The 71,346-nt window shown below is 43.8% G+C and overlaps 3 protein-coding genes across 3 annotated transcripts; 1 reads left to right on the top strand and 2 right to left on the bottom strand.

Moving 5' to 3' along the window:
- Positions 1 to 14,051: 14,051 nt before the first annotated feature.
- On the bottom strand, positions 14,052 to 19,188 carry EXOC8 (exocyst complex component 8). The gene is made up of 2 exons (XM_054629494.2): positions 17,442 to 19,188; positions 14,052 to 16,764 (listed from the first exon to the last, which is right to left on the bottom strand). Exons 1-2 carry the CDS (start codon positions 18,963 to 18,965, stop codon positions 16,156 to 16,158), a joined length of 2,133 nt encoding a protein of 710 aa, XP_054485469.1. The 5' UTR covers positions 18,966 to 19,188; the 3' UTR covers positions 14,052 to 16,155.
- A 10-nt stretch (positions 19,189 to 19,198) lies between these two features.
- On the top strand, positions 19,199 to 24,516 carry SPRTN (SprT-like N-terminal domain). Its single transcript, XM_054629329.2, has 5 exons — positions 19,199 to 19,584; positions 20,741 to 20,840; positions 21,641 to 21,769; positions 22,493 to 22,760; positions 23,058 to 24,516. The coding sequence occupies exons 1-5, from the start codon at positions 19,322 to 19,324 to the stop codon at positions 23,777 to 23,779; spliced, it is 1,482 nt and encodes a 493-aa protein (XP_054485304.1). The 5' UTR covers positions 19,199 to 19,321; the 3' UTR covers positions 23,780 to 24,516.
- A 10,630-nt stretch (positions 24,517 to 35,146) lies between these two features.
- EGLN1 (egl-9 family hypoxia inducible factor 1) lies at positions 35,147 to 69,704 on the bottom strand. Its single transcript, XM_054629190.2, has 5 exons — positions 68,314 to 69,704; positions 43,306 to 43,425; positions 41,087 to 41,223; positions 39,680 to 39,747; positions 35,147 to 37,872 (listed from the first exon to the last, which is right to left on the bottom strand). The coding sequence occupies exons 1-5, from the start codon at positions 69,226 to 69,228 to the stop codon at positions 37,808 to 37,810; spliced, it is 1,305 nt and encodes a 434-aa protein (XP_054485165.1). The 5' UTR covers positions 69,229 to 69,704; the 3' UTR covers positions 35,147 to 37,807.
- Positions 69,705 to 71,346: the final 1,642 nt, after the last annotated feature.

Below are 71,346 nucleotides of genomic sequence, written 5' to 3'. Positions count from 1 at the left end.
TCTCACTAAGTCAAAACGTATGGGGTAGAGAAGCCATGTCCCTGCCTAAGCTTCTGCAAGTCCCTCAGGGTCAAGTTAAGTGCAAGCCTGATCCTGTTCTCTGAACCAGGCTCGCCTGGTGCACACTTTAATCTGCCCAGCCTCGCCAGGCTGGGTTTCATCTCAGCTGCAGAGCTCAAAAGGAGGTGGCCCCTGTATTGCCCCATGGGGTCCTGGGCAGCTCAGCATCCCCACCAGACCAGGGGCACATCTCCATGGCTGGCTCACCCTCACCAGCTTCAAGCCCTGGGGCTGGGGCAGAAACAAGAGGGCTGTGGGACTTGAAGGCTTCTCTGGAGTCATGTACCCCTTTTAGTGTTTCTGTGAGTCTCCTTCTGCCCTCAGACCCAGAAGCTTAACAGTGCTTCCCTGCTCTGCAGGGATGCCAGGGTGAGTCAATCCATTAAAAGCTGCACACTGCTGAGACACTAAGTCTACAGCCACATAAGATAATAGAGCAGGGAGTCTTTTCCACTCACATAAGGTAATAAAACAGAGCAGGGAGTCTTTTCCACTCCCAAGACCCACTGGCATTCTCAGCCATGCCCAGGGAGACAAGCTCCTGTCCCCCAGAGTGGGAGGGTTGTGCCCAAACCACCTGCTGAGAACCACCCTGACTCCTGAAACATGCCTGGGCGTTGACTGCAGGAGTATTTGCTTGGTCTGGGACAAACTCCTGCAAGGACAGTGCCAACCATTTAACTGTATGGGCAACTGCCTGGGCCTGTGCCCTGCCTCCTCTTTATTAATTTATTAGTACCTTGCTGCTAGCCTACACTTGTACAGACAGAGAGCTTGCCACGAACAAGGACAATAAAGTGCCTGTGAGGGGAAAGTTCAAAGCATTGTATTTGTTTTGTAAGAAAAAGGTGCATTGTCCTCTGCAGTTCAGTCTCTTTGGTCACTGCAGAGCTGGGTTTGGTCGATGCAGGTAGTGTGGTTTTTTGTGCAGTGCCTGCCAGAGGGAGCCTCGGTGGCCATGCATCACTGCCACCCCAGCAGATGCTGCTGCTGCTGTTATGAACAGTACTGCAGCCAGGTCTAAGACAGGGATGTAAGGCTCTGAGTGGCCAGCTTACCAAAGAGAACAAAGAAATTATTATAGGGCCAGGGAAAAAACAAGGGGGAAAAAAAGCTAAAAGAAAACAAAGAGCCATTGACAAGAGACACAAATTAGCTGGGTCTCGAGTGTCCTTCCCCATCTGATAAAACAAAAATGTCCAGAGCAACAATTAACCAAAAAATATATGAGGGGTAGAATATCTCTGTTTAGCTCCAGGTACTCACTACTGTACAGGGCTCTATTTTTTTGTTGTTCCCATGCTTTGGGTTGTCTTGGGTCTTAGTTAATGTAGAGCTGGTTGCATATGTGTGCGTGTGTGTGGTGCAGTCCCCATGGGTTTGAAAGCTGCCCTTTGCAAAGAAAGGGCAGCCCTCCTAAAGGGCGAAAAAGGAGCAAAGTGGGCTCAGAGGATACAGGAGTGTGCTTTGGCTGCTTCTAGGGAAATACTGCTAGAGGTAGGAATTAGCCCTGGAAAAGCACTCAAAACTCAAAACTAGAGGCAAATCCAGCAGGTGTTTAGGGTTGGAAAGACAGTGCTGAATAAAAGCAATGCAACAGAAAAGGAAGGCTGAGGAGAGTGCTGCTCCTGGGCTGCTCTGGGATACATTGGTTGTTGTTATTGGCTCACTGGCCAGCACTGAGGTGAGGGAAGTGTGGGCTGTCCCTGCAATAGGGCCTTATGGGGAGCTGAACACTCTTCACTTTTGCCACAGCAAAGGGAAAGGAAATAATCCATTCTCCACAGTATGTGAAGCAAGGGATGAGCTCAAACTGCAGCATGGAAAGCTCAATACACATGGTTGAACATACTTTCCAGAGGTGTGGGCAACTGCATACTGCAGTTGCCTCCAGGGACTGAGGCATCTCCAGCAAGGTGAAACACCCAGGGCTGTCAGGAATGGTTAGGGACAGCCCATTTTGTTTCTAGGTAGCTGGGATGCAGTGGTGTTTCCTGACAATTGCTCTTCCAACCATACCTTTGTAAAACAAAGCAAAGACTGCCAAGTGCTATGGTTCCATGGTGATTTTCACTGACAACAGAAAGAAAACCAGATAAAGCCTAGGGTATATTTCAGTGCTCTTGCTCCCTCACTGTAATATTTGTTTGTGTATGTGGAAGTACATGCACCTGGTTCCATTCACTTTTTCTCCATTCACTTCACTGATCAGCTCCTTTTGTCCTGTGGATTGCCAGTGTGTCCCTGAAGGGCAGCCTGAAAACCACAGGAGCAGATATCCTCATGGGAGCCCTTTTGGGTCCCTTCCTTGTGTGTGCCCAGCTGACCAGTGCCAGGCACTGCCCCAGGAGATCACTTGTCTCTGTGGGTGAGGCACACATGGATGTTGGGTTCTGAGCAAAGCCCTGCCTGTCTCGTGCTGCCGCCACTGCCTGCGAGAAGACATAATCAAGACCTGTCAGATGTACAGCTGAGAAAGATCACAGAAACAAGAAATGACACTTGTTTCTTACAGTCCTGTGTTTGAAAGAAGAAGTTGTTCTTAGCTATGTTTATATCATTTACCTGTATCGCACCATCTCTCTGTAGTCTCACTGGAAAAATCTCCATTTGGTTTGCAGTGGTTCCTCTTTCCTTCCCTGCTGGATTGACAGGCTCAGCAGGTACCCTCAGAATTGGTGTAAATGCCTTTGACTTTGCACAGCAGCTAGTGGCACCATGGATTATTCAGTCAACATTAACCCAACAACCTTATCGCCATAGCATGAAGCAGAAGGGGAAAGCCCTATCTTTGTTAGTAAATAATTAAAATTTCTTTTGTCAGTAAACCGAGGAAGCATGACTTGAAGATGAAGAAATAAAAACATATTTTTTTTTCCCCCAAAGCAGTGGGAACTGGATTCTGCAAACCCTTATGCAGTTTGCTTCCCTGTTAACCGAAGCATAAAGGTTCTTGCATTCAAGGCCTCTCTCCCCTGACTGGAGCTCTTCTGCATGGCTTGTCCTTCACAAGCTAAGTGACAATAATAAATTGTCCTACTTAAGCAAGGGACCTATTTCACCTCCTCACCACACTCATTAAAAAATGGCAATGCTAAATACACTTAAAGATCAAAGGCCTGGTATGCAAAACAGGTCCTGTGCAGCAAACTGATGGGCTCCTTAGGGTTTTGTCACTATGGTGCTATTGCCTTGACAAGTTAAAATATCCCTTGTCAGCCTCTGTGGGAGCCTAGACAGAGAAGGAAGCATCAAAAAATAACTGAATACTGTCTTTGACTACAGTCACTGAGTGGTTAATTTTTTTTTAAGCTTTAATCATCTTTGACTTCAGGTTTGGCTATTAACTCCACCAACTGATCATTAACTCTACTGACTGAATGACTGATTTCCAGAGGATTGGTTCAAAGAAGGATTGGTTTTTAGGTTTTGTTTGGTTTTTTTTTTTCCTGAAGGACTTTAATATCTCCTACCAGCAGACAGACAACCTATTGAATCCCCTGTAAGACTCAGGCTAAGCAGTGAGGTATTGCAGGTTATCTGCATAGAAACACACTGCTCAGAGCTGATAAACTCACTGACACTCTATCCTGCTTTCCAATTTAACTCAAGCCTTGCTAAGCAGCAGGAGTAACCTGACTGAATTGTTGAGGGTCACAGCTTGAGGTCTTTAATCAACATTCCCAGCTTAATCAACAGGACTTTGGCAAGCCTAAAATGCAAATCAGGATTTTTCTGGTATTTACCCTGGTGCTTGTCCTTTTCCTTCCAGAACAGCTGGTTAAGGATAAATATAATGTTGATACATAAATGATCAAATGTCAATTGGACTTCTTTTTTTTAGCCCTTTTGTCTTTAAAATGCCTACAGTTGAAATTTTCTAAAGGCAAATTTGCTGTTTAGAGAATGATCTGCTAATAAATGAAAGGAATATTTTTTTTTCATTTATAAACTATTCTGACTCACAGTCCATATCCTAAGCCACAAGACCATCCTGCCTTCCTGACTTGAGATCCCTAAGACCTAAGAAGCTGACTCTGACTCAGCAGAGAAGGGCTGGGATTGGACTGTGTTTGCTATGTGTATCTTTCTTCCATACATGACACAGACAGAAATAAATTAGGAAAAAGCCTCTTGTACACTGGCCCTGATTTCTCCCTGTGAATCACTGGGGTCTTGATTGCCCCCTGTGGTATGAGAATGAATTAAGCTCAGATTTATAAATAGCAGCCTAACCACTCCTGTGCTGACAGGCACAAATGTCAGGAAATATGTAGTTAGTTACACCGGCACTGCATCTTTTAACTTTAATTTAAGTACCTCTTTCATACCAGGGGAAGCAGAATAACACATCTGGAACTAAAAGATTCCTGCTAGACTTTTCACCTAACTATTTCCAGGTTTCTTCCAGATAGGAGTTTTCAGCAAAATGTTGTCTAATTGAAAAATTCTGTTTCCCTAAAACTATTGTTTTTCTTATGAGACCTACAAAAGAAAACATACCCAATACATCTTTCAAACAAAAGTAATAAGGAAAAAATTATGAATATCAAAGCATCCCTTTTTCCATTTTTGACATTTAGAATAATATTTTCTTTATTCAAGTGTCTTCTACAATTTAAATAATTTTACTTTTAAGTAATAATAATAAAAAAATCTTGAAAGCACTGAAATTTAATATTACCATTGATTCAAACTGTGTTTTTATTGTTTGCCTGCAAATATTTTCCACAGCTTTCTTTTCTATCCCATTTTGTGACTTGACTTTTTCCATTTCAAGCACCTTCTCTCGGCTGAAAATGGTAACCAGATATTTTGTGCCTGAATGAAAAATAGGATGAAATCCCAGCTAAGGCAGACCACATGTGCCTCTGGAAAACGTTCACAGAGGAGCAGCACACCTGTGCTATGGCTTTGGATATAATAGCAAGGCTTTGCTGTAAGTTAGCCAGGTGAGGAGTGCTCCACCAGACTGATCCTGCTACCACCCTCCTGTACAGAGCTGCTAGCATGAGGTTCAGCAGGACCACAAAGTGGACAGGACTAGACAAAAACTGGGGGAGAATGATTTTTCTGCGTACATTTATTGAATTCTTCAATTGCAGAAGTGAAATCATGTTGATGCACAGTTGGCAGGATGAAAGGATGAATGTCCCAGCGTAACAAAAGCAACAGGATTTCCAGTGTTCATTTCCAGTGCTAAAATCCCCCTGGAAAATCTGTTCCTGTGCATAGGGAGAGGACTATTCCTGGTGAAGCAAAGCTCACAGTGAAGTACCAGCTGTAGTATTGGAGCCAAGAAGTTGCAGAGGCGTCTGCTGCCTGCCTTTCCTGTGTTGCCTGCCTGTCTCCAGCCCTGCAGAGCAGTGGGACCAGGAGTGCATCAGTAGTGCTGGCTGCATCCACACACGTGTAAAACTGCCTCCTCAGGCTCAGGCTGTGGCAAGATCATATTAGAAATACTTATCCAACTCCCAGGAAAGAAACAGCACCTCTGTCAATATAGTTCATAGCAGGGCCTCTGGCAAAAACCCCAGTCTATAACTACAGCCACCTCCAGTCACAGCTGTCACTGTGCCTGAGGGCAGAGGCCGCAGTGAAGCCTTGACCCAGGAGCAGCAGCTCTGTGCCGGCTGCGCTTGCTGTGCCTTGGGCTGGGATGCTGAGCTCCTGGGGCCGAGCTGCAGGCACACGGAGCTGTGCAGCTCTGGGGCTGATTTACAGCTTGGTGCTGTGCTGGATGATGGGCTGTGGGCACTGCAGGGCTGCTGGGATGTGGGGATGCTGAAATTCGGGCATTTGGGAATTTGGGGCTTGGTGCTAGGCTGCGGGTCTGCAGGGCTACAGAAATGGATGCAGGTGCCGGTGTGCTTGGTTGTGGGACTGCCGGGACACCGAGCTGGGGAGGCTTCTGGGCGCTGGGCACAGGGAAGCGTTGGGCGGGAGGGCTGCGGGATCCAAGGCCGCGGGGCTGCTCAATGGAGGAGATGAAGGATGCGGAGCGGCGTGCGAAGGATGCAGGGGCTCTGGGGGACTGCGAGGCTGCATGCGGGGCTGGGAAAGGCGCGGGCGGGGGAGATGAGGAGCTGCTGGGCCGGGCTGGGCCGGGCCGGGCCGGGCTGGGCCGGGCTGGGCTGGGTTTAGGGCGATCCCGGGATGCGGCAGCGGCGGGCTCCCTCTGCTGGCCCTGCTGCCTTGGCGCCCTGGAGCGGCCACTTCCCTGCACGCCCGTGCCCGGCTTTAACCGTGATTCCCGCAGAGATTCCCGCAGTATCTTGGTGGGGTTTTTCCCCCTTTGTGCCTAGAACTGGCAACAGGAGCCTGCATGCCCCGTGTGCGGTGTCCTGTGGCGCCGTCAGGTTACTGATTTGTTCCCTTAGCCACAGCTCTGGGATCACAGCTTTGCCCTCTGAGGCCAGTTTTCCACTGGCTGGAGTCACTGACAGGACACCAAACCTTGGCATCGTCCTTGTTTGGGGCTTGCTGTGGCCGTGTGTGTCACAGAGTTGTGAGCAGGAATGGCACCTGATGCCCTCAGCGTCCCTCTTGTCCAAATTGCACAGCAATCCTACTAAGCACCACAACAAAATTCTGTTTATAGGCACTTAATGAATCTAACTCTCCTTCTCCCAGGGACAGCTGGGACACGAACACAAGCACTGCATGGTGGGGGTATTTTTATTTCCTTATTGGATACTTTTGCTTCCTACTCTAAGAAACCTCCAATATCAGGCATGTCCTGCTGCAAGTACAAATAGGCTTAGTTTCTTCATCTCCTCTTGGATGAACTAAAAAATTGCCCTCCTGGTTCTCTACTCATCAAATGAAGGCAGTGCTAGCCCCTCGGACACGGCACACAGTACAGCGAGTTTCCCAGAGCTGTCCTGTACCACCTGTGCAGAGTTAGCAGCACTGCTACCCCTCAGGGAATGAGAGCTGCCACAGTGTTCCTCACTCACATGCTCCATGGACCTCTTCTGGAGCTTCCTCTCCAGACACACAAAACCTTGATGGTTGAACTGCTCATGGGTAGCAGGAGGAAAACACACTGGGTTTTACCCAATTTTTAATTTGCAGACCCCAATATTGTCCAACAGAGGTGCAGACCATCTGTCACAAATTTAAGGCAACTGGCAACAGGGTTGATTTTCTTAGCTGCCTTTCCCCAACAGATAACCCTCAGGGCCTGCAGACAATAGGCTGCAAACTGTTGGCATTGATAGATGAGCTTCCTCCCCTTCCATACAGCTTGGAAAATTGCTTGCCTGTCTCTTATTTAAACAAATGAAATATTCCAACTCCAAACAATGCTAGAGCTAATAAAGGAAAGAGGGACCAGTTTAGGATTTGAGTCTCTTACGTCCTGATTCTTTCTATCCCCCCTCTGTTCTAGCACCCCTTTCTTAGATTTTAACAAAATAAGAAAATATAATAACAAACTCAGAGTGTTAACCAGGTGAGGTAAGGGACAGAAAAATCATTTGAAAGGTATTGGTGTTTCAAGCTGTAACCTTGATGTAGGATTTGAGCTGGCAAGGTGGGGATTTATGCTCTTTTCTACAGCAGCAGCACAGAAAAAAATAGCTTTCTGCCTTTCTTACTCCTGAAAGCCAAGCCTCAGCCAACTGATATTCTCTGCATCAGCAGCCAGGGATGGGAGTCTGCCACAGAAAGAACCAAACACATATAGCTGCAGCACCAGCATGAATACAGATACACAGAGCAGGAGCACATTTTGTGCTGCAGACCCCTGGAGGCAAGCTTGGCTTGCAGCTCACATACATGTGTGCCAAGATAGCTGTGTGTGCTGCAGTATAGGTGTGTTCAAACCCTTGCACTGCAAAACACTGGAGCTATTTTAGGGATGGGGAAGCATCTGGCTAAAAAAAAAAGGCATGTGTGTTTGGGCCTGACTCATTTAAAACCTTAGTTTCTTCCAGAATATTGGAAGTAATGAAAGTGCCTGCAGTAAAATACCCAATAAGCCTCTCTTCCTCTATGGAGAGGGTAAATGCATGTCATTTTCCAATTAGCTCTTGCTCTGAGCAATTATGTTGATCAAATAATTGAATAAGTGACAGGAATGTGAATTCTGGAGACAGTTAATTTCATTCATCTGCCAATTTATAGCCTGACTTGCATGAACACATAAACCAGGCTAACGTGTTATTTATAACTTTGAAAATGTAATTATAGTAGTCAAACATGAAGAGTTGTGTGTGCAGAGAGGAAGGTTTCTGCTAGTAAATTATAGTAATAGCATAATGAGGGAATTTGTTCTTTATAGCCAGTATGTAGGACAGGAAGGATGTGAGACTTGTGTTTGAGAGAGTGAACAAGGCTGGTGTCAGCATTAGCAGGTGGAGCAATGGCCCTGGCCTGAATAGGGGGCAGAGGGGCAGCTAAGCCTTACCCTCCTCTTTTGTGAGACATTGTGTGTGTCCTGCCCCAGGGACTGTCAATGAGGGCTAAACATGTCCCCCAGCTCCCCATACTCTTCTCTCCAAGTGAAGCTGAGCATCATTTTTGATGGAGAACCAGGACTGGGATCCTTTGCATGAAGGTGAGAGCAAGAGATACAAACCAGGTGTTTTCTGCTTGGGGTTGGTCTTGCGTGAGCATCATGGTTCTCTGGAAAAAGCTCCAGCTGAGTGTGCTTGACTACAAATTACTTAGAACAACCCTTGAAGTCAAAACCAGGTCCTTGACTTCCATCAAAAGTATCAATCCTTCTTGCAAGTTTTCTTCAGGAAAAAAAAAATTAAAAAGCTCATCAGGAATGCAAACCATTTGATATTTCTTCTTAAAGCTATCTTTAGATTATCTTAACTGATCATACCTTTTATCTGAACCCCCTGTAGCAACGTGGCTTACCACACTAATTAGCAGAGATGCACAGTAATAAAAGTAGTGTGCAGGCATGAGCCACTGCCTCATAGGGAGTATTACCTGGTTGAGTGCTACACTGGCTGCAAGGAGGAAATCTGTGCAATTAATTGCTTCCTGATTAAAGGCATTTGCAGTCTGGCCCTTAAATCTTCAAGGCCTAAAAACACATGCTGAGTTAAATATGGAATTTGCTCACAGTACTCAAAACAGCAGGATTGCCCCAGACTGCAGGATTCAGTGTGGTAATTTTGGTTGGAAATAAGCACTTTCCAGTCTAAGCATATTTTACCCCAAGCTGTGTACTTAGAAAGTGCCCCAGTCCAAACTAAAGGGCCATAGAAGGACTTGTGGGGATTTAAATCAGTTTCTAAACCAGCTTAGTTGAGCTCTTACCATTTTCCTGTGAGGACGTGTTCTTACAGGAATTAATTTCACAGGGCATGAGGCAGCAGAGGCAGAAACCCCACAGGACTTCTCAGGCTGAAAGGCTATTTAAATGGTAATAAACTTCAGTGGATGACAAAAACTAGTGACTGATTAGAGGCACACCAGGAGAGAGGTTATCTGGTGTGAAGCTGCAGGGTGGTGGCACCGGGGCCTTCTTTTCCCTGCACACATCTCTTGTCCCCAAGCAAACAGGATGGGGTTAATCCTGCCAGCAGGGAGGAGGCCTCTTTCAGGCCAGTGGACAGCAGGAGGAAAAAGCTCACCACAGGAGGTTCTGGAATTGGGCAAAATGAAGGAGGGTGGTGTGTGTCAGGAGGCTGGGACAGTGCCAGCCAGAGCTGGCGTCAGGCTCAGGTGGAGCCACATCTCAGAACAGCAGGTGATCCAGGCTCCATGTGCACCCTTCCTTAAGTGTCATCGTTTTCCCGAGGGCATTTCCTCCCCCTTGATGTGGTGTCACCTATTACAGCCAGTCAGATGAAGTGACTTTATTTTAGCATGTCCAACACTGTTATTGTTGCCTCCTGGAAAGTTGCAGCACTGATGATTTATGGACCCTACTGTTCCCACCTAAGAAAGGGCAGGCTTTGTTTGGGCCCACCATTTGTCACACTAGAGCTGAGATGTCCCAGAAACACACATTTTGTTTGCTTATGCTGCTGCTCTGGTGCTGCTCTCACATCCCTTCTTTGCCAATTGTTTTTGCAAATTTCAAAAGGAATTTACTGATCCTCCACTCGTGAAAAGCACTTTAGGATCTAATTGCCTCTGACTATGGCAGTGGGCTTCCCAAATTCAGGGGGGCATCTTCAGCGTGTATTTAAGCACCTTGCTGGGTGGACGTCAGAGGGACAAAGATTACAGATCTTTCTTTGCAAGCCTCCCAATCCCCCTCCTCCCCATCAACTTTGTCAATGGCAAGAGGAGGCAGGCAGTTATACAGCCTGAATTGTGCTAGGACAGATGTACAGGCTGTAACTCAACATTCAGTTTGACATCCTTCCTCCACGAAGTGAGTCTGGCACCTCTGCTGGAGAGGTTATATTGTGGAGTGGGAAAACAAACAATCCTGCCAATTGTTAGTGAGGGGGAAATAAAGCAGAGCAGAAGCTGCTTATCAGAGATCTGTATTTTGAGAGAAAAATTCACTGAATCCTGAGGAAGGAAGGATTCTCTGCAGAGCTTCAAGTACTCTCCTGACAATTCCATCCTGTAGGAGCTGGGGCTAGGAGCTGGGGTACTTCCTATAGTGAATATTGGGTTTGGAAAATCAACATAGCAGGAATCCTCAGACTGCTGCAGTGCTGTAAAGCTATAATTAAAACAAAGCAAAGCAAAACACATTAGTATGACTGGCACAGATTGTTGTCTGTGAATTGTGATTTTGAGTAACAGTAGGAATGACTCAAAGTCCAGAGAACTCAAAGTCCAGAAGTCTGGAAGAGTCTGAGGCAAAGTTTTCCCTCATCCCAGTCAGTTTGGAGGATGTCTGAATTTCAGATTTTAATTTTGCCGAGGTTTGCAGTGTTTAGATTCACATGCCTTGTATCACAATGGATTTGACTAAGTCTCTCTTACCTTCATGAGATTCTTGATTTTGTTAGGATCAGTTTCTGGGAGGACAGAGGAAGAACTATGTGTCTTGGTGCAATTAGATGAAGAGCCGTATGCTTTTAATTTATTATTTTTTTAATAACTTGAAAACATCATCAATCTGAGCATCTCCAAGGTTTTGCCAAGCAGCAGTGAAGTTAACACTGCCCACTCTTCTCCCTGGTCCACCTTCCTGGTGCATTGCATTCACTAATCACGTGCCAAGATATTATTAGCACACCTGAACAAGATTCCCTAAGCTGGAGAGCCACACTGTATTTTGGGCAATCTAAGACGATGCCTCAGGGTCCAGCTCCTGCCTTGACACGAAGAGATCAATCTCTCAGCTTTTGTACCAGCTTTGCTCTTGCAGTGGCTGGTGAGAGCAGATGGAATGCAATGGTGTCTGCTTGCAGGGGGTTCCCCACAACACCGAGGGGAGGCTCCCCAGTGCACGGCTCCCGCGGGACCCCCGCTGGCGGCATTGCACCACCGCAGCTCGCTTCAGGAAATTTGGGGGCAGCTCCTCTCCATCCTCCCACAGTATCTGCCACTTGGGTGGGAAGTGAGATGCTCTGCCCATCAAAAGGAATGTGGCTATGCATGGGGAGGGAGAGAGAATAAATACCACAGGGCCTCCCTCAGATGGGTGATCTAAAATTGCCTTAAAAGTGCCCTGATCAGCCATGTGAAGCCCCAGGAAGGGCACTACTGCTCAGTGGTCAGCACAGGCCAGGTCACTTGCCAGTACTTTATCTCTGCTGTGACAAACTGAGCATATCTGTAGCAGATAATCTAGTTCAGCTTGTAACCCTGAAATTGAGAACTGTATTACAGAGCATGTTGAGACTGCTGAAGCTGTATAAGCAGTTTCCTAAATACACAAGAGGTAACAACTCTGTGTCCAAGGTGGCCAGTCAAATTCTGATCTATTACTCCAGTCAACACCCCTTGAAGACGTAAATGACATAAATCTATTTTCCCCAGTTTGAGGTGTTTCTCTCTCCACTATCCCTTAGACTTTGTAGGGATTGAAGGCATATCACAACACCTGAACCTGTGAGGAGAAAGATGTCTATGATCACAGCTGCTTGACAGATAAGCCCCATGCCAGATTTGATTTTCATCAGAGAAAATACACTGAAGAGTCTGTAAAACTATGAATAATTTTAAGTAACAGGTAACCCAGTTCAATTGAAACAGTTGGGCAGTAAAGGGAATACAAAGAGTGTGTAAGTTATAACGACAGGTAGTGGGGACCTTCTCTGCTACCATGCACTGTGAGCATGGAGTTGCACAGGAATTTCAGCCCAATATTGAAGTAAAATGACCAGAGGTCACGCAAACTTGACTTTGAGAAGTCACTAATCTGAAGATTTTACATGAGACATAAAACTGCAGTTGGGACAAGCAACTTTCTACATCTCTGCAGGGGCTTGAAGTGTAGCAGTGTTTTTCAGGCAGAACACAAGTCACATGTTGGTACCCACCTTAAAGAAAAGCAGAAAGGTGAGATACCCTAGAGGACACCTGCAGAAACACAGGTACAGAAACACCTCAGGAAAACTGGAAAACCTAAAAAACGAACAGTACAAGAATTAGAAAGTGCAGAACACAACCACTACCAAGGAATGAAAAAGTCCTGAACACAACATCTGGATAATTTTCTGTAGCATCTTCTTCCCACAGCATGCTACCCAAAACCTGCCAAGCCACACTGCAGGGCAGCACAGCTTCCATGCCTGGGCCTGCTCGCAGCCGGCTGAGTGCACAAAGCTCCACCTAGTGAGGGCACAGGCTGTACTACACATTCAGCACCCAAGGTAAGTAGGGATGGACTCCAGACACAAAAACGTCTGGAAGATAAGAAACCCTTTAGCATTACGGTGCCTCGGTGTTGATAATCCATCTCACACACACACAGAGTCCCATCAGATGAGAGTACAGCCTCTCTATGTCCACAAACACTTTCTTCCAGCCTCACCTCGCTGAAGTGACTTTGTAAGAATGTAACTGAAGTGACATCACTTGGCTTTCATCAGCTGGCTGCTGCTCACTTCTCCTTCACAAGGGACTCACCTGAAGCTCTCTGACTTCACTGGAACTTCAAACCAACATCCTCTTTCTGATGATCAAAACAAATACACCACTAGTGCTGTAGGTACAAAAGTTTTAATACATGGTCCTCACTGTTCAGAAAAGTTATTGCATTAAATTCTAATAAATAAATTTACCTGAATTTTAAAAAATCATTTTACACAATTTTGCCACAGCACCTAAAGGAAACTAGATTTTATATGCAGTTGTCTCAAAAAAACCCCAATATTAGTGCCTTCTCAAATTAGCAGAACTAGTTCATTCAGTAGTTACTGCAAATATCATTCAGTAGTTACTGCAAATCCCAACTTGAACAACACTATTGCCACAAGTGTACAGCTCAGGAAAAGGAAAGTGCCATTCCAAAAGGGAAATTTTTTAAACGATGACTCAGCATACACTGATTTTTCTCTGTTAACCAAGTTAACAAAAAAGAGTGTTTAGTTTAATTCCACACCATTTTCTTTATGCTAGTTTTTCTTTTATGATGACTTAATTAGAGTCACAAGTTACAAAATATCAATGCCACTTATAGCAGTTTATACAATCCACACCTGTTTGAATTGTGACAGGCACAAGAACATGATGTTTGATGACTCAAAGGAAAAGATTCCCTGATGCATTAAAACCAACATCGGTGTAAGCCCACTGCTCCATGGATGGCAGCAGAAACAAAATCAGCAGGCTCAGTGTGCCATGAATAGATTGATGAAGGGCTCAGTGACAGAGGCATAACAGAGCATGTGGCAAAATTACATTCTACATTTCATCTTCTGCTGAGGGTAAGCTACACCAGCTCACAATAGAAGCATGAACAGGGCTCTCCTCCTTGTCAGCCTCATGTTAATGCTTGGGAATTGGGAAACTACAATTCAGCTTCTTGGATAAAATCACCAAACATCACAATAATCAGTCTAGAGTTCCAGATCTAACCCTTCTATTGCAAACACACACACACACAAAGATAAGGCTCATCTGTATTTATTCTGCTTTCTTCCGCTGTTAAATAAAAAGAAATATATCCATGTTCACAAAAAAAACCCAAAAAACCATCTCTTCTCCCTCTCCTCCAAAATACCCATCACCACAGAGAGCTGTCATTTATAATTCACTTGAAAGTATTTCTCAGATTAGGTTTCCCACTTCAAATAGATGACAGAGATTGTATTACTTTGCTATACTTCACCAGGTTCTGATATCAGAAAGAGTTCACTACTGAAATAACACCAGTAGGACACTCTCTCTCTCTTTGACAGAACATGTTACACAAGTTCTAACTCACTGTCCCTGTCCCTTACAATAAAAGTAGAGCTATTCACTGGTTTTCAATCAATGTAAGCTGGGAGCAACAAGTTACCCTTGAAAACCATTTTGTGTGACTTTATGAGTTTCTAGCAAAAGGCCCAAACACTGAAAAGCAAGTGAGCAGAGACAAAAGGATGCTTTGCAAAATCTGACAGTTCAAAAGGCATCCAAAGAGCAAGAGAACAAAACCCAGCCACTCAAGTGGAAACTGCACTAAACTAGCATTATGAAAACAGGGAGAAATTAGGAAGCTTCAGTATAATAGTTATGCAGAATGTTTAATTAGAGATATCTTTTGTTTGTTCAGGCAGTCACAAGGCATTCATGACTATGATACAACCTGCAAGAGCTTTAATTTCAAAGTGCTACAGGAACAGGATATTTTGTTATTCCTGTTAAGGATGCTTTCTAAGGGACTGATCACAAGGTCCCTTAGCTGTAACATGATTTTCTCACAACTAAGAAAGTTTGCACAGAAGCAGAAGAAGTTTGCACAGCTTAGAAGTTGAAGCTGACACCTTTCCAAAGCCAGCCTTGACACAAGACTTGGCTTACTTTATTTTCACAGGCATACACTGCATGAGACAGCCAACACCATTCAATCCAAACATAAGAGCATTTGTATAAACTTTTCCCATCAACATTAAAATTGCCAACCAAATCCTTCTGATTTCTGCAAAAAAGATAGTTCTTCTTGCTTATTGCTGTATTACAGGAAATGATGCTAGCTCTTGCAGGAGACAGTATATATTTCAAAGTTCACATCTCTTACAAAAAGCCTCACAGTCTCTTCACCAGGTGTTGGTTCTGTATAGCAAAACTGGCATTCCATTTCTTCCAAATGAAACAGTCCCTTCAGTCCCTCTCCCTGTCCTGCATGTCTCAAGAGCATTTATGCCTGTTTACTATGGTTCCAACCAGGAGACAACAGCCCATAATTCATTTGTGACAGCACCTCAAGCAACAGTGCACACTTCACTAAATGGACGTGACCCCAATTAGATCCATGAGAAAACATGGAAGAGGAACACAAAGAGGAAGGGAAGCAATTTATTCTCACTTCTCTTGAAGCAAACTAATGGTTCTGACAGCAGGTTTGTTTTCAGACAGTTATAACTTAGGCTGACAGGCCAGCTTATTTAACAGAAGAAGCCCTTTCACCCAAATAAAAACATTTTTAATTCAATATGCCTCTGAAATGAATGAAGATAATCTCAACGTTAAAGAAAAGTCTGCATTGCTACCACAAAAATCACATTGTGCAAATCCACGTCATTTATCTGCAGTGCTGAGTCACATCTGGATGGTGGATGTGCCTTCTTGAATACCACACCCTGGGAATGCTTCAGTACTTCCCCTCCTACCAGAACACTGCCTTAAAAAGGAACTGCTAGAGTGACATGATGAGAATTGATCTTTTCCTGCCATCTGCCGTACATGTATGTAAGACTTTCACAAACAACTGGCCAAAATTTGTGTATTACAGTTAATTCCCAAGTCACAAATACTACACAAACCTTTCATTCAGGATATGCTGTCCAAGGACACGTGACCTCCACCTTCTCACTTCCCTACACCCCATCCACCAAGTAAAGCATTGCATGCTTGCAGGGATTGATTCAAAGTCTTCAGCTTCTGGAATGCAGCAGACAAGAGTTCTGCATCTTTCAGGGACTCAAAAAACCCCAGTTTAGTTCATCTGCTCAATGTACAACATGTTCAGTAAGTGCTGCCACCTCGTTCCCGGGAACAGTTAGGTTCACTTCACACCACAGAGGTGGTACTTTCCGGATTTACACGCATCAGTCTTGAGGCATTTCTCAGATCCTGTAGCTGCTTGGCTGGTTTTCCAACTCCTTCCTCAAACCTTTTTTCCACAACAGGAAGGACAGTTTCATAAAGGAAAGAGGCGTTCTGCCTAATGAATGCTTTCTTCTCAGGGTCCTGTTCACACCGTAAACTGTAGTCAACATGCTGGACAGCCACCAGGATGATTTCCACCAGGCTCTCCAGGAGAACCATATGCAGCTCTGGAAAATAAAGCTTTAATGCTTCTTCCAAGAAGGCCATAGTCTGCTTAGTGAAAGCTACTACAGTGTAACTGAGGTTGACCCAGCAGTCATCACCCGTGTATTGGTCAAAATTGCCCACTCCACAGCTCCTCATCTCCTCCCTGAGCTTCCCCAGAGCCTCCGGAGTCATCAGGTTCATCTTTCTCCACATCTCTTCAGAGTTGCGGTGCTTGGTGGCCTCGATGATGATATCCTTGTAGCTCTGCAAAGCACCTTTGATATCCTTCACCAGGAGGGCGTGAATGATGAAGGTGAGATCCAGTCCAATCTCACTCAGCTGCTTGCAGTGCTCTTTAGCCACCTGGGATAAGAAGAAAAGCAATGTTATGGTTATTACTGTGTTGTTATTACTACGCAGGCTCCCTTTACATTTTACACATTTATCGAATGTATCTCAGAAAACTGAGAAGGGTTACTCATACTTACTTCTCGTGCTTTAAGAATCTCATTTACGAGAAATTAGTAACTGAAAGATACACCCTGGCTGTCAAAAATACTCTGGACAATTTCACTATATAACCCACATACATAAGCTTTTTTTTCCCCCCCCTCCCAATTAGCAGCTGAAAGAAAGCATAACCTGAGAAAGTTAGTCTTGCAAAAAAAGTATGAAAATGTAGCTAAGGACAGCCTTGGAAAACAAAGAGAAAATTTTGAAGTACTTATAATTCAGGTGTGGCTTATGTAAATTTTAGGACCTCCTACTAGTTAAAGGCAAATTAAGAATCAACACATTTTGTATTCTTGATAAAGGCAGGGTTTTCCTTGACACGTATTATAACCTTAAGGCTTTCCTCTGTTAAACTGAAAAAAAACAAACAAACCTCAAATGAATATTAATCTTTCAACGCAGAAAACCTCTCTGGAGACACACACAAGAGTCAACAACTAAACTAGAGTTAGAAAAGAGACTTTAAAGCTTTGAAGCCTTTGTTTCATCTGCTGTGCCCCACCACCCCCCTCTTCGGACTCTCTTACCTTGACACACTCTGCCGCAGTTGACAAACTCTCTTTGCTATCAAATACTTGCTTACTGAAGGCATCTACAAACATCCTCATAGACGAGCGCGCCCAGACAACGAAGGCCGAGTAGCAGCCGTTGTTGCCGGCGAAGTCCGTCTCAAACTCCCTGGCCGTCTCCAGGAGGCTGGTGAAGAAGACATGGCAGAGCTTGTGGATGTAGAGCAGCGTGGCGCCCTCGATGCGCAGCTGCCGGATGGCCGTCTGCACGGCGGCCGCCCGGTTCTTCAGGAACAGCTCGCAGGCCTTGGTGGACTGGCCCAGGCGGATGAGCTGGGACACGGCTCGGCGGGTGGCCCGCGGCCCGCCTCGTAGCGAGCGGTCCGGGGACAGCTCGAACACCAGCACATCCGTCAGCTGCCGGACGCGCTCGTCCACCTTGGCCCGCAGCTCCTTCACGGGCTGGCTCACGGGCTTGTCCGCCAGGTACTCGTTCAGTTTATCCAAGAGATCCACCGCCCCCTCGAAGTCCCGCTGAGCAATGCAGACGTCCAGGTCCTCGGGCAGCTCCTGGATCCACTCAAGTGAGAGGTCAACGACCTCCTCCTCAGCGGAGGGCTCATCCTCCTCCTCCTCGTCCTCATCCTCGTCGAAGGGGTTGGTGGATTCGGGGGGCGTCGGGGCGGGCCGGGGCAGCGCCTCCTGCTCCAGGCGTCGCTTCTCGCTGAGGGCGCGATTGCGCTTGGTCTCCTCCAGCACCTCCAGCCACTCCTTCTTGATCTTGGCGTTCTCAGCCTGGAAGATGCGGCTCTCGGGGAACATGAGCAGCTTGAACATGTCCTTCATAGGCGGGTTGTCCTTGACGTTGACCACGGCCAGCCCGTCCAGGGGGTACAGGGCGTCGTAGCGGTAGGCGCCGCGGCGGTTGGGCAGGGCGGTGGCCACGAGCAGGCAGTCGTTCATGAGGAAGGCGTGCACCCGCTGGATCTGCGCCATGTGGTCGGCGTCGTATTCCACCAGGTCGCCGTTGTAGACCAGGTACTTGCCAGGGCTCTCGGGGAGGAGGTCGCGGCAGCCCTCCACCTTCTCCAGGAGGGTGGTGAGGGTGCGCTGCCGCCCCTCCTCGTTGGCCGCCGCGTCCTTGGCCGACAGCGGCAGGAAGGGGTCGGCGGCGGCGGCGCGGCGGGCGCCCAGCGCGGGGTCGTCGCGGTCGGCCTGGAGGAGCAGGGCCTGGGTGACGGCCTCCATGATGCCCTTCTGCTCGGTGAGGATGTGACTGAGCTGGTACATCTCGCTCTCCAAGTAGCTGATCTCCCGCGCCGTCTCGATGAACTGCCGGTAGTTTTGGTAGACGTTGCGCTTCAGGCTCTGCGCCGTCTCCTCGCTCAGCGCCTGGATGCGCTGCCGGTGCTCCTGCAAGTCCCGGTCCCCGTCCGACTGCTGCGACAGCTGCTTCACGTACTCCCCCGCCGCGAAGCCGCCCGACTCCAGCTGCCGCCGCAGCCGGCTCCCGCCGCCGCCCTCGCCCAGCGACAGCGCCATGTCCGCGCCGCAGCCGCCGCCGCCCGGTACCCGCCCCGCCGCTACCGGGGACACGACACCGCGCCGCGCCTGCGTCCCGCGGCTCGGCGGCAGGAGCGGCTGCCAGCGGTGACGCGATGGGGCCGCGCCGGGCGGGGTGGGGATGGAAGGAAGGAAGGAAAGGACAGGAAGGGAAAGGAAGGGAAGGGAAGGGGAGGGAAGGGAAGGGAAGGAAGGGGCGGAGGCGACGGCGACGGCGGCGGCGCGCGCACTCGGAAGGACGCGGCGGCAGCAGCCCGCGGGTCGGTGCTGCGCCTGCGCCGCGGTGCTGCGGTTTCCGGTGGCGGCGGTGCCGGCTGAGGGCAGCCGCGCTCGGGATGGAGGACGAGGATTTCTTGTTGGCGCTCAGGCTGCAGAGGGAATGGGAAGAGCAGGACAAGGCGGCGGCAGCGGCGGCAGCAAAGCGCCCTGATGTCTCTCCGTACCGCTCGTCCCTCCGCCCGCTGTCGGTGGTAGATGAGGCGTGGGAGCTGCTGGACCCCAGCCCCGACGTTCATGGCCTGTTCGTGCACTTCAACCAGACGCTCTTCTGGGGCAAGCTGGAGGCTGTCACGGTGTCCTGGAGCCCCCGCATGACCAGGTACAGCACCGCGGGGGTGGGGCCGAGTTCCCGGCGCTGCCCTGTCTTGGGGGCGGTCGCACGGCCGGGCAGGCAGGCCGATCCTTGTGTTTCGGGCGCGGTTTGGGGGCGGCGGGAAGGGCCGGCACCCGTGGAGCCGCAGCGTGTGGCTGCCAGTGTCGGGGAGGAGCTGCCACTTGTCACTGTGCTGCTCCTCGCTGTGCCCCGCCAGCGCCTTGCTGGTGCCATGGCTTCTCTTCCCGGGCACGGGGATGTTCCGCATCTCTGGCAGAGCCCGTACGGCGGGACAGGAGTTGGTCGCTGTCGTTGTCTCCCTTGCCTTGCATCTGCCGTCCCTAGCAGCCATCAGTGGCTTTCCCCGGCGTGCAGGCAAGCCGGAGGGATGTTAGAATGGAAGAAATGACTTGGTCTTAGATGGTGTGTGTGGAAACCTCACGTACTCGTGTTGCTGCTCTGGTTCTCAGTCTTTATGATAGTTTTACTGCAGGGCAGATCGGCAAATATCAACCAATAATAGTATATTCGAAAAATGTAGAATGGGCTAGGAAGGGGGGTATAGAAGAAAGCTGAGGTTAAACAAACCCAGGAATCTTTGAAGTGCAGTCTGCAGTTCTGCAGCAGATGCAGTTGCTGGCAGCTGGAGTCCTGCCACTTCTTATCCTCTGCTGGCTGCAGTATTCTTTAGGCATTTGGAAATAGTTGGATACTGCACTGATAGAGAACTAACTCAGTAGGACTAACACTGACAAAAAAAGGATTAGTGCACAGAAGTGGAGGTATATGTAGATTCAGTATGAGCCAAAAGTTGATGAAGGGTGGGGAGTGAAATTGAAACAACCAGCAATTAAGTCAGCGTTTGCTGCTGTGACTCTCTAGCCTCCGTGCTTTGTATTTTAGTCCATCACAAGTTCTAAAAGAAATATTCTTCTGCTTTCAAAACAGGTTTTTCTACTCTAAGGAACTTGTGGAATTTTTTTTTTTTTTTGCTTAACAATGCTAAGTTTTTCAAGTAACTACTCAAAGTGATTTTACTCCATGTTCTAAGTGACCTAGCATGTGTTTGCAGGGGATGGCATTTTAACTTAAATTCTCAGTTTTTTTCATGTGCTACAAAATCAAATAGATTGTCATATTTTCTTTCTTCTTTTCCTTTCAGCTCTGCTGGTATCTGTTCATACCACGAGAGAAGTGGGCTGTGTTCCATTCGTCTCAGTGAGCCGCTTCTAAAGCTGCGGCCGAGGAAGGACCTTGTGGAGGTATTTGAAGGTGGCTCATGAACCGGCACATAAAGTGTGTTGTGCCCACCCCCCCACTTCGTACAAACATTTTAGGTTTCATAGTGGGATTCTTTTATGCAGCAACTTATATGTCATGAAATAGTGGTGGCTTTACTGTTAGGTTTGTGTGGCTTGTATTGCAGTACCATGGTAATCTTCAGTTTTATGTTTCTAAGTAGGCAAATCCAAGTAGAAGTCTAAAGTAGCTAGTTTATTTTATTTTATTGACTTTATATAGAGAAAAAAACACCCCAAGTTTTTTAACTCCTAAATTATCCTTTAATATTCAAAGCAAACGTGGACTGTAGTTTCTAAAAGGCCAACAGCAGAAAATAAGGATATAGGACATGACTTAAACGTGACATTTTGTTGCTCTTTGGGCCTCTGCCGGAGCTGCTGCTTTGAGCTGGCTGAACATTCAGATTTGCCTAAGAACAGAAATGCTGTAGAGTTTCAGCTTGCTCAGAAGTGGCTCTTTTTTGGGGGTATGTAGGGCATGATGTCTTTAAAGATGTAATTTAAGTTTGAGGAGTATTTCTCTTTTTTTGGAATGCTGCTTATTGGAGTGACATTGTGCAGCATGTTTTAGTGATGTGGGAATAGGGGTAATTTGGTTTGATAGATCAATTATGTTTTTAGGACCCAGACCGAATATGTGAATAATCAAAGATAAGATCAGTAACCACAATCAATGTGGAAGAGTAAAATACTTGCAGCTCAACCATGAAACTGAAAGTGCAATGCTTTTCAGTGACTGTCTAATGGTTGCATCATTGCAGACACTGTTGCACGAAATGATCCATGCCCTGCTCTTTGTTACTCATAACTACAAAGATCGTGAGTCTCATGGACCGGAGTTCTGCAAGCACATGCGTCGCATTAATCTCTTGACTGGAGCCAATGTCACAGTAAGAATAATCCTCTCCACCTGATTTAATAGAGCTTTCTTCCTGGTTTGCTGTTTCAGTTGACTGGTGCAGAATAAGTAATGTTCTTATCAGACACTCCACAGTTGGTACCAATACAAATTTGCATCCAAGTGTGTGCTAGTTCCATAGTTATTTGTTGGGGGTGGTGGTGGTGGGAACAGGTTGAGGATGATGTGGTGAGCTGTTAGTGATGTAATTTTCAGGTATGTTGTCTGTAAGAATTTTTCTTTTAAGCTTTTTTGTGGTAAACTAGAAAGAGCTTAAATGGTAGCAGGGAAAGAAGTGATCCATGTGAAGTGTAGTCAATAGAGGGTAATGATATTTATGTTAATATTTAAAAATAATGTGTCTAATAAGATCAATTAAGATAATAGCTGAAAGGAGAATGCATTACTGGTATTGTTTGCAATGCATTCTAGGTGAAATTGTAGATAAATTTCCAAACTGATTTTATTGCCGTTGCAACCGGGACGTACTCCTCCACATTCTTTTTTAAAGCTTTGTTTTAATGATAGCTAAATGTTGATCAAATTTTACTCAGGTCTAGCTCTTTTAACTGCTAATATAAAAATCACACTAGCAGTGGAAGGAATTGAATGGAAATAGATTATTAAAAAAATATTATAGAGCTAGTGATATAAAATTTGTAACTTCATGAATGACTGGTTTTTTGTGGGTTTGTTTTTTTGTTTTTTAACACAGATCTATCACAATTTTTATGATGAGATTAATTTGTACCGCCAGCACTGGTGGCGATGCAATGGCCCCTGCCAGAACAGAGCACCTTACTTTGGGTACGTGAAGCGCTCCATGAACAGAGCACCCTCTGCACATGACTTCTGGTGGGATGAACATCAAAAGACCTGTGGGGGCACATTCACTAAAGTGAAGGAGCCAGACAAATTCTCAGAGAAGTCCAAGCAGAAAACTCAGACAGCAAAACCTCCACATTTCAAGTCAACTAACAAAGGTATTTTATAATTTTTTTTTCTTTTCTGAACTGATTTTTGTCCAGACGTTTTCTTAAATGAATATGGACCCAACAGTACATAAGCTTGGTTTAGATGTTGCTGTTATGTAGCCAAAGAACAGGGCCTGTTTGTTTGTGCACTCCTAGGCTGCTCCTCAACTGAATTGTCTGCAAAAAGTTTTGTTTGATGCATTATTTTCAAGCAGCTGATTTTTTTGTGTGTGAAGCACCTCAAATAATAAGCCCATGATTTTTTAATGAAAAAAATATTAACTTATTTTGAATCTGATCTTGCAGGCAAGACAGAAATGCATGGTGATTGCAAAGACCCAACTCCTTTTAGTGGGAGGGGATATCGGCTTGGAGGAGGAGACGGTGTGCTTTCAGAGAAAAACACCAACGCCAGCAGCTCCACTGCAAACAGTGAAGCACACGGCTCACTGCATCGTTCAGCAGTAAGGACAACACCAATCCCTAAAAAGGAGATTAAACTGGAAAAATCACCCCATGGCAGCATCTTTCCGCTTCGTACCAATGGTGCCAGTGAGAAGAGCAGCTCAGCTTTGCAGCGTGAGTTTCCAAAACCCTCTGCTGCTGATGCAGAAGATGATGAGAACGACTGGGGGTTGCCTGCCAGGATGGCTCGTGTTGCTGAAGGAACATCAAGCCAAGGCTCACCAGCTGGCAAGAGGGCTATGCCATCTTCTAGCTGGTCACCAAAACGAATTTGTTTGGAGCAGACCCCAAGAGCTCAGGGTGCATCTAAGAATGTGTTAGAACGTGTTAATACGCTGCAGCAATGGCCGAAAAAGGAAGACAAAACTGCCTTTGAAAAGTATTTCAACAAAAAGGGGGGGACTGATGTCACTACAACTACAAAACCTAGAGCTGAATTTACACAGTCCTCTGCAAGTCCTAGCAATCCTGTGAGGCAGGAGAGAACAGTCAGTTGTCCTGTCTGTGAGACTGATGTTTTGGAATCTGAAATAAATGAACATCTTGATTCTTGTCTTTCGTAGAACAGCAGAAAGTTTCTTAAAAAGATAAACCAGGGCTGGAAACGTTGTTTGAAAGGTAATTTTTGCTCAGGGTTTGCTTAGCTGTGGTTAAACTCCATGTGCCTGTTCTGAAATGGAATTTAAAATGTAGCTGACCTCCATATCCTCACAGTAGTAAGTAAAAATTGTGTAGAATGCTGCTAGGAATACTGGTAAAGACTGTTCCTGGACATGTCATAAAAGCTTTCATGATTTCCCAGTTAAACTTCCTTCAAGTGCTATACAGGACAAATTAGGATTAAAGTGACATGACCTGCCAGTCTTTATTTTGCTTCTTCTGGAAGCCAGCCAGGTTCATGGTTAGCAGGCCAGTCAGTTGAGTACTAAAGCCATTGTGCCATGAGAAGTTATGAGTGCCAGCCACGTGTTTTCTATGTGAGCTGCCTGAAATGTTCTCTTGGTGCACTAAGGTGTTTCATGGGTTAAGCATTAAACAGTGTGATTCCTTACAATCAGTGAAACTGATTGAATTTGTTTTATATAAAAATTGTTTTATATAAATAGCTTTTAAACAAAATAGTTTTATATCTTGTTACTGTAATTTTCAATGGCTGTACATGTTTACAGTTTTACTGCTGCTCTCTTAACTCACTTTAAATGCTTCATATTTTAAAAAATATTGGCACTACAGAAATTTAATGTAAATTACTTTGTTCTTGCATACTCTGAATAAATTGTTACTGAAGTTTAAACTTCCACTAAGCCTGACCGTTTTGTGTCACTAACCAGTGGGTTCACCTGTATATAACAGTCTTGTTTATTAGAGCCTTTCTGTATTAACACTTTTCCTTCTTAATTCCCTGTAAAAACAGGTGCTGGTGAGTACAGATTGCATCAACTGCTGCTTTCTCCATCCTGTTTTTAAAACAGTTTCACTATTGTTGCACTTCTGTGAAAAATTTTAGGAATACTGATAGTAAAACTTGCTTTGCCATGTTAATTTTCCATACTTCCTTCTTAAAGCTGCAGCCATCTATCAGTGTTTCCAGTGATACTTGACATTTTCAAGGACAGGACTACCAATAAATATTTGTATTATCTTATGTTTTTTTAGATGAGGGTGGGAGTTGCACCACAAAGCATCTCTCACATCATAAAGCATTTTTGAGAGGTATTTCCATTAAAATTGCTCTCTGCAGTTTCCTCATTTGAATTTCCTACTGTGACAGATGTGAGTAAAGGAGAAGGACTGTGGGTATTGTTAAATGTGGGGATTTTTCCTAATGTCTTCTTTTACTTCTGAATTGTTCATTTGAATAACAAACAGAAAACAAATGAAGAATTTAGTGAATAGTGTAGCCTCTTGAGGGAAGATGAGCTTAAGCTGTAGGCAAGTCTGTCCCTCATATACACGTCCTAAAATAGATCATTGTCCAAACAATTGAGCAATTCTGGATTAGCTATGGAAAAATAGCACCTCTGCCATGTGTTTTTACAAGGAAGTATTCTAAGACTAGGATCTCTTTTATCCAGAGAGGAAGGCTTTGCAGTTACTATTTATTGCAGGCTGTTACTAATGGGTCATGGCCACCTTCATTTTGGGTATGTTACTACAAATGCTGTTTCTGTAAAATGTTGTGCTTGAATACAGTGTCCTGCCCAAAAGAATAACAATGACTACCAGTATGTTTTTTAAATACGCTGCTCAATTTGGGTCAAAGATGAGAAATTCCATCCTCTCTATCAGTTGTCTTTGTCCTTGAGTGAGTTTAGATACTGCCTGGAACAACACATGCTGTCAGTGAGCCTTGAACAAACCCACTTCACTGAAATGCAGCGTAAGTTGCCTGAATGGAAACTTGAGAAACAAGTTAATAGACTCGATTTTTGAGGCAAGGCAGCTATGAAGGAGGGTCAAGTGTGTGTGTGCATTTTGTCAATAGAAGGTTCTGCAAACCAAAGGAAAAAGCCATCTCATTTTGTGGTGACCTGCTAGGATTGCTCTGGATAATTCAGAGAGCAGTTCCAGAGGTTAAAACTACCTAAGTGGGAGTTACTTGGCCCTTTCATTATTATCATAAGAGACTGCACTTCAGTTGCCTTGAAACTGGTTATCAGCAAGAAATCCTGAAGGTCGCATGTTAGCAAGTATTTTTTACTTTATGGAAATGTTATCTAGGAAGTTTTCATAACACTTGAGTTCTGATGAAGCAGTGGGAAGAATTTTTCTCAGGGCTCCTAAAATGTATTAGTATCTTGCAAGAAGATATGCAATATAAATAGTCTGGTTTAGAACACATTCTAACAGCAACAGTGTGCGTTTATGTCTTCTTTAGTCCAACCTCTATTTGTTTTCACCTGGCATATTTGGGTCACATGGGAGAAGTGTATTCTCCCAGCCACTTCAACCCTGATGCCTGTGCATAAGCTGATGAGGAGGCTATTTACAGTGGGGTGGAAGCAGGTCCCTCAGGCAGGGCAGGGCCTGCTGCTCAGAGTGTGGAACCAGGAACCTGTTACCTGAGCCCCCTTTCTAGGAACATTTCCCAAGAGAACAACCAGAGAAATATTGCTCATTTGGAACAGGCTGTGCTACCTGCCTCTGGGCCAATTTAATGAATGAAGGTCACCAAGTAATAATCTAGTACAAAATTAAAGGCTAGAGAGGGCTTAGACATAACTGGACAAGAAGTGAGTAGTAATTCCTGAGGTGCAAAGTAGCTATTCAAACTTCAAACTTCCCTTGCTGCAGCAGGAGGACACTAAATAGCTTGTGAGGTTTTCTTCCTCGCGTGTTCTTCTGGAGCCCCTCAGTTCTCCTGCATTTTCCATACACACAGCATCTCTTCAAGTAAAGCAAGATAGACTTTACTGAAGGGTTAACAGCAAGAAGGCATCAACAACAAGTTTCTGAGGAAAAAGAATGATGGACATCTCTTCCAAGTGCGTGGAGCAGTCCATGGTGATGGTGGGATGATGCAGACTGCTCTGGCTGGAGAATGTTAAGAAGCTGCAGTTTTCCTCAGCACTGCTGCGTCTGGTCATCCTAGAACACCATCTCTGTGCCTTTTGAATCTTGTCACCTTAAATTGAAAGGCCATAAAAGGTTGGACTGGGTGACCTTGTGAGGTTACAGCTGGCCCACATCCATCCCCCTGTGAGCATGTTTTTGCTGCCTGACGTGGTGAAGGCAGCAGTGCAACCCCTGGTCTCCAGCAGCTGCTCCCTAACAGACAGCCAGTGTTCGTCAGTTTTACACTCCAAACTGAAATACCCAAGTTCTTACTTGCATCTGGATTACTACAGCTCTCTTGAAGCCTTGGGATTTAATAAACTATTTTTAAAAATATGAATGTAAATCTCTGCATAAAAATTACCCTTGAAGTGTGGTTTGTGGACAGACAGGCCATGAAAGAGACTTGCATTTCACTATATGTGAAAATATGTGTGTGTGATTTCATAGGTATAGAAAAAAAAGAGCCAAGACCCCAGGAGCGCTGTGTGGAGCTTTGGGATCCTTCACCAGGCCGTTAGGTGGCACTCCTTGCACGTAAGGAATTCTAATTTCGTCCTCTCTAACCTGTGCGGGGACAGAACAGAGTACAGGATTGCAGGCTCGTGTTTCGCCTACCCTGCACTCCAGGCTGAACGTGGACCAGCAGCAGCCCTGACTGGACCACAAACAAGCTAAAGGAGGAGGAATAGTGGTGGTGGGAGGGAAATACCTGCAACTAGCTGGAAAATGAAAAGTAAATTCACAGCTAACTAGATTCCGTGAGTGATTCTTTAACTTTGCTGCAAGAAGGAAGGGAAGGAAGGGAAGATGAGAGAGTAGCTCAGGGGTCAGGAGTAAGCCCAAAGGCACCCTTTTGTGGGTTACAGATACTGCACTGCTTGCATCCATTGCAGTGACAAAGCTAATTTTCTGTCATCGTTTGGCATCAACACGGCTCTGCAAGAGATGCAGGACAGAGTTTTAGGAAGTCAGAGGGGTTTATAAAACACAGAACTCCTGTGCTTGGCTAAGCCAGGGAGCCAGAGGGGTGTAACAGGCCCAGGGGAGGGTAGTGTACTACAGGTGTGAAAGCTTAAATGGGATGTGTCCATGGCCTTAATTCCTGTTTCCTTTTAGCTTCTGCCAGGCCAGGCTGCTTTAAGACTAGATTAAATTTCTAAGCAGGTGCAGCAGCTTGGCCTCAATAGCTCACCCTGTCTCTGTTCCAGCCATCACCTTTCATTTACATAATTTCACCTGCTTTTTTGCCTTAGTATGTCTTGGACGTGATATTTCCTAAACTGTGTAACAAAGAAGTTTTGAAGGGGCAAAATCCAACAAGTCAAGTATTTGGCTTCACCATTGCTTAATTTTTCTTTAACTGATGTCAATCTCTGGATCATTGTTTTTGTGTTTACTGCAAGTACCTTCTCTTCAGAGTTCAGTGAAGGCCTGCTACAGGATATCAGCTGTAGGAATATGGTTTAGTTGGAGGTTTTAATTCTTCTTGTGGCTTCAGTAAGCAATTTACAATGGCAGGAATGGACAAAGGGCCTCTCTGCTCTCACCCTGCTTTCTCCCCACTGCTTTGCTGCCCTGCCTTTGTCTTCCCACTGCCACTGGTCTCTTCCCTGGAGCATTCCAGTAATGATCAGCTTTCTTCCCCAAAGGATCCCCTCGGTGGGTGTGCTGCCACTGATCCATAAGCAGTTTTTGATTCACTGGGAAGATGCTGTGTTTGGAGGCAGGCACAAAGCTGAAGTGCAAGGGACTCACTTGGAAGGTGCCCTCCTGCAGATGCCAGTGCAGCCTCTGCAGGGTGGGACAGGGCCTGGCTGCAGCACCAACACCAAGAAAAGCAAGAAAAGCTCCCTGGTGTGTCACAGCACCAAGAGCAAGAGGAGCTCCCTGGTGTGTCACAGGAGCACGGGGTTGGGCACGGGCTGCTCCGGGTACTGCGGCTCTGGAAGGACATGGCACAGATCTGGGCTCTTCTGGCAGATGGCAAACAGAAACATATCCAAAGGGAAGAGTCATCCTGAGGATAAGCTAGCATCCCAGGGGCTTCAGAGAGGATGGCACTTGTACCAGGTGCCAGGAGTATGGACAGCTGCAAGTAAGGGACTCCAGTCTTAAATCTGCTCTGTTCCCCAGACTTTGCTGCTAAGAATCCTTTGGCTTGTTCCTTTGGTTTACATTGAGCAGTACCTACATGGGAAATTTAACTAAAAGAAGAGAAAAATCTTCTTTCAGCAAGGGTGGCTGAACATGGGAACAGGTTTTCTGCAGAGATTGTGGAGGGTCCATCCTTGAAGATACTCAAATCCCAGCTGGACATGGTCTTAGGAAGCCGGATTTGGGTGACCTTGTTAAAGGGCAGGAGAGCTGGACCTGACCACCTTCAGGAGCCCCTTCCCACATAAACAGCCCTGGGTTTCCACCTGACAACCCCAGGAGCACTTCAGGTCAAATTGAAATTACAGCTGAAGGCAATTAAAGTCCACCTGCTTGCCCTTGCCCTGGTATATCCAGAGGTGCTCACACCATCTCTGACCAGCTGAGCATTTCTTCCTCTCCTGCAAGGTTTGGTGTGGGCAGCTCTCATCACTGCCACCATGCAGACCCTGGGCATGGGGAATAAGTCTGTCACATCAGAGACTGGGGGACTTGAGGCAGGAGCTGGGCAGGTGCCATGACACAGGGACAGGTACAAGGAAGCTCTGCCCTGCCAAGCCTAATTGCTGAATCCTCTCCAAGTCATGCTGTGGGGGGGAGGATTATCAGCCCTGCAGACAGCACAAATGAAAACTCAGACTTAATTAACTTTGAATGTACCTAGAAGAGATTTAGAATGCCAGAAAAGCATCCCATGAGAGGAAATAGGAGGTATTTCTTGCACTGCAAAACCCTAAGTCTATCCAAGCTATCACGCAGCATTTCCCAGGCAATATGGCAGAGTTAAGACAACTCTGCCAAGAGGTCTCACTGCTGACATTTGGGCTTAGGCTTGGGCCATGAAATGCAATGTTGCTAAAGCAGATACACATCCCAAGTGGTAAGAAATGCCATGACTTTGGAGCTGTTTGCAAGGTGTTAGAGACACAAGCATTGAACACAAGCATCCCCTGAAGGAATGGGGAGCCCTCACTTTGAAGGAAAACACTGAAAAGTTGCTGCCTTAATGCCACCTTCCTTTTAATCCTTGTACAGGTCCCATAAATGTTATCTTCTCCAAACCAGTTCTGCAGCACTCCCACCCTAAACCAATGCCTCACATCCCCAGCTGTGCACACACTGAACCATACAGAGGCTGCAGTCAGTCCATGCACACCCTGCAGCAGACATGGAGGGAAACACTGCCTTAACTTCTTCAGAAAGAGAAGAGGGATGAGAGGCTTCTGCTGTTGGGCAAGCATCCTCACCCAGCTATGAATTGTTACAGGATGGGTTGATCCCAATACTCAGCATGTTTTCACATGTGGATATGGGTGTGTGCTGAAGTGACACCATTTTTAGGAGACTGACAAGTAGATGTCCTGTCCAACAATTTTCAGTTCTCCTTCTCTCTACTTCTTTTCAGCAGAAAGACTGCCCTAGCCTGGCGTGAAGCTGTTGCTGGGTGGTTGTTGCATGCATAAATGCAGTGCCAGGTGAAGGGTTTGTCCCATGAACTGCCACAGTTCAGCTGTGTCGTGTATGTCCTCACCAGCTCTGTGAAGGACAAGGAGCAATTCAGGGTTAGTTGGCCTCCCAGAGACAGTCAGCAGCTTAGCACACAGAGCTTCTGTCAGGCAGCACCACCTCAGGGTGGGCAGCAGCACCAGCCAGAGCCTGTGCTGCCAGCCATGATTGTAGCCACTATTCTCAGGGCACTTTGTGCAGCCAGAGCTCGGGTAGCACCTGACCACCTGGAGAGGCAGCCACCAGGCTGTGACCAGCTGTCATCTCACAGAAAAAACCCCACCCCAAGTGTTTTCCTCGGCCAAGCATGTTACAATTTTCTCCAACCCCCACTGGAGGGACACAGCAGGAGAGAAAGGCCTGCAGCTCATTTGACAGCAGGTGGGAGATTTGACAGTGCTTGGGGAGCCCTGGAAGGATGCAAGAGCACTGGGGTAGCAAGGGGCTGGAGAGGCCCCCAGGCACATGTGGGAGCAGAAATGGCAAGGGCAGGTTGGAAGCAGAGCAGTTGCTCTCCAGGCACTCACACATGAGGCAATGAGGATATTTTCAAACCTACTGTGAGCACTGGAGGTGTAACCACCCCAATCCCACTCTCCCCACTCCTCCATCCCCGCCCCAGTGAATTTTTGTGTCACACAGCATCCTCCCCCCTGTGAGACAGCGGTGTGTCTCTGTCACCTCTGGACACAAATAACATGTTTTTCTGCTTTGGGAGGAGGCCTTGTCCTGGCTGTGACACAGCAGGACCCCACCTGCTGTCTCCAGTCCCAGGAGCCTGAAGCATTCCTGCATGCCACTCCTGGTGTTCCAGGCACAGCCTGGCCACAGCTGGCCCCTCGCTCCCCACCTGCCCTCCTGGATTTGTGTAAGCCTTGGCTTTATCATGAAGTACGTGCTCTCCTTTCTCATCTCATTGCATAATGTTCCATGGTTGCAGAGCTACAGCAACTCTCAGCTAGATACAGTCATTTCCTAATGTGCTGTTTTAAATAAAGGGTTAAAAAAGCCCAAAAAACAAATCCAACAGCTATAATGTTCCTAACGTGCAGGTGGGAAAAAATAAAAGTAGCCAAAGAAGTTTCAAAATTGCTACCTACAGAAGTTCTTCTAGATACAAGAAATATTTGGGATTGAACAGAGTTAACTTTGTAGTTTCTGCTTGTTCATTAAAACATGACTGTGCAGAACACGTGTCCAGCACCACATTACTCACTATTATGTTGTGGCTGGGGAAGGGGAAGCAAAGGGAAAATAAATATGCCTAATGTGACAGCTCAAACTTTGCTCTTTGCTATCAACAACACCATCAACTGGACTCTAATCTCAGAAAACAGATTGTTATTAGCCACGGCCCTCTGGCAAACATTAGCGGTGTCCACAATCACATTTTCCCTGAGGAAATATTCTCTTTGACGTCCAAAGATGTTCTCAAGTGCTCCTATAAAAACAGTTCTGAAGTATCTTTTGGCTCTGGTAACTCATGGTACAGCACTCACCAAAATTTTACTTTTCAGATCTAGGGGTGGTGACATTTAGTTTGTTTCTGTAGTGGTTGGTTGATTCATTCCTATCTTACTGCATGAAAAAAATTCTCAGGATTCCAACAGCCATTAATCCAGCCCCAAAATTCTACTTTCCTTGTGATCTTTAGAGCTGTCACCATGACTTCTGCTAGAATGGAATCTTTTTTACTAGATTTATAAAGCCTGCTTACATGCAGTAATGTAAACAAGACACATTTACAACCAAAGTGACTTGCCTTCAGATCGTTTTGAGAGGTTTTTATTCTTGGTTTTTTGGTTGACCCTGCTTTCTTTACGTAGCAAAATACAACTCACAACTGAATATGATATTCAGGCACTAGTTTTTAATTTGTGAGCAGGAGTCAAATCTCTACACTTTAGTTATGATGGCTTCATCTTTTTGCTTTTAAATAAAATAAAACAGAACCACATGAGGCCTTGAAACAAACCCAGGAGAGGAACTGGTTCCATCCTGGCAAACCACACTGACATGGACAGACAAGCCCACAAGGAGCACTGGATATTCAGAATATTCAGAGATGAAATTTTACTTCCCGTCTCCCAAAATTATTTTAAAGAAATAATGGGTTTCAGTTCAGACACTGCCCTGAAGCATGTGCCTTTTATCACAGCTTGCCTGTGTGTGTTCCTGGTAAGCTGTCAGCCCATCTCTGTGTTTTACATCCCTCCCACTCTGATGTGAGGCATGTCCTGCAAACTTTTACCTATATGGAAAGGACAGTACTGGGCTTAGAGGATAAATGAGCCAGTCACCACTTCCAGCATTTATCACCATGTTACAAAAGTAGTTACAACAACTTCTCCAGAAGACCCCATATAAACTACTAACATTAGAAGTTTAATCCCAAGCTACATATTTAATAAGGGGAAAGTCCAACAACTTGCTTCTGGAATACAGACAAGGAAACCAGCTCCTGCTTCAAGTAGTTATGAACATCTCATCTTCAGAGATAAAAATATGCTTGTTTGGAACACACATGCAAGAAGAAAAGGATGGATGGGATGCATCAACTGTCTTTTCTGAGACAAAGATATTGTGCATTCTTTTTCCCCGCACCTCATGTTCCTCCCAAAGCAGACACCTATAGTGTATTTTTAATTGCACTGTCCCATATTCCTCATACCACCCAACATGTTGTATCTTGGTCTCATGTGCCAGTCTCTTCACATCCTACCTTACCATTTCTATTCAACTCATTACTTACTCCCTCTCCTGCTAAAGACTTGAGCCTATCCCCAAGAGGTTGGCAAGTTAAATCTCATCTGTCCTTTCTGCTTTTAGAGCCAACTCATTTGGGAGCTATGAGTTTGAGGTTCTTTTTTCATATTTCAGGAAAGAGATGAATGTTCTGTATATACACTCAACTTCAAAGCCAACAGGAAAAGCCTGATGAAACTCAGTAAGCAGTAGTAAAAGTCAACAGAGCAAATTCTCTGGAACTGGTTTTGGCTGGCAGGAGAGAGGACCTTGAAACATGCTTCTGTCAGCTGCTATCCACCCCTAACAGACAGGGTCAAGCAACTCTGATGCAGCAGATGTTCCAGAGTGAACACAGCTCCTGTACAACCAGACTTCAGTACATGTGCAGTAATTACTTACATACAAGCTTTACATGTGAAAAAAGAAAAAAAAAAAGCTGACAATGGGAGACCCAGAGATCCATACTTTGACCCCCATCCCCTCCCAACAGCAGGTGAGATCCAAATCCAGCTAAGACCCATGAATTTCTTCAAAGTCTTTGCTGCTCAGTACTCATAAATTCCTATTAAGTATTTGCAAGAGCATGCTGCTATCTGCATGCCTGCAGGCAAGGTACAAATGGGAGACTCCTGGAGTTTTGTGACTTTGAGTTTGCTCTCATCACTTGGCCTTCTCCCCTCTTCAAAGCATTCAGCATGCACAGAAATAGCACTTTTCAGCCTGGCCACACTTACCAGTATGATGGAGATGTGATTTTTCCACTCCTGACCTTGAAGTGGTCAGCAAAGCCAGATGTTTTACATATGATACAGGCTGTCAGCTCTCAAATCTGCAAATGTCTTTTCTGAGAAACACTCAAGAGAAACACTTTATTTTCCCTGGTGCAGTGTTTAATTTACTATGCAAAACAACCCCCCTGCATATTGTGCTCAACCATGTGATAATTTAAAAAGCAAAACAAAACCCAAACCAGGTCTACACAGGATGGTTGCAAGAAAGGCTTCTTCCTTGTTCAATGTAAAACTAGGATGGGGAAGAGGTACTTTCAAGAGAACTTGTAAGAAGTTATACAGCATTGAACATGAAAAAGCTTCAATGCACTTTGCCATCAGCTCAATGCTGCTACATTTGTGTTTCAACCTAAGAAAATGCCAAGAACCATCACCTTAGAGCAGAAATGTGCACAACTGGCACCCAAGTGCCATGAAAGGTGCACTAATGCTGGAGACTCATCTGAAGATGCAGGTTACTCTTTCTGAACTAGCTGAAGACAGACAAGCACATGCAGGGGGCTTCACAAAAGCTAGAGTGATGTCAGAAGCCCAGCCAGACAGCTCCTTCCTCCACAACCACACAGCCAACACAAAGCTCATCAAAAGAGGAGGAATAGTGTGTGCTATCTTTTACAGTTCTGCACCTGCAGCCTCTACCATTCTTCTGTCCTCTCTCAAGGGCCTAAAATTCATTGGGAGCCATGTGAAACTGAGGACATCCCATTAAACCTTACACATCCCGTTTGAATGTGACTCATTCTGTACCTCACATACCTGTCAAAAATGGTGAAAAAACTAGAGCTGACTCTACACCATAATCACTCTTCAGAAAGCCTAAAAAGGGTTCTGTTTTTGAGGGAGGAAATCATCAGGAAAATGGTGACCACACCCAGGTAACTGTAGGCAGTCTAAAGAAAAAAAAGTCCCAAATCCTTCTCCAGAGCAGAAACAGCTCTGATTAAAAAAAAAAAAAACAAAAAACCAAACCAAACCAAAACACACCACCAAAAAAAAAAAAAAAACAAGCCACCAAAAACAAAACAACAAAAAAACCCCAATGCAAACAAAAATCCCAACCAAATACCCACAACAAAACAACCAAAATTCCACATACCCCCTTTATCAGGAGGCATTCATAACTTTGTTGCTATAGAGTAGTTTTAAAAGTTAAAAAGATTACAAGTAACCACATAGTTTTCAAGAACCTTTATACATCATCTTTTTAATTAGATTAGCTTTACAAGCAACTTGAGGAGATGTTTCATAATGAACACTGCTTTTGAAATTACACAACTTTATAGGCAACCTGTAAATGAATCCTGAATTTCTTTGCCTGCTATAGATAAAGGTCTCATATTTCACAGCCAGCTAACATCATGAATAAAAATAGCATTATGAAGCTTTATTTTTAACCAGGACTAGACACATACAGATCATAAGACAGTTTAAAAAATAGTTTTAAAACAAGGACCTGCTTGGTGATGCTCAAGACTGAATATTCAACCGACATGAAATGAACAGTTTCTAAAGGACATGGAAGAAATGGCTGACCTGATTTGTTGACCCTGTTGTAATGACTTACATGGAGTGAAAAATTAAGCACTTTTTAAACCTGTCTGGCAAGCACAAACCTACAGTGTGATTAGAATTTGATACGCTGTTTGACTGCAGCGGTTTGAATTACAGAGGGACTGAAATGAGTTTAAAGGCTTATGCTTACATTTCTAAAACAAAACCAAACTTCTGTTAAAGGAGTACTAATGAAGATGAAGTAGAAGAGGTGACTTTTTTGCTTGTTTCACTGGTAGCCTAAAAGCACTGCAGACCAGACAGTAATGAAGATTTGCACTCCTTGGCCAGGTTGGCAGAGGCACTTACAGTAAAGGTATCCTGTCTGTTTCTCTGGGAAGAAAAGAGGAAAGAGGAAGAGAACTGTACAGGGCAAGAACTTACTAAAAAAAGGAAAAGTGAAATCAAAACTAAGCTGGGATTTCTGTTGGTTCTCCTAAATGATATACCAATACTGAATTTTTCTCCCCTTCTGTCAGTTTGTTACTAAACAATTAGCTTTTTCATGTTTTACATGAACAATAGTAATGTTTTTAATAAAAAATTACTGAGCTTTCCATAGAAAGGGTCTTTAATTGAATACAAACTATACAGATGCTAAAATTGTCACAAGTTGTAATATATACAGAAATATTTCTGTACACTCACATTGTTTTGGCTAAGTAAGGAAATAAGGGACAGATAGAAAACTGCAGTGGGTAAGGTGAACAACCCCCAAACTCCTGTAAATATGAAAGCTGTCTTTGATAAGTTTGCTTTTGTTTTCTCAAGCTTTTAAAGCTCAGGAGAAAAAAAAGGAAAGAAGAAGAAGAAGAAAAAAAGTCTGTGTCCAAAACATCCATTTCTTAAAAATAAGAATATCACAGTTTCTGCATATCTCACTTTTATTCTGTGATATCCCATCTTCTGGATAAAACAAAAACAATGTAAAAGAAAGCAAATGTTTTCTTACTAAATATATACCTCACTATTGATCAAAAGGCAGTGCCTTTTTGGGGAAATCCTTCAGCAACAGTGAAAATTTAAAGATGTATTATTGCACAAGGAGCTTACAGAGTGATGCACTTCAGCTTCAGTGTGCTGACCACCTCCTTGATACTATATAATAGATCAAGGTGTCAACTTACAGACTGCATGGGACACCAACATTTGAAAAGGAAGTTTAAAAAAGTGAATTTTAGATATTCTATTAACTTATATACAAAGGAAAGGGGGGTGGCAAGTATCTTTTAGAAAACGGAGAAAGCTCAAAAATTTCTGTCAAGTAAGTAAGGAGGTTCTGGGTACCTCTAATAGCCTAGGAAAGCCCTTGTATATTCTTGTAACTCGATGGTATTTACTAGGTCCCCAAAGCCAATGACAGCAACTGATAGTGTCACGTTCACTTAGTGCCAGTCACTTAAAAAATAAAAAAACAACCAAACATCCCCCCTCCAAAAATAAAAAAAAAAGAAACCAAAGAAAAAAGAAGAGAGACAGAAACTTCCCCTCTGTGGATTCAACATACAAAACCACAAACTGAATGTTACTAATAGCAAGATACTGATTTGCTTTTGTTAATAAGGTTCAAGAGAACACAGTCAAAAAAAAAAAACCAATACAGCAGCAATCTTTAAAAGTTAAGATTAGTGTGAGATATGATATAAAACAATCAGATTTTTAGCTGGTAATTAAAGTGCTCCTTTTCTGAATTAAGTTGTAAAAAAAAATTAAAGTGATTATCAGTTACTGGCAACCCTTACATTAAATTAGGTCTTTCATGGCAGAGGAGAACAGTATGAACAGTTTTACAAAAATAGATCCATGTTATATTGGAGAATACTGTAATTTTTTTCCTTTTTATCAGTTTTTCATTTTTTTTAAGACTCAATTTTGATAAACTGTACCTGGTCATACAAAAATTACCCAAAATTCAAACTTTTACCATATAAAAAAAGGGAGAGATGAAATGGATTCAGCTGGATGACAGGTCTGGCAAAATATAAGGATGGACAAATTCTATGTAGGGCACTTATTTATGTCCAGATGCATATGGTGTTTCTTACTGATTGCTTATCTTCTTCACATAAGCAGTCACAGGCCTGGAGTCACAATCACATAGTACAATGCTTCAGCAGTCAAAGAACCTTCTTTTTGATGCAACATTGAAACACTGTTTGCTTCCGTATTAAGATGTTGGTTTGTTGTTGATTTTCCTTTATCTTGTTATTCACATTCAAAAGTTAATAGATAGCATCAAGATTTATCAGGGCGAACAGCAAGGGGAGTTGCTAAATCAAAGGCTTATAAAACATCTTTCCCAACTGAGTCAGAAGGTTTATTAAGTTCAACCCTCACACCTTTTTCACCTGCAGAAATATGAAAAGGAAAATGGTATTTTTCAGCATTTATCCAAGTACAGTCTAATAGTCTATATCACTTTCCAAAATAAAGTTTTACTATCAAAACACAATATCCCATAAGCAAGAAAAACTCACACATATTCTGCATGGCTTTACTTAGACTGACACTTATCCAAAAAATGAATAGGTTTCTATGTTATGACATTTCATTCTATAATTTCACGTATTATTGTCAATAGAAAATAAATTGCATCTTGCACAATTCTTGCTGCAGATACAGAGCAAAGAACACAATTTCAATTACAACTGGAAACTGAAACACAACCATATGGTAATTTAAACCCATTACAGAGAAGACCAATACTGAAGGAGGAAGAATTTCTTTATAGAAGGGGTGATTAAACATTGGACTGAGCTGCACAGGCAGGCAGTGGAGTCACCATCTCTGGCAGCACCATCTCAGTGCCATTGTCTAGTTCGTAGGGTGGTGTTCAGTCAGAGGTTGGATTTGATGACCTCAGAGGTCCTTTCCAACTTAAGTGGTTCTGTGATTCTGAGAAATTTAAACAACTCAGCCTTCCTTCCTTAAGTGCCTGCAATTTGGGGACCCTGGAAAGGAAGGTGGGGAAGAAGGGGGAGGAGCCCTTCAGGCTTGAAGGAAGGTGGGGAAGAAGCCCTTCAGGCTTGAGCGCCCCCCAACCATTTCTCTGCAGTCCCTTTGAAAGGGCAGCAGCTGAAGCTGTGCAGAGGCTACAAAGCTCTGATCCAGCAAGGCTGACTCCAGGAGTGGCAGAGTTGCACGCTTGTGACATGAAGGCTGGCTAAGAGATAGACAGGCTTCCTGGGGAGGCCAGGCAGGCTGACTGCCTGGGAAGTCACCTGTGCCTTGCCAGGCATGTGCCACCAAGCCCTGGGACAGCCTGCCTGGCTGGAGCTGAGGGGCTCCCTTGGAAAGCCAGGCAGGAGCTGCACTGCTCTTGCCCAAAATGCACGGCCACTGAGAGCACCAAGAGGGACTTGGCTGAACTGTACACAGCTCTGGGGCTGCTTAGGAGCTCCAGACAGCAATAAATGGAAGTCTCAGCTGGAAAGGACTGGCACACGTTTTCAACATCATTGGTTTCAGAGCTTTTGCCAAAGCCATGTTTGTGTGTGTGTGCACTTGCTGTACACCTGATTTTGGGTTACTTTTAAACTATTGTAATAAACACAAAATTGTGATGGCAATTACAAGCATGACAGAAGTCCTAGGCCATTTCTCCTTATAATGCTAATTTGAACAGGAAAATTAGATCAACTTCCTCTTGGGGGAGAAGCCAGAGAAGGAAAACAGATGCTAGATAGGTGAAATTGGAAATGAAGGAAGTAAGTCCATTCTTTAAATACAGATTTTAATTTTATGCTTCTGTTTTTCCAATATAAAAATTCTAGTCAAGTAAAGTTGTATTCACTTATTGAATCCCTATATTCGATCAAATCTATTTCCAGAGCTCTCAGTTCTGCAGTGCCTTAGTCTCTGGTGTATTCATCCTCCACATATATTAGGGAGACAAGAGTAGGGAGAAACTGTATCCCCCATGTAAAAATACTGAGCAGCCTCAGGCCTCAGAGGAAGTATAAGCAGGACAGGCATTGACCTGGATTTCATGAATCACTGTCCAGGAGTTGAATCCCTGGGTCACCTTTCCTGTAAAACCTAACTCAAGTTATGGCACTTTCTCTCTCTTTTTGTGCAGAGGGTGGGCCAATGAGATGAGGCTACATTTAACTACTCTTCCACAAAAAAGTAACCATGATGTTAAGAAGAGCTTACCTGTTAGATATTTCACTTTAGCTCGTGCTCTTTCATCTGCATCAAAATACCACACTGTTATTGCGTACCTAAGGAAAGAGAAGAAAAAAGAACTCCTGAATTATGAAGCAAAATACCAGTGAAACACTTGACATGAAACACAATCTAAATTAGATGATACTTCCACAGTCTGACAGAGCAAAGTTTTCATAAACAAGCAGTGGGTTTGGGGTTTTTTACCTACTAGCAGGTATTATCTGAAAAGTCATTGAAAGGGTGACACTGATACTCTAAGTTTATACTCTTTTTCCCAATGCTATTTATAGTTCTTGTCCAGAATAAAGTCTCTGCCCACATCACCTTGCCCTGTGACCTCATCTTTTTACTAGGTCAAGTTCATCACTGAGTCACACTGCAGTATCATTTTTTTTGGATATTTGCCACAAGGGACAATTAACTACCCCTTCTTACACGGCTCCTCTGGTTTTCCACTGCCCGTAGAGGTTTTAAATACAAAATGCCACCTATTGAGAAAAGACTTTAAGGAGCTTTAGTAAATGGCATTTCACCATGACTCTTCTGGGAGTAGAGAGGGGGAGGGGAAAGCGGTACAGCTTCTGGAAAAGCTGCAAGAGGATATGCTTCAAGTTTCAAGTTACTTCTTGCAAACCCAGCTGTGTTATCTCACAGCTCCAGTCAATGTTCAGTGCTCTGGCCATCCAAACATGTTAAAACATGGGCAACCGGAAGTCTGAATCAAATGATTTACCTATTGAGACTATCTGGAAATGTCACTTATCATGGGGGATGGGGGGAAGTCAGTGTGGGTACCTTTAGCATCAACCACTGCCCAGCACTGAGGGACAAAAGAGAGATCAAGTTCCCCCTGTGCTTCAGATTGGGAACAGCTCCTCTAGTACTCCACAAAAATATTTGTGTATTGATGGTCGTTTCTGTTCCACAACCCTCACCTAATTCCCAAATTAGATATGGTAGCTCAGCTTGAAAATTATTATTTTCTCACAGCTCCCTGCCAACAAGAGGGAACATTAAACTGAAGCACCTAGTCAATCTTCCAGTAACACAGTAGGGTGGTAAGGACAAAGGCAAGTCAGAAGGGTATAAAGCCACTACAGAGAAATAATGAAGATGGCACCCTTTGGCTATGTTGGGGCCTGCTTATGGCTCTGAGTGCTCCCACAGAGTTCTGCCAAGCACATGCTCAGAAACTTCCCACCTACACACTCAGGAGGCTTTCTCCAAAATAAGAGATCAGGCAACACTACAAACTCAGCAACACAGTGGAAGCCTAATCACCCATTAGGAGAAACACTCTCCTTTTTGTCAGGAGCAACAATTCACAGTGTCCCTAATTTCTCACTTCTTGCTAAGAGAGGCACCAGGCAGTAGAGAGTCCATCACTCCTACCTTGTAGCAAATGCTGGCTGTACTTCATGAGGGTTGCGGCGGTCAGACCAGAAGAATAGCAGTCTATCAAATTTGGGTTCAATATCAGCAAATTGGGCTTTACCTTCTGGAAATATCCGAAGGATGCCTCCACTTACCTGCAAATGAAATATTTGCAAACAATGCTTGAGAGCCATGTCTCATTGTATTTAATAATTCTGAATATCACATTTGAAAATATCCCAGACACTTGGAACTGAAACAAAAGCATTTATCATGTGCTATAGAAATTATGAAACTATAGCTTTTCATTTAACAAAATGTTTAACACATTTTTCACTGTGATTTCAGAATGCTACACCCTTTCATGTTTAAGTAAAAGCTGTGAGTTAGATGGGGGGGTTGATGCATTACTATTAGCAAAACAAAAATGGACGAGACTGATATTACAGATAATATTATACAGGTGGCTAAAAACACCCCAATATAGATGGGAGAAACATTTTATTTCACATCTGAGTTTCACCTTTCCCCATTAAAGAGATTATTTCTTTTAACTGCACACAAGTTTATGTGTAATTAAAATAAGGAAAGAGTAGGAAACTTCAAACTAAAGCTTGAATCTGTACTACTCATGGTCAATTTAGATCTCTTTCATGTTTTGAAAACAGTTGAACCTACCTATGTATGCCTAGAAATAAGCACAAGTAGGTGGGGTTAATTATATTTAAGTCACACTAACTTCTTCCTACTGATGGTGTGGATGTTGTTAAATCTAACTATAGATGGCCACCATAGACCCTCATGTCCTAACAGACATAACAATGCAAGTACTAACAAGGCAATTTGATATAAATGATGGGGCATCTGTGATCTAAGTCAGCAAACAAGTGACAATTTAGATCCATTTCTTCTCCTAAAAAAGTTTGAGATTCTTTTTTCAATAAACAATATACTTGGTAGTATATTAATTTGTAATTTGAAATAGACTTTGCAGGAAATAAATGCCTTTATTCATAAATTAAATACCCGGCTCATAAATTTCTCACAATGATTGTGAAAATGCAATTTGCTTGACTCCTATACTCTGGCATGTATTCTTTTATTTTTTTTCCCAAGAGAGAAACCATAAATCAACTAAAAATCCCTAAAGCTGCACTTTAAGATGTTTAGTACAATCAATCCATTTACATGCAAAGATGCTATTATGGCAAAAAAATATTTTCTACCTGTAAGATTCAATCTGACATGTCAAAGAGCACATCAGAAACAGAAAGCTTAAAGTGCATCCATCTGACTCAGCTTTCTGATCTATCAGTTTTATGCAATTAGGTTATTAGGGAAAAAAGAAAAATAACAACTCTCATCTGCAATTTGTGTTATCCATATCTGGTGCATGCTATGCACAGAATCTGACTACTCCCATTTACTCTTCCACATGCTACTCTCTTAGCACAATGAGGCATCAGTAATTTTATCCTGGTTTTTTCCCCATATACTATAAGAATAAACTTGTCCATCATTAATGGCAGAGAAACCAAAGAATTAGCAAAGCTGTCTTTGCATTACTCTTTCATGATCTTAATGCCATTTAGCTACATCTGTTCTTCAAATCTACCTAGTCCCGTCAAATCACTAGGAAAATCCTTATTAAAAATTCACTTTACTAGTAGCCACTAGTAGTAAATTTTTAGACTACTTGAACTGTGGTATAAATCTGTTCTACACCCTGTACCTACAGCGATACAAGACTTGTGCTGCTTTGAACTATACTGATGTAGCAATGACTGTAACACTTGGCTTATTTGAAAATGCTCCCAAGCTATAGCATCTTTCTTTTTAGAACCATACTCAAATAAGCAATCGACTTCCACAAAAAGCAAACTCAAGATTCAACAGGAATATACGTAAAATTTAAAATAAGAATGTATGAAATTGCCTTTAATTTCTCTTTGTGTATAGGGAGGTATTTACCACTTTCCTCCATTCTTACTGTCAAGAAGATCCTGCTGACATCATGCAAAACCTTGAAAATAAATGCTTCATCTCTATCTGCTCTCACTAACAACAGAATTAGGGAGGCAAAGGACAACCACAGTTAACAAAACGTAAAACCACAACTAAGGCACAGAAATATGGACATGAACAAAAACCTCAAGCAAAGGTGCAGTAACAAGTATATTTATATGCATACATATATATGGAGGTAAAAAACATTTTAGAAAGAAATTACTGCATACCTTGGCATCCCAGTCCTTATTAAGATAGTATATACATGTAACACATCTTCCATCTCCATTTGGATTATCAACGTGGAGCACATAACCTGTTCCATTGCCTGGATAACAAGCCACCATAGCCTGGAGTCAAAGAATAAAATACAAGAATTACTTTTATCTCTGTGTGTGGGAAAAGTCTACATTTTATCTACATTAATAAGTACATTCTTAAGTAATTAATACATAAGCAATAGAAAAATTAAACCAGAAATAACGGTCAAAGAAATTTTTAGAATTTTTAGCTGTGCTTTCTTTCTAGTTAAAAACTGGTTTAGAACTCAAACAGAAGTTGACAACAAAGGCATGACAGACACTGAGAGGAACACTTAATTAAGGCATGGAAGGTGGGGCTACTCTCATGTTGTGACTAATCACTCAGACTTCCCTCCCCTGAATGACATGGAAGAGAGGAAGAATGTATTGTGTGTAATTTAATAGCTTCTCCTTGTGATAAGAAATCTTCCAGGCTCAAGTTCAGACAGCTATCTTTTCATTTTTTTTTTCCCCCTGTGTTTCCAATGCAAAGAATTCCTTCTCAAAAAATGCTGTCAAACATCTATTTTTAGGAGACTTTTAGACAAAACCAGTAGCCCATGTTACTCGATCACTGCAAGAGCATTCTTGGGCTTGTGTTTTGTCCTGTACATAGGAGGTCTTTGAACCTTTGTTGAAACAAACCTACACGTACAACAAAAACATCCTTTTTAGACAAGAAGTGAGAAATGGAAAACAGACACGGAGCAGCAATCTGCAATAACCTTCTGACATCAAACGACTCCCAGGACAGCAGTGTATTAAACTTCCCATGCTGCACTTTGCTCACTGACTTGAAAGCCCCCTGGAAGGCGATTTCTGAGTCTTCAGACACACGGATGTGCGTGTGAAACAAAGTGGCCCTTGCTCCCAGATGGCCTGATTAGCTTGATTAGCTATCAGAGCACGTGGCTGGTTCGTTGCACAGCACATCTCTGTATCTTTATGCCTTTGCTAGAAATAATAATTATTTCACTTTTTTGAAAGAGATCAGAACAAAGTTTTCCAAGTCAAGTCACCCACTGTCACGACAGTACTCACAGTGACAATATCCTACCTGCAAGAAATCGCAGCATGAATTAAAAAATTAAAAAAAAAACCAAACCCAACCAAAAGGTGAGTTTCTACCAACAAACCAACATACTGCTAATCTCAATGACTGTCTGCTGTATGAAAAAAAGTAGAAAAAACTTATATAAACAAGCATTCCTGTCTAGATTTAGCCTGGTTAAGTTAGAACTCTAAGTCAGAGCTCTGCACTGCAAACTCTTTCACCTCTAATGTAATACATAAAAAATATTTTCCCAATAAAGTGATTTTTTTGCTTTATACTGGTAATTTTAATTTCCTCCCCCTCCTTTTAAATGCTACAAATAAAGCTTTCCACGGTTTGTATTACTTGCAAGTGTTGAGGAATACATTCAGTGCAGGTAACTGGATAAACTGTGCTTTGTGCAAACTGAGAAACAGTTTAAAGTACTTGCAGTTCAATCCATAAAATATTTGCATATCACATGTCAGCAGAATGGATTTTGCTATAGCAGCAGTCTTTTAAAAATCTTTATTTCCATATATACTCTACTAATGAAAACAACAATTTTTAGTAGCTATATATAGGCAGAAATCAGAACACAGTACTTGCCAAGTTGTAAGCCTGTGATTTTAAAGAATCCTAAAAATAAAGCCAAACTTCATTCACATCATTTGGAAGTGATTACACTGCATGAAAAGTACTTAGAAATAAAAAATCCTAATATATTTCTTATTTTCATTAGGCACTTCAGCTTCCTAGCCTCTTTACTGTAATCATAATGCCTTTATGATTACTGGCCTCATGTTATGAAAATGTTACACATATCAAGAATGTGATCTAATATTTGGCAAAGTCCTGACTTATCAGTTTTGCTTCAGGAAGATAAACCCACAGAAATCAAAACAGTGAGTTAAAGATACCAAATAATGTAATAGGGTTCTGTAATTTCCTTTCTTAGGAAAAAAAAAAAAAAAGAAGAAAACAAAAGCAAAGCTGGGCTGGAAGAGGAAGATATTTGGTTTTCACTGAAAGCCAACACTGTTGATAAAAAAGTCCCATGTACCACATAAACCGTACCAAGCTCTCATAGAGCATGAACAGTGCTGAAAGCAGATCCACGTCCAACTCTGGAACAGTATTCCTAACAGCAGGAAAGTTTTAATTTAAGGAGCTTTGCTGAGACATATCATGCAAATTAAATCCTGACACTATCTGTTGTTCACTATCTGTGTGAAAACAGCTACTAAAAATCACTAAGAATGAGGTGAACTTTGAGATCAAGCAGCTGGAGCAATGTAAATTCTCACTTTGATAATGGGGAGTTAGATTCCAAGGCAGCAAAGCAATATTTCCCACCGCACTGCTGAAGAAAAAGAGGACAAACAACACTTTTTGGAATGTCTGAGGAAACACCAGTTGTCACCAATTTCACATAAAGAGCAGCCATATTCATTTCATACAACCATTTGAGTCTAAAAATTTTTCAGTCTTTAAAAAGACCTCTTGTTTTTCACTTCAGAGTCTCAAACACCTCCTATCATCAACGCCAAGTGACAAGAAACAGTTTTGCTGCGATAACTTATCTAATATGTATTTGTTATAACACTGAGAATGAGTCAGCCCTCAGCAGCAAATTGGAAAGCAAATAAATTTGCAACTCAGCTGCTGTAGCATAATATACATTGCCCCTGCTGTGTCCTCAGTTAACCCATGATAAGGAAAGGTACAAAATATAACAATTTATCAGGCATGGGACGTATATTGCTTTGTGCAACATTATGAAGTGAGTTCATGCCAAACTGTCATGTAGTGCAAAATTATCCACGTGGACAGGACAAAGAAGTGATCCACATAAATAGCAAAGCCTTTGTTGCTTGTTTTAACATTTTACAGTATAAATAAGAAAGCAAAGACATGTATATCACGAACTGAGAAAAATTTGTGTCTGTGGCAATTTTTTTTTCCTAAACACTGTTAGTGGCAGTCAGTACAGCCAGGCATTTGAGACCTGAAAGTCCAAGATTCCCTAACATTTTGGGCTATGCACAATAAAGTTCCTAGCTTTCCAAAACAAAGAGACACCCAGTTGGGTGGCTCATCAGCTGTTCCATAGAAGCAATCAGTTAATTCAACTCAAGGTATTACTTGCATTTTCTTAACAGAAAAGGAGCCTCCTCTTTTGTCCTTTTTGGGCATTACTATTCTTAAGCATTCAGTAAACTTACTTTCTGCAAAAAAATGTACTTAAGTCACACTGGATTTGTTCACTCACAGGATTCATGTGCCAACACTTTTAATATTAACCTTCTTTAACCCAAGAGCATTCCGTTTTAGGCTGAGCACTCGTGTCTAGCACATGAGCGCTGTCCTAAGATACCCCCTGGAATTCATGAGTAATCAAGAAAGCATGAAGGTGCCCTCCCCACACTGCTATCTGCCCAACTTATGTCTATCAAGTCTGAAGTACTCACATGCTAAAGGTCCTACTGATTCCTATTCGTATACAGATGTTCTGTGTGCAAATGTTCTAAGTCCGGAAAATAAGGCCATCAGCTCAAAAAGCAACATTAAGTTGTTAACAGAAGAACTAATTGAAACCACAGATTTTCTGCTAAGAATAGGCATCCTTAGTGTGTCAGGCATTATTCTAATTAACAATAAAATGCACAAAGGTAGCATCAGAGGGAATAAACCATAGTCCATATAGTTTTTTTACTATGCAAAGACATCAGCTAAGACAGCCCTGGGAGGCACAGCATAACAGTGCAGCTGAAAACAGTGTTTTGTTTGGGACTAATCTCAGCCTCCTTTGACACAAATGTATGACAGCCTCTCCCATCTATAAAGAAGGAAGACTTGAAGGTAAACAAACTGAAGCTTTATCTTCTATCCTCTCCATTCCTCTCACTGCTGGATGCCTGAAAGCTTAGGTATCGCTCCTTAAAAAAAAAGGAAACATCAAAGCCAACTCTTAGGAAAGAGAGGAGAATATCAGTAACATGAGAACACAAAATTCTCTAAGGGGGGAAAACCCCCAAAACCACAAACATGTAATGGAGAGGATGTGTGTTCTAATAATTTATTAAAGAGATTAATATTTAAACTTTATTGTTAATCTCAGATTAAAGCTGCATCAGTCAAGGAGATGTCACTTTTGCTGTTCGCTGAAGGAACTGCAAATCTCAGTGAGCCAAACAAGATGTCTAAATGCAAGACCGATGACTTCCTACCAAAATTTATCAGATGTGCTTACAAAGACTTCACTGGAAATCCTTGGCATTGGACATATGACACATTATTCAAAGAAAAAAACTTCACACACCACTACAATGAAGAACCAAAGAAAAACAAAATTAAATTTAAAAATGCCCCAACCCTGTTTGGCTTGTGATGTATTTCTATTTCAAAAATTTATTCATCCCTGACAAACAAGAGCTGTGAGGAAATATATTTCATTTTAAGCACGCATCAGGCTATGATTTTTCACAAGTTGAACAAAGTAACAGTCAAATCAAAAGAACAAAAGACTGGTTTAGTATCACTTTCTGTGAGGAGGATCAAGATTACTGACTTACATATGCTAACATGGTACAACTTGGCTTGGATTCGTAAGTGTCCTGGTTTAGGGCAAATTTAGGAGAGAAATCCTTCACAAGCATAGACAAAAACTTGCAACTAGAAAGAAAATGTCAACAGGGAGAAATTCCTGTCAGCCTTACCCAAAATAGAGCAATCTAAAAAAAGGTAAAATAAACCTGAGATACAGCTAATCTAAATATTTCTATACTAACTTCCATCCGAGTAAAATTTCCTGCTGTTATCCTCCATGGTTTAGTAAGCAATGCTAGAGAATCAAGTTTTCACACATGTTAACAATGTGAAACTAGAAAACCTGGAGAAAAATATCAGGCCCTGCAAAGATTTTTTTATTAAAAATTCATGCCTTGCAGTCATCATCAACTGCAGAATATGCAAGGAAAAAGTAAACTGCTACTTAGCAGCTTAAAAATTAATCAAGGCATTACACATCCTCAAGAGAAGAGAGGAAACTCTAAGTTAGAAACTAAAATAAAGAAAAAAATTGACATGTTGCAGCAGCTTTGAATCACTGATCTTTAAGCCCTTTCTCCTAATATTAAATTACCACTACAGCTATTCAATTTGTCAATTAGCAAAGGAGTTAGGAATCATTATTTTCTTCTGCATTTTTCTCTGCAGATATGGTAAACACCCAGCTGCAGAGTGAAGGCAAGAAAAACCCAAATACCGAAACAGAAACCAACAACCACCCAAACTAATAAACCCTGACTGCAGCATACACCTGCTATTTGTGCCACCTTCTTGTAAGAACAGAGTAATCTGCTCTTTCAGGAAAAAACCCAAGCAACTGAAGGCAAGGATGACAAGCACAGGTCACCCTCTCTTGTATCCTGCCAAGTTTTAACAGCAAAGTTGGAAAGCTTGGCAAAGTGAAGGCAAACTGAACTCAGAACAGAGATGAAAAATGAACTCAGACAGGAAGGGAGAGAGGAAAAACTGAGAGTTGACATAGCTGCTTACACTATTAATAGAATCAGCACACAGCTATGTACATGGATTACATCTTCCATGACCTTCTAGGGAGTTCAGTAACCTGACCTACCCCCCCTCCTTCCCAGGCTTTTCAATGCAATGGCCAACACAAGATTTCTACTTGCTTTGGATAGAACCACATTTCATAAGCATACACAAGCAACATAACATACCATACCATACCATCAAAAGTTCGGCACAACATATTAATACCTTTATACATTTCTTATTTCTAACTTGCCAATCAGATGCTGATTTCTCAGCCCAAATTTCAGAAAAAGCCTTGCCAACCAGCAGTTAATTCCTCTTCAAGTCATGGCCTTATTCCTGTCTTCATTCTTTTGTGACATTTACCTGCTCACGACATTCACTTCAAACATCCTAATAAAGTGACACAAGCCAGAAGGCAGCAGTTTCCATGCTGGTTCAGTGGCCACATTCAGCTGAGCTCTCTAGGGCCAGCAGAGCCACATGAAGTTTGGATCCAAACGGCTTGAATGTAACCATGGTGCCACGGAGAAAAAAACAGCTCGAGTATTTTTCCCTGTAGCAACAACTAGTTTGGTACTCTCCCTTTACCATTATATTCTAATTGTGCTCAACAGCAGGACCACACAAAGTTCATTTTCAAGTATCATTCCTTTAATCCACGCATGCCCATAGACTCCAAGAAATGCTCTTCAGCTCTTGAATTGCTGAAGAAACGTGCATACAAGTCTAGATGATTCATCAGTTCTTACACATGGCACAGGAAAAAACACAGAACTGCAGCAGCTTAAATCTGATATTCAGGAAATGACTGTGCACATGGGATGTACTTAGGCTTTGATGAATACATCTAACAAATAAGAAATAGGATAGAGAAGCTTTTATGAAACTATCAAGCAAGAAGCACTAGCCAGGGAGAAATGGTATTGATTCTCAACATGGGGACAGCAGAAGGCATGTTCCTTGCATGGAGGCTTTGACTGAGCCCTGAGGAGAGCGTGGCAATTGGGGAAGCACATCTCCAAAGGTGAGCCCATGAGCAACTGAAACCAGTGCTAAAGACAGACATAACAGGAAGATCTAAAACACTTCCCAGCTGAAGTTCTGCAGCTCTCACTGCTACTAAACTGAGATAAAAGTGCATGAACATTAATGAGCTTTTCTGCTCTCCTATACCTCAGTTTGTAAAGCTGCAAGTCTCAAATCTCCAAAGGCAAAGAGAGGGCTGAGTCAGCTAACAAACAGCAAGGAAAAAGAAAGATTGTATCTTCTGTAACACAACACAGTGGCATTTTCCAGGCTGCTAGCCAGGTTAGGTGGGACGTGCCTATTCTCAAAATTGTGCCAGTTTAACAAAAAGGTGCTGTTTTAAAATTGAGTCAGTGAAGGCACTGCAAATACACCTGCAGTACTTCAATCTTATGAAGCCCTAGTTTCCATTAACTTAATCTAACTGCTTATCAGGAAAATAAAATGGAGTTCAAATCTAAAGATGTACACAGAGAGCTGTGCACTGACTTAAATAGAGTAATAATTAAAAAACCCAAAAGTTTCTCTAACATATCTCTAAATACAGACAATGTCATGAAGTCTAAACCACCTACATTCCCTAAAAAAAAAAAAAAAAAAAAGAATCATTTATATAAGCACATCCAAGATATGTCAGAGCTTCAAAGCAGTAATAGCTTCCTCCTCTAAGGTTCAATATAACACAATCTGATAGTTTTGATATCAAAGTCTACTGCAAACTTAAAAAAAAATGCCAACACAGAACACACAAACAAAAAAATCCCCCAGATATACTTAATTGAAGCTTCCCAAAGAAAGCAGATGAAAAGCACCGTCACCAGAGGCAGAAAGTTCTTTCTTAAAAGCTGAGGCGCAAACACAACACTTGGCTTTGCAGCTAGGAAGGGTCTAAAGCATACTTGATTTGTGTCGGTCTAAATCTGCCTAGAGTATGATTAAATAAGTTGACCAATACATTTCAGATTCAAACCACTGTTGAATAATATTAAATATGTTTGTAGAATTGGCAAGCCTCCACAGCTAATTCCCCGTTCTTTTCAAGAGAAGCAGACTCATGACTCACTGTTTTGGCGCTGTATAAAAATTTGACAGAGAAGTAAGTCAGTCAACACAGATTCTAAGAGTCTGTTTTTAATTTAACACCATAATTGCTTTGAAATGAATAAAACCATTTAGAAAATAAGTACTTTGAAACTTTTTTGCCCAACATGGGGCAGAGCTTTCTGCTCTCACATAAGACTATTCAACTTCCTAGTTTCATCACTACCCATTCAAAAAGGGCACACAGCAACATCTTTAGGAACTAAAAATAACATAACACTAAAGCAAATTACAACAGTGCACTAAAACAGTAAGAAGTTAAGTCTCATTCAGCTACATCACTTAAAATATATTCTGACAGCACTTTGTGCACACCAGATTTCCAGAGCCAACCAAGTGACATCAGCAGGCACACTGATGCACAGCACGCAAAAAAGCATGGTTACCTATTTTTAGATTATTACGTATTATCAGTGAATTTTTTCAGTTGTGTGAGATCTACTGGGTAAACAACAACTGGACTCAACCTTAAGGGGTCTTTTTCATCTTAATGATACTGTGACACACTACCTTAAAACTAAAGCGCACACATTAGCCTAAACACCAAGCCTGGGGACTTCTTAGCACCAGGAGAGGCTGGGAAAGAAGAAACACTAAGGATTAAGAGTGGGCAAGAGGTGGCTGCTTTTTGTTTTTCTTTTTGATCCAAACATTACTGTATTATCTGTGGAAGTAAATGGCTGAGAAATTTGCCATTTAAAGGACGTCATTCATCTCTGCCTTTCTCTCTTCAAAACTATACATACTGAGAAGCCTAGAATTTCTTTCCCCTAGAAGATAAACCATACACAATCATTTTGCCCACTGCTAGGAGGGAGATTCATTTCTTACTTAAAACTGCAATTTTGTTTCTGTTTTAGGGAATAAAATAGCCACATAAGTGAAATTTAGCTTGTAGGAAAAGTATCTTTATATAAATTTGAATGTTGCACAACTGCATGGGAACAGGATTGTGTGTTTAGTACTAAGCTTAGCCAGATACTTGGAAATATTTGTGCACTGCAAGTTCCTTAAGTTTAGCTAATGTTAATGTAGTTGCAGTAAAATGTCCAAATGTAGGCCTCAGGTACCTCTGGATTTTAACCACAGAAAGATTTACTGTCATAAACAGCATGCCGAGGAGAATGATTTTAAAGCAGGTTTTAAGGCTATTTTCAAGGGGATACACATGAATCAGCATGCCCAAACCTCACATTAAATGCTATAGCATTGACTCTTTAATATTAGAGTCCAGATAATCCTTTGAAATTATTTATATATTACAGAAAAAGAAGTAACTATGCACTGAAATGCTATTAGACATTTATTTATGGACAGATTTAATTTATATTAGTACTGCACAGAAGTCTGACTAAGGTTTAAAGCCAAACAGCAACAAGCAGCCTGTAATATGCTTTCAAGCCACCTACAATTTAAATGCAAGAAACGCTGACTCTGCCCATGCTACGTTTTATGGGTTTCACACATAAACTGTCTCCATCCAAACTTTTCTTTACAATTCCACCACAGTCCAGTAATAGGGCCTCTTTCCCAGCTGGCATAAACAACACTTAGGGGTTTTGTTGTTTTAACCAGATCACCCAATGTATCCAGTTCAAATGCACGCAGGCATTAAACAAATCTACTGGTATTCCAGCTGTCTCAGCTCCCACCAGTCCTTGGGCAAAGCCTTGAGGAACAGCTGAGGCCACGCAGCACTACAGGCTGAACATAAACACCAGGAGCAGGACTGCTGATGTTGGCATGCCAAGGTGGAACAGTGACTCCCAAACCCAGTCCTTCTGTGTATGTCCCAGCAGAGCCAGCCGTGTCATTCCAGGTTATGGAGGCAGTCTGCTGCAAACAGGGAGGCTGCACTGGCTCAGTGCAAGGAGAGCAGCTCAGGAATGCTATCTATTTGCTCTAAGAGCATGAGGCCTTGTGAGCATGGGAAAGATCTGAACGTACCCAACACTGACTCCAGGGAGGAAAAAACACCTGAGAAAACTGTCTGTGCTTGTCTGGCTGATACAAAAGCCCCACTGTCTTCTGCAATGCCAATTCAACTGACCATACAGTGAATTTATGTTCATGACAGCAACAAGATCATCTCTAGGTTAGGACCTCCTGCAGAGCTCCTTGGTGCTGCTTCAACAGGTTTTTTTCCCAGTTTCCCCATCAATCATAACCACTGGCCCAGGAGACCAATGTGATGGAAAAACACATCACTCTCATGCCTTGGAAAAAATAGAACATGCTGCATTATCAACAATAAATTGGTTAAAACGGACCCATCTGGTTTGTTCCAAGTCTGTTTATACTTGGCATTAGAAAGCTGCTATGAAGAAAACCAATCCAATAAAAAAATCTTTTCACCTTTGCCACTATTGCAGCAACAAAAATATTATTTATTAGTATATATATAAAATTATTCACCCTTCCTAAAAGGCAAGGCTTCTCCATAGATTAGTCCTTTCCTGTGAACAACAACTAAAAAGCCTGTTTATGTTAAGTGACAAGGCTTCTGTCAATCAAATTGGTTATGACTGTCTGTAACTCAACAAGTATTGTGGTTAGAAGTCACATGCTAACCTCAAACTCCACATTTGCCACTCTAAAAATCAGAAAGTGACAGAATCCAAGCTCCACACAAAGTGGTGATGTAAGCAAAAAGCCATAGTGTACAAAATCTGACAGGAACAAGAAAGCTTTGAAAGAAAAAGAACAACTTGTCACGGAGACTTCCCCCCCGCCCCCCCACCAAGGCATTCAGAAGAACACAGAACCAGGACCTCTCCCCTCAAATGCTCACAAAGAAAGTCAAAATTCTCAACATCAGCTGTTAGCATGCAGCCAGCACTTAGACACTCTTAAACCTTCTTAAAAACACTGTATTTAGTAAGAAAGAGAAATACACTATTCCACATCCCATCTAGAAATAACAGATTTCAAGACAGGATATGCACACCTCCTTTTTTTGTGTTTCTGCAGAAAGGTTTATCTGTATGTCCTTTAAAATCCAATCAGCAGAAACTTTCCTGGTAAACCAAAGGACAGCTAGGGCTTTGCAATCTACAGTACTCACTGGAGAGAGATTGTGGGGATTAGCAATAGTAGCCTAGATCAGAGGTGTCACGTCAGAACAAGAGGACTGTTCCACAGCACATATTTATGCAACCTACACGCAAGATCTGCAGAGCTTAAGTAAAGCCTGTTGCCAGCTTAATGTTGTGCCAATTAAAGAAGAAAAAAAAAAAGAGGCAAGAGCATAATGGATGACAAAGTGTTTGCCTCAGTCTGCAAATGACCCAAAACAACTCATACCCGAGGTATGAACTCATCATCAACTCAGGCAACAGCAGTGGAAATTACTGATGGGCAGACAACATACAGTGACATGAAAGGAAGATGAAGGAAGCAGATACCAGAAGGACATCGTCAAAAGTCTGCATTATTGAAAGGGAGAAAGTAACACCAAGTACCACAAGAACTAAGGGAGGAACAGAAAAGCAGCCAATTCTAAAAATCTTAGATTCCAGATTTCTACACAGTCAACTTCCCCTTCAAGTCAGCAAGCAATCACTTCAGATTTCAGGATTGGCAGAAACAGTCTTTCAGGCAAAGACTGTATTTTGAAAGAAATTTTACGCATAATTGTTGAAAATAAATAACACATGTCCTAAATTTGTATCTAGTATTGCACACTAACACTGGGTAGCAGTTTCTAAATAGGAGACTGCACTTCAAGAAATTATCTGTGGGCAGCCAACTGATTTACTAATTTCTACAATGGGTAGTAAAGGGCCCTCTACCTTTATACCTAAGACACTACAGATGCCCAAACTTTTTTTGTATTCTCTCAAAGTTACACTTGTCTGAAGATGGGCAATCAAGAGGAAAGCTGATTGTGAAGACAGAGAAAGGCTGTAGGGGAGAAGAGGGAGGAAGGGGAGGAGTCGGCAAGGACCTGCGGACAGTGGATGCACTTGCCAACCTGTGCTGCAGTAACAAGGGGAGCAAGCCCCACAGCACGGGTTTTAATTGCGATTACCCTGCTACTAACCCCGCGAAATCAAGCTGCAAGCACCAAGGAATGAGATACCTCAGCAGGCCTCAGCTGTAATTGTTTTTGGGTGTCTTCCAGCCCCCTAATGAACCACACCACAAAACATCTTGGACGTTGAAGGTTACTCTCAGCACAGAGATTTGCAACCAAAGATAAGAGAAAAGCTGCTGCTCCATGCACAGCACTGTGCTCACATCCACCCACTGTGTGCAGAAGGCTGCTCACAGCATCTGTACTCCAGGTAAAATGTTTGCATGGAGTGGCCTCACAAAAAGCTACTTACCTCTCTGAATGCCTGCTCTGCCCTCAAGCCTATTGATCAATTTATCCCCCCACTTGGAGCACACAAAAATCAGTAAAAAGATCGATATATTTTATTTCCAGGATCAATATAAGCAATGTGATATAGCTACCATGAAGACAACTGAGAGTTACTCCAGAAAACAAGAATTTACTTCCTCTGTAAAGACAACCCTTAATTAAGGGCTCCCAAACCAAGATAACCATTCCTTAAAAACGAAGGCTAGATGATGGGAAAAAAAGTGTACCGATTTTTCAAAGGAAAAAAAAATTCTCAAAGGGACTCCCTCTTCCTATCACTGGCAAATTCTGTTCCCTACTGAGCCCCTGAAGAATTCCATCACTCTCTCCAGAAAGCTGCTCCCAAAGGGAAGGGGTGGGGGGGTGGGGAGGAAGGCGGGGGGGGGGGGGGGTGCATTGGAATTTCTGCTCTTCAAAGGCAAGTTTTCTCTGGGGTTTTAATATGGAGCTATTCTAAGTTGAATTGCAGAACTCTAAGTCTCAATGGTGAGGAAGCATCATTTATTACTAGCTTTGTCTTTCAGTGGGTGTGTTCCTTCAAAGTAGCAGGATGTGAGTGTAGAAAGAGTAAAAGACACAGTAAAAACCAGAAATCTGCAAAATTCAAGTTGCTATATGAGACAATTAAACTGAAAATAAAGCTAGTTGATAGTATCTTCATCTACATTTCATGTCCTGCAGTGGAATATTATTTTCCATGTTTACAAGGTTCTTTATAAAGCTATAGGACTAAACAGGTAAAAATAATGTATGTTTATCTTATTACCTCTTACAATATAATTTTGGCATAGCCTTGGCTCATGAGTGAGACAACTCCCATTTTCTATTTTCACTAAGGAAAATGACAAAGTCAGGACTCCAGTATAGGAACTCCTGTGTTGTTCTTGAGTCTGTGCCAGGTGTTAGGAGGCCTTCAAGAGTCATTACATGTCATTTTGTCCAAGCTATAGCAGAGACTTAAAGCAAATTTACTCAACCCATTAATTTTAATGCAAACATTGAACATTTTTAAATATAAAGCACTTGAACCATGGATGTTACTTCCAAGGCATTTTGTAATAATGGAACAGGAAAAGTAAGACCAATAAAATAGTAAATTCCAGTTGTAACTTCACTACCGCAAACTAGCCTCCTTTTAGTGAATAATGGGGTGTTACCAGAAGGATTCCCAGAGGACCTGTACTATTTCTATATGACCTGGGAAACAAGGGTGAAGGAGCAGAAGGATGGTGTTTACCTGTAATACCTAAATATACTGCAGTCCCTCCCAGCCCTGGCTGCAGAAAGGCACATGGAGGGGTCTAAAATGATACCAACTGCCTAAACAACAAAATGGGAGGTAAAATTCAGGAAAGATTCAGGAAAGCAAATGCAAAGAAATACTCCTTGGGGGAAAAAAACCCCTCAAACTTTCTTATACAGTGGTGTCTTCTAAACTGGATACCATCACTTCAGAAAAAAGAATTCAGTAAATATAGGCTGTTCTCCCAAGAACTTCATGTCAGCACAGCGGAGGAAGCAACTTAAGTATCATAAATCACTAAACAAGGAAAGGCAACACAGAATACATCACCCTGCCAGCATACAAAATCAGGATGTAGTTGTACATTAAATACTGTGCTTCTGCTTGCCTTACCTTGATCAGCATAACCAGAAAAGCTGCACAGAAGTGCAGCAGGAATAACTAGAATCATGAAACAGTACCAACTGGATAAATACAAAAAAGACTACAATTCTTCCATTTAGGAGGGAAAGCGTGTCAGCTGAAAAAAATGCATGCAAGCAAATGCCAGACTTTTTTTAAGAATATGACAAGTAAAACTTGTCATATTCTTAGTGAAATATACTGTGAGTATATTTCACTAAGAATAGTGAAGTGAGTTTTCACAATACAGTCTAGGAGACACTGAAATCACCGTCAGTGGGTTTTAAACAAAAGGAAGTTCCTTTTCCATCTAATCAAACTGCAGGACTCGCTGTTACAGGATGTTGCAGAGGCCAAAAGTACAAATGGCTTTTAAAACAAGATTACAAAAATTAATGGCAAATGTGTCCATCCATCTGCACGTATTACAGGCAGTGGCCTAGATACAACCTCTGTCTCAGAGCTCCTTGATTGCCAGAGGTAAGTGGTATATGAGAACATAATTTTATATATACTTTGAAGCTTTATATACAGAAGAATTATTGATTATTTACAACTACATAATAGTATAAACTAGATGGCAAATACTTGTGTGAAACAGACATTTGATAAGGGAGAACTCCCACTGAGCAAACACAAGAAGGCAGCCTGCTAGAACCTAAATCAAATTAGCCAGAATGCAAAAGTCTAAGTTTTGAGCAGGGTGGGTCTTCAGCATCTGAATGATAAGAACAAATGGCTTTAAATTTCAGGGGTTTTTTATAGTAAGACTGGGTAGTCCTCAAAAACACTTAGCTTTAACCTACAATTCATGACCTAGCATCTAGTTCATACAGAAGGTCACTTCAGATGAACACAACTCCATCTGGCTTCAATTTACCACTAGATAGGTGGTAGGGATGGCCAAGCTGACACTCCCGAGAGGCACATGGCTCTTATCTCTCTAACGCAGTCCTTGCGGAGGACAGGCCATTGACAGGGTGCCTGCAGCTGCTGTACCTGGCAGAGAGCAGCAACTGAGGCAAGCCTCGGCCTCTGCACCCTGCTGGGGCAGCCAGCCTCTCTCAGCACCTGCTCCTGCTCCCTCCCCTCTACCCCAACAGGACAGGAATGCACCACTGCACAACAAGTCCCCAGGGAAGCACAGGAGGGATGGAAGCGGGCAGGAGCAGCAAGTTTGTGTGGGGAACACAGATGAAAGAAAATAACTAGAAAGTAGATGGAAGAGGTAAGGATCGTAACTTGAGAGCTGCAGGTTTTCTATTTATTCAACAGCCTGGCAAAATACATAAACCTGACTCTTACCAGTTTAAATGTTCCCTCCCCACGCTTCTCTTTTTTAGTATGGAGTGGGTGGAATTTTTCATAAGTAAAATAAAACTGAAATGTACCAAAAATAATATTTGGCCAGATGTTTGTTACAAATAAAAAAAGTAAAAATATGTGAAATATTAAAAGTAAAAGCACTTTCTGGTAGTTTGTGGCTTTCAAAGAGTATATTTCATTTTTCTGTCTGTCTTGCAAGAAAAGGATAACTATGCATGCTGCACTATGCTCTCTCAGTACAGAAGAGGATTCAAGATCATATATAACTTTAAAATAGCTTAGGAGAGAAAGTATGAATCCCCTACAGGTAATTGACTTTCATTTCTTAAACATTTGCTTAAATCAGTCTCGTGGAGTGTACACATGCTTTGTATTAGCAAGCTTTGCTAGGAAAGGACTGTGCTATGAGCACGTGCACACATGAATGGAAAAACAGGCAACTTGGGAGATGAGAGGAAAGAGGCAGCAGCACAGACTTAGTACAAGTGACCACCTGGATGACCAAAAGGGATCCAAGGCAGGAATATTTCAAACAGTTACATTACTGGCATATTTGACCACAATGATCCTTTAGGGAGCAAATGACACTAGTAGGAAGACAGAGTCCTGGTAACTTCATTCAGAGATGCAATAAGCAGGACTTACACTGACAGTGCCATTGCTGGAAAAAAAATTTTAACAGATTGCAAAATTTGGCTTGTTTTGTATCTTTTCCATTTCAAACTGAAGTATTTTTTTTCATGGGAGTGCTGAGGTTGGCAATCACCTCTGGGGATCACATGGTCCAGCCCACTGCTGAGAGGTGGGTCACCCAGAGCAAGCTGGGTGACCAGTAATCAGGTTTTGAGTATCTCCAAGGATAAAGACTCCACAACCTCTGTAGCAACCTGCTTCTTGATTCATCACAATGGAAAAACCATTTATTTCATTTTAATGGAATTTCTTGCATCTCAGCATACCCGCTGCCTTGCCACTGAGCACTGCTGCCAAGAGTCTGGCTCCCTCTCCTTCACTCCTCCTCTCAAGTATCTGTAAACACTGGTATGGTCCCCTCACACGTTCTCTGCCACATAAACAGCCCCAGCTCTCTCAGCATCTCCCTGTATGACCTGAAAGACCAAATCCACCACTATGAACAGTGCTACTGCCTGGCTGATGCGCTGTCATAGAGGGGCTAAAGCACACACAAATAAAGTTAAGCCAAACAGAGGTACAATTCAGCCAGCATCTATTTCACTGGGCATCATCCAGTGTGCCAGCTGAAAAGGAGTCAGTTTAAGATGCCCTTATCAACTGGCCACAGTCTCCTTTCTCACAGCAGTAAGGCTGCATGCCAGCTGCCTGAACAACAATGCAGCAACCACTGAAACTGGAAGGGCCCAATGCCTTCAGCAGAGAACAGACCACACACTGTTCAAATACAGCAGAAGCTGTTGAGGGATCTTGGCACGCATGGCAAGGTTTAGCTGCTTGAACAGATGCTTGAACAGGACAGAGAGCAGCAACAAGAGAGATATGTTATTAGCCAATGATAAACTACTTTGGAAACCTTACACATGTTGCATCCCTGGACTTTTTCACAGTATGGAGAACTTAGAGGATTGCTGCCTCAAAGTTGGGACAAGTTTTTAATCTATAGCAATTTAAATTCCACATTATCACAACTGTCAGTTAAACTACTATTGAAACTTTTGTTTCATTTGACTAGCAATGTCAAGACTGTTATAAACTATATAACTGCAGCTGACTGACCTGCTCAAGCAGGAAGATAACAGACCCTGGCATACCAGAAGGGCAGCAAACCACAGCAAGACTATGCCCAGCAGAGAATCCTATGGCCTCTGCCAACTCACCAAGAATTTCAAGCTATCAACGGAACAAATTGATGTGAATTGATAATACAAGCTCTTCCTGGAAATGGATTTAAAATATCTTCATACAAAAAGACAAATCAAACAAAACAAACAAAACCCAGGAAAAATAAACCAAACCAAGCAAACACATATAAGGCCCTAATGTCTTCAGCATTTAGTACATTTTTTAACTTGACAGTCAATGCAACAATTCCTCTACCCTGCTAGGACCAAAAAAAAAAACCCCCAAAACTAACAACTCCCTCACTGCATTCATCTTTGTATCATTTTCAACATCATGTTTGTTTTTGCTGAAACAAAGCAAGGCAGTCTCAGGCTCTGCTCCCACTGCAGCACATGGAGGTGACACAGCATCATCTCCTCAAAGGTGTGCATAATTTCTACAATGCAGAATGCCTTCATGATCAAACTATGTGCTCTGAGCTGGTCTGCGCCTATATTAATGCACAAAATTAATCCTTGGGTATTAAATAACCTTTTTCTTTAGGCCTCATTAGTTACCCTACAGGTATGGACTTCATCTCTTTATCAGAGCACTACACACACAAGATATCGATAACCACCCTACCTCCACACACTACCTCTGCCCAGACGTGCAGGCACGCACATTTCTACCCCATTCCTATTTATAACATCATGTGCTAACAAAAATACTCTCAAGCAGTTTTAAGTGAAATACCAAAGAACAAGAAAGTCTTCAAGTGTAAGCAGCTGTTACGTGCATAAAAGCATTGCTCTATTTTTGACAGACACTGCCCTGGAACAGCGAGTGGATTTTGACCTGAAGCTTACAACTGCCACTTACCAGCTAATTCTGGCACAAGCCTGCACTGGAAATATGCCTGACCACCCATCTTAACCAACAACCTTCAGAACCTCAAAGGAGTTCACAAGGATTTCATCAGCACCAAATGACTTTCCCAAAAGCCTCAAAGACTAGCATTAGTCCTCCTTCTGAAGGGTCTAAGTAAGTCACAAATGTAGAAGACAAAAAGGGTGTCATAAATAACGATTATTTCCCTCAGTAATAACTGCAAAGTCAAATAACTCTACTATTCTATTCACTAAAAATACTGCTTTCAAAATACTGCTGTCTTAGTGGAGTGTAAAAAACACGCCAATGAATAAAGAACTTGAATTGATATAATCTGAATATGCTGATTTCCAAAAAACACTTGTACAGTCCTTGCATTGTCTGCAGTCACTCCCCCACTGCAAAGTAACAAAATACAGCTGCACAAGAGCCAGGGAACCCCACGAGTGTCCTACTGAAGAATTCACTAACCAACCCACTCACAACAGTCCCAAAATTAATTTTTGAACTGAAAAAAGCGTTGCCTTTGTACAAGAGCTCTCTAAGGAGCCTAAAGAGAAACGATTTAGTCTCCGGATAGGCAAGAAGAAATTTTTGCTTTATATAGAGTATCCGTTTCCCTTTTATAACAGGTTTCCTTTCTGCAGCAGGAGAAAGCCTTCATTTAAATTCCAAGGACAGTATGTACATACCTAAAGGTACAAACATATGTGCTAGCACCCAGTACAGAACAACACAGAAGTGACTAGAAAGAGAGCATCCTGCAAAAGTCCAATAGCATCCTAGCCTGTTCAAGCCAAGAACCATCAGATATTAATCAAGACAGGCTATCCAACTGAATTACAAATCTAATGAACATGGTAAATAGTATAGAAGAGAATAATATGCTGCCAATTTATTTTTTCAGGAAATAGCTAGCAGCCTATTCAGAAATTAAGCACCATTTAGAAAAAAAGGAAAACATCTCTCAACCAACCAGTCAAGGCTACTGATACAACTAACCCAGGGATCTGAGAACTGCTGTTCAGACAGTCCTATGACTTGGCAGGACATCACTTGCAAAGAATTTCAGTCCAAGAGGCCACAGGGAAGGGAAGACAGCTCTTCCTCTCAAGCTGTACAGCTATGATGAGAAGCATCCCACTTGATTCTTAGGCAATATTAAATGAGCCCATTCTGTGCAGAAGAGACAGCATAGAACATCAAAGTAGCAACACGGTCAAAAAGTCGTTGATATCACTGACAGGAAAAATCTAATTATCCACAGGGTACCAAAATCACTGATGAGCACAAACTACAATGCCACAGGTTCCTCATCTCCAGAACAGTAACAACTAAAAACGTGAACTCTAGTTACAGACAAAAATGGCTTGGAAAAGCAAGAAGAACAAACACTGGAGCTGGCACAAGGGGATGGGGCTGAGCAGGAACCCTCCTTACCAGCAGCAAACAGAAGCAAGCTGCAGCATACTATTCATGGCAAATGACACCAATCCAGCTCTCTCTTGAAACAGAGGTCAAGAACATCTTTGATGCTAATAAAACTCCAGAATAAGGGATAGGAACAGCCAATAAAGCTTAAGAGCAGGTTGATTTTGAAGCTGGGAGCATGGGGGAAATCAGTTTTCATTTGGAGAAAATGCATGCTTCCACTGTACATGCTATATGGGATCACCTGGTGGGTAGACAAGCAAAGTTTCTGTATAAAATTGTTGTAAGATTCTTGGAGGACAGAAGTATGTGTTTCTGATGGCAAGAACCAAGTCTCACACTGAACACAGAAGAGCAAAAAGAGAAAAGTTACGAAAAAAAAATACATAGCTAGCAAAGATTTCTTAAACTATGTTTGAATTTTCAAGGGCAAATTTTGGGAGAATCAGACTCAAGTTCTAAACTAAGGCTGTAGTTTTGGCAAACACTTTAAACTGGCATAAATTTGCATTGCTGCTGAAAGAAAGTCTCACCATCTGCCAGTCCTCTGTGCCAGCACAAACATCCGAACACTGAACCAGGAGCACTTCTTTTGCCAGTTTATTTTTCAGATGGATCAGTTCCCCAAACCAGTTCACAGGATGGCCATGTAAATACTTGTGCTGGCAAAGAAGAGTGACTACTCCAGCGCTGCCAGCCCAAAATGTTCATTGAACTACAGCCTAACACACAGGGGTGTGGAGAAGTCCTAGCAGTCATAGGTGGTGCTCCCCACCCTTGGACACACTATATTCATACCACACTTGGAAGCTGCAATCACCACACAGCTCCCCTCAGAAACCAGCCTATCTCTGTAATTTTCTCTAGTAGAAGAACCTGTCAGAATCTCAGCAATGCTAAAGTTGGCTGTAAACAAGAGTATTTTCTGGATGTTGCTGAGCTCCTCCATCAAAAGATCATTTGCAGGAGAAACCCCAGTCACTCTTCTGACCACCTCCTTCACCTGGGACCCAAAAGGCTTGTACATAAGGAACAAAAATCGAAAACTATAGTCATCACATGTCAGGGCTCTACTCCAACAGGGATTCGAGTATCTCCAAGAACCATGTGTGGGCTGTTGTGTATCCATGGATCACCACACAATCCTTTGCAGACAGCATAGTCATCCACAAGAAAACAACATCACCAACAGAAGTGCTGCTGTCAGGGAAACAAGCAACAGATAAGGATGAGCATTGGTCATGTTTTGTATCAAGGTCAAGCAACACGAGTACTGGGAGACTGAGAGAGACCTATCCACACTTTCCCACAACTCAGTGGCAAATTCAAAGCCATACATGAGGTCATTCACTAGGAACCAATTAGATCGGTAAGCTTTCTACCAAGAAATACATTCAAGATGTGATAGTGAAACGATCTCCAGAATGACACAGGAGGATCAATGTAATCACACATGCCACAAGCAAATTGAAGGAAAGCCCCCCACTTTACAGACATTCCTAAGCCCAGATCTCCAGTCACAGCTCTTGGGTTCTTCAACCAGAGCAGGACTTACCTGATCTGCACACCTGCCCCTGTGATTGCTTTCCTTTCTTCTACCACAGTTTTGGTATCATCATCACTTTCCAGTCCTGCTTGGTTGCCAAGTTCTTATTCCCTCTTATTTTTCATTTGTCTTCTTATTGCCACACATGCTTACAGTTATATTTTGTAGAATAAGATACAGTGGAAAGAACACCCATAAATCTTACTTTTCCTTGGTAACATTAATCCAACATGTTTGTAGAAAAGCTGCAACATAAATAAGTGGCAAGAGCAGAGAGCCTCTTCTGTCCAGTTTATAAAAAAGCTAACAGCAGGGTACAAGAAATCCACTCACTCTTGGAGAATTATTTTCTAAAGGAGCATTACTAACTTTGAAAGAATCTAATTTAATAGGGCACAGTCAGACAAGTCTGAATCCTAGGTCTTCAGAAAACTCCAGAATCTCCAGAGTAAGAAATAAGCAATTGCCATAAAAAGCAGAAAAGCAAGTTTACACAATATGTAACAAATAAAGCAATTTTTTAACCTACCAGTGGCTGAGAAGCAGTGGGTGTCACTAGCATACTAGTAGAGAGAGGAGAGCATTAAAATGCAGCAATTTGAACAGGATTGGTCTCCTGACAGGTTTCTGGAAGTAGGAATGAAGGAAAAACTAAAGGGATGCAAGAGGGCCTGTCAAACTGCCTATTTTAATGTCCTTCCTACAAAAGGCAGAGGGCAGGGTTCAGGAGATGGCTGACACTGGGTGTAATGGTGAGCAGAAAGAGGAACACCTGATGGATCAGATGTCTGGTTACATGGTGATTAATAGGAACCCAGTCCACAAAAATCACAGTATTACTCCAGGACCAGTAAATGATGTAAGCTTCAGATCAGAGAGTCCACAATACAGGAAAGAGAAAGCTAGCAAAAAAATCATAAACCTGACACCACCCCTAACCCCTTCTTCATGCTCCATATGGGGAAGGAGGAAAAACCATCTCAGCTGGGTGAGATTCAGGACAATTTCTTTTCCTGATTTTGATAAGCATGCTTTTACCTCCACTAGTCATGTAAGAACAGGACAGGCAAGAAACAGAAATACGTGCATGTACAAATGCAGCAACTGATAAGACAAAGGAAAAAAAAAGAATGTATGAAAAGATGAAAGAAGTAAAAACTAGAAAATAACAGGAAGTAGGAGAAAGACACTAGAGCTCAAATATGCACGTATGTGCCACTGTCTGCTAGAGAAAAGAAGGAAGCAGAGTCTGGAAAGAAAGAGAACAAAAGCAAGGAATGCAGTAAGTCAGGCCTTCCAAGATGAGTAAATAGTTAGCCACTCTCTTATACTTGCTGCTGTCTCCACACACCTCAAAAGTACTTGGCTAGTTTATAACTAGTGCTGTATCTTTCAGGCTGGAGAGTAATTTGCTGACACTCAGGACTAGGTAGAACCACACCAGTTTAAGTAGATCAGTTCTAGGTGGCTCAGGTAACCTAGAGAAAACACATACCAGAGACTTTAAAATATAAAATCTCAGGTCACAATCAACACTTTACCTTACTTCACGTTCTTTGCCTTAGTGGACTGGCCCTGGTGAATGTAAATGTTTGAATGAGATCCTATTAACACAACATAGCTTTTCCTCTGACAGGCAGGTTTACAAGCCAAGAGATTCAGGATATATATATATACACACCTCAGACCAATTTCTTCTTTTGCTTATGCTTTTTCATACACTGCTTCTAGACAGTTGAAGTGCACTTCAACAGACACTTGCCACAGAAGAGATGGCAAGTTCAATGCCAAAACCACCAATGGGTTACAAGTTATATGGTTACAATACAAGTTATTTGAAGTGATACTGTGGGTATCATCCGTTTCTGTTTATTCAACTCTGAGGCAAATCTTTGACAGTGAATGACAGTTTTCATTCTGCTTTTGCTGGCATTTTAGAGAACTGAGCTTTTCTGCACACTAAAAGCACTGACTTTTGCAGGGAAATAAACAAAGGAAAGTGAGAAGACAAAGTAATGCATTTCTGTGCCACCAAGGAGTGAAGTATTGTCCTGTTACTCATCTGATCCCTACGCCTGTTCTGATCCCCCAACAGAGGGATTTCAAAAACCAAGTAGGAACATAAAATAGAGTGGGATCCAGGAATTACAGGCGTGATTGAGGATTACAACTCCAAAAGCCTTGGCACCTATTCTTTACAGAAGCATACCACTGCACAGAAAAACAGAAGCAGTATTCCCTTTTGCTGCATAAAACTGAAATCCAGCAAAACCACTGATAGTTTTAGAGTTTAAGTTTGAAGCCTTGAAGAGATTTAAGACTGCCTGAAAGATAAGTCGGCTTAGAAAAGTCCTGCAGGAATCTATGAGGACTCTACATCATGTTCCCATTGAAATGTTTTAGCACAGTACTGCTTCAACTGAAGAAATGCAAAGACAGCATTACAAAAAAAAATAATTCCCACCCTCTTTTCTTTATCATGGGAGTTTCCCGTGCCCTGAACAAATCCAGGGCTGTTTTTTGCCGTCCAGTTTCTCCCTTCCTCCCTCCCTCCCGCAGCTTCCTACCAGCTGAGATTCTGCAGCTGCAGCAACAACAGTCCATCTGTGACAGTGCAACCACCTCGGCAGGATGACTCCTACCACTTCACTGGCTTCCTTATGCTTTAACAGAGGTAGCAAAGTCTGAAGGGGCTTCACCCTTCTTCTTTTTTTTATTAAACTGGAAAGATACTGATGAATATTCATTACTAGTTCTCTACCAAGGGCATGAATCTTATTTAAAGGACTGGAAGGGAATCACAAATTAGGCTAATACAATAGGAGATTTTGACTCAGTTCTCTGGTCTCGAAATAGAGCTAAAGAGTAAGATTTTTGTGGAAAAGTGACTTAATGAGAGTAAAATAAAAACTCTGCCCAAAACCACCCTGCTCCATGGCTGTGATTCCGCTACCTGCTACAACACCTCACTGTAACTCATGGGTTTATTGTGCCACCGGAGCAGTCACTCACTGATGCGAGTCTCCTGACCACATTTTTAAGTCCTGCACCTGGCAGGCCACATCCTGAGCCAAGGTTTACCAAAACCCGGCACATTCATGCTAGCCTACAAATGCTGTGCACAAGTGCTTCCACCCCCTTCAGCCAGCGCCGCTGCCGGGACACCCCGCAGCCAGCTCCCTGCTTCCCACAGCTGGGCAGAGCTGTCTGACCAGCGTTTTTTGGGAGAACACGGAAGAACTCTCATTTCAATGCTCATCACCTAGACAGTAAGCTTCCAGGTCAAGGGGTTTTTAACAAAACGCAGGTATATAAAAAAGATCACATTTTTCACCTGCAAACAAACCCTTCTGCACCTTCCCAGCAGAGAGCGATCTCCAGGCTGCCCGTGGGACAGCAACCCGCCCGTCCAGGCTGCGGCCCAGGCCCGCTGGGGCTGGGGGTCCCGCCACGGCCGGGCGTGGGTCACAGAATTGTGAGGGTTGGAAACGACCCCTGGACATCATCCAGTCCCACCCTCCTGCCCAGGCAGGGTCACCTCGAGCAGGTGACACAGGAAGGTGTCCAGGTGGGTTTTGAATGCTTCCAGATGGAGACTCCACGACTTCCCTGGGCAGCCTGTTCAGTGCTCTGCCAACCTCAACGTAAAGAAGTTCTTCCTCTTGCTGAGGTGGAACTTCTTGTGCTTTACTTTATGGCGACTGCTACTTGTCCCGTCACTGGGCAACACTGAAGAGTCTAGCACCATCTTTTTAACATCAACCTGAGATATTTACATACATTAATGAGATTCTATCCTCTTTTCACTAGACTAAAAGAGCTCAGCTCCTGCAGTCTCTCTTCATGAGAGATGCTCCAAACCCCTAATCATCTTTGTGACCCTCTAGAGAAAGACAGGAACTTCTTTCTCTTACTGAGGAGCCCAGAACTGGACACGACCCGCAAGTATGAGTCGGCTCCGGGAAGCGGAGCGGCAGCGGGCGCACACGCACAGCACAGCCCCGCACAGACCGACAGACAGCCGGCCGGACGGACGGACGTGCGCACACGCACGCAGCCCCGCAGACAGCCGCACACGTGCGCGCACACACGCCCGCACCGGGGAAGCGCCGGCTCCGCGGCCCCGCTCCCGCCCCCCCGCCACAACCCCCCCGGCAGCAGGAGCAGGGGGAGGCCGGGCACCGGGGGTCCCAGCTCCCTCCCTCACTCACTTTCGTCCTGCCGTTGATTTTGTAGTTGCCCAGCTTTCCATTACAGTGTCGGATGAGATCGTCCATGCTGTTCATGAGGAGCCGAATGGTCTGGCAGCCCGGCTCCTTGCCCTCCACCCAGGTGATCTTGTCGCCGCGAATGTCCTTAGAGGAGTCGCTCTTCTGGCTGACGAGCTGCCCGTCGGTGAAGCGGCCGGTGTGGTGGAGGGCCCGCACCTCCTCGGCCACCAGCCCGCCCAGCTCCTTGCCGAGGAAGTCGTCCACCACGCAGATGCCGTGCTTGTTCATGCAGGGCACGATGTACTCCAGCGCCAGCCGCTGCGGCACCAGCGACTTGGTCTGCCCGTTGGGGCGCAGCGCGGCCGCACCGGGTCCCGCCTGCACGCCGCCCGGGTACAGGTTCGACTTGTCCCGGTACAGCAGCACTGCCTCCCCGGAGGGCGACGGGGACTGGGCTGCAGCCGATGCCTCCGCCTCACCGCCGGCAGCTGCACCGGCGGCGGCGACGTGATTGTTGGTCAGCGGGGCGGCCTCGGCGGGGGCCTCCGGGGACGGCGGCGCTGCGCCCTTCCCGACCCCCGCCCGGCTGCCGCTGCCCGCCGCGGCCCCGCCGTGGGCGCGGGGCGGCGGGGGGTGCCCGCTGTGGGGCTCCGTAGCGCCCCCTGCCGCTCCAGCCGCCGCAGCGCCGCCGCCGCCACGGCAGATCAGCTTGTGCTTCTTCCAGTCCTGGCGCTGGTGCTCCTTGCTGCAGTAGAAGGAGCTGCGGCAGCGCCCGCACCGCAGCAGGTTCTCCATCTTCCCGCACAGCTCGCAGTACTGCCGGTCCCGCTCGCTGCTGCTGTTGCTGCTGCTGCCGCCGCCGCCGCTCTCGCCCTGGCCACCCTGACCGGCGCCTCCGCCGCTGTCATTCGCCATGGCGCTGGTGGTGCCGCCGCAGCCCCGCTCCGCCGGGTCGTGTTATGTAAGGAGGCGGGCGGGAGCGGCGCTAACGCGGGCCCCCGCCCGGCCGCGCGGGGAGGGAGCGCTTACTGCATCATGGCCGCCCGGCTCCGGCTCCGCCACGGCCCCCGCCGCCCTCCGCCTCCGCCGGCCCGCGGCCTCCTCCGGCGCGCGGGGGCCCGCGCCGCCCTCCCTGCGCCGCTAACGTTGCTTAGCGCCGCCTCATCGCCGCCCCACCGGCGGCGGAACGGCCGAGGGGAGCGGAGCGGCGCGGTGCGGGGCTGCCTTCCGCTCCCCGCCGGCCTCTCTGCCCGGTGCAGCACGGGCCGGCGCGGCCGCCGCCTCTACCCACCGCGCCTCCGCCGCTCTGCTGAGGCGCGGAGGAGGAGGCGCCACTCCAGAGGCCCGCTGTGCACGTACGCCACTTCCAGCCCGCCAGCGCCGCCGGCGCGTCAGGCGGGCGTGGCCGGGCGGGCGGGGCCGGCTCGGAGCCGGCCGCGTCCTCCGCGCCGCTGCGTGAGGGGCTCGGCGGTGCCGCTCCAGTCCTGGGCGCACGGACGGGCCGCGGGCCGGACCGGGGCGGCCGCAGTGATCTCGTGGGGATGGCGCCCTTCTCCCGCTATGACGAGTGCGGCCTTCCCGGCAGAGACAGTGGGAAAATTGCTGGGGATGTCACTGGTCTGTGCTGCCGGCGCCGCCCCGTCGTCGCTGGGCAGGTCGCTAGTCTGAGGGTGCCCGTGACCCCGGTAGCGAGCTGCCCGCTGCCCCCGTGGGGTGTGGGCCTGCCGCAGGTGAGGCGGGGGCTCCGGGAGCGGCGGGTGACGTGGAAGCTGGGCACTGTGGCTTGGATGACAGGCAGGGTGGCTGCGACGGCGGCACCTGGCTGCAGTGGAGAGCCAGGTTTTGTCACTCCCGTAGGCCCCAAAATACTCCCGCCGGATAGCTGGTAGAGCGGGAGAGACATGTGCTGTCTCCTTCATAAATAACATGTGGCTTGTGTCCCGCCTAAGGGAGTGGTAGTGAAGGCTGGAACTAGGCTGATTAACAAATGAAAAAGCAAAAAGCAGGAAGAAGGAGCCAGTTGATGTAGCTGACAAAACAAGGCGAGCCCAGGAGTTGGGGCCTGTGCTGTGATGAACGTGGCAAAGTCCCTGACAGGCAAAAGGAAGCTCGTTTGGCAGAGCAGTGCTGGTAGAGGGACAAAGGTCTCGGCTCAGTCACGTCCTTTGCCAAAAGCCACATGGGCATCTGGACTCCTCTGAGGTGATGTTTAAGCTTCCACTGATCCAATTAACCACGGCTTTGCTTGCTTGTGGTATAGTTTAGGAAAGTGGAGTTTCCAGCACTACAGCCCAACACGGTGGTTGGTGCTTCAGAGCCGTGTGGTGAGGCAGAGCAATTATTCCTCCTGGGCTGGATCTTCTCCCATCCATCTTCTCAGAGAACCATTTGGTGAACAGACAGCAAATAGCTGCTTTGTGGGCTGGGCTGGTGAGACACGATGCATGCCATTGGTCTGCGCTGCCTGTAAGTTAAGCAAATGCATTCTAAAGCCCAAGAAGTGTAAAATACGTGACCCAATATATAGATCTTGAGGTAGAAAGGTGAAATGAACCCAGAGGCTGCCACAAGACTTCACATGGCATTGGATAAGTGATTTGTTCTCTGCCACTGTAGAAGAGGAGTACTAATGCTTTTGCTTCTCACAGGCTTTTGTGACGTGTAACACTGCAATATACTTGTATTATAGTGACATGACTTTATGTATGCAATTAATAAAAAAATTGTTTTGTTCTTATCTCTCCTATAGAACTGGATTTAGGATTGATTGGCATAGTAATAGGAGTTCAAGAAATGTTAGGCACTGAATGTACTATATGAAGAATGCAGGAGAAACAAAGTGTACCAAGGCTACAAGTGCCTTGTGGTACATACATGAAAAATGAGAAGGAAAACCAGGGTGAATTATTAGAAAGGCAAAAGGAGTACTGAGAGTACAAGGTCATGAAAGTCCAGTGGATAAAATTTCAAGGTGAATATGACTAGTGAGCTCCAAGGAAGAATTAAAAACAACAGCAACCACCAAAGGAAAAA

The sequence above is a fragment of the Agelaius phoeniceus genome, chromosome 3, assembly GCF_051311805.1.
Source record: "Agelaius phoeniceus isolate bAgePho1 chromosome 3, bAgePho1.hap1, whole genome shotgun sequence".
Taxonomy (NCBI): domain Eukaryota; kingdom Metazoa; phylum Chordata; class Aves; order Passeriformes; family Icteridae; genus Agelaius; species Agelaius phoeniceus.
This window is presented reverse-complemented; position numbering and strand designations above follow the sequence as displayed.

Excerpts from the sequence above, each read along its gene's own strand:
- SPRTN (XM_054629329.2), top strand. The coding sequence starts at position 19,322 with ATGGAGGACGAGGATTTCTTGTTGGCGCTCAGGCTGCAGAGGGAATGG. Across the intron at positions 19,585-20,740 it reads TGGAGCCCCCGCATGACCAG|CTCTGCTGGTATCTGTTCAT; the intron begins GTACAGCACCGC and ends TTTTCCTTTCAG. Across the intron at positions 21,770-22,492 it reads TGACTGGAGCCAATGTCACA|ATCTATCACAATTTTTATGA; the intron begins GTAAGAATAATC and ends TTTTTAACACAG.
- EGLN1 (XM_054629190.2), bottom strand. The coding sequence starts at position 69,228 with ATGGCGAATGACAGCGGCGGAGGCGCCGGTCAGGGTGGCCAGGGCGAG. Across the intron at positions 43,426-68,313 it reads AAATCAACGGCAGGACGAAA|GCTATGGTGGCTTGTTATCC; the intron begins GTGAGTGAGGGA and ends CTTTGACTCCAG. Across the intron at positions 39,748-41,086 it reads CAGCCAGCATTTGCTACAAG|GTACGCAATAACAGTGTGGT; the intron begins GTAGGAGTGATG and ends CTCTTTCCTTAG.
- EXOC8 (XM_054629494.2), bottom strand. The coding sequence starts at position 18,965 with ATGGCGCTGTCGCTGGGCGAGGGCGGCGGCGGGAGCCGGCTGCGGCGG. Across the intron at positions 16,765-17,441 it reads CTGCGGCAGAGTGTGTCAAG|GTGGCTAAAGAGCACTGCAA; the intron begins GTAAGAGAGTCC and ends TTCTTATCCCAG.